The sequence below is a fragment of the Gymnoscopelus braueri genome (genome assembly GCF_963280865.1).
Source record: "Gymnoscopelus braueri genome assembly, chromosome: 13".
NCBI lineage: Eukaryota > Metazoa > Chordata > Actinopteri > Myctophiformes > Myctophidae > Gymnoscopelus > Gymnoscopelus braueri.
Window position 1 is genome coordinate 36,770,613 of NC_137615.1, and position 72,089 is coordinate 36,842,701.

At 40.9% G+C, this 72,089-nt stretch overlaps 3 protein-coding genes across 3 annotated transcripts in view; 1 reads left to right on the forward strand and 2 right to left on the reverse strand.

Moving 5' to 3' along the window:
• Positions 1–4,246: 4,246 nt before the first annotated feature.
• grb2b (growth factor receptor-bound protein 2b) lies at positions 4,247–51,745 on the reverse strand. Its single transcript, XM_080446351.1, has 6 exons — positions 51,586–51,745; positions 48,033–48,289; positions 17,606–17,703; positions 10,548–10,670; positions 9,129–9,297; positions 4,247–5,270 (listed from the first exon to the last, which is right to left on the reverse strand). The coding sequence occupies exons 2-6, from the start codon at positions 48,108–48,110 to the stop codon at positions 5,085–5,087; spliced, it is 654 nt and encodes a 217-aa protein (XP_080302477.1). The 5' UTR covers positions 48,111–48,289; positions 51,586–51,745; the 3' UTR covers positions 4,247–5,084.
• Positions 51,746–57,036: 5,291 nt separating this feature from the next.
• mchr1b (melanin-concentrating hormone receptor 1b) lies at positions 57,037–58,967 on the forward strand (the record flags this gene model as incomplete). Its single annotated transcript, XM_080448283.1, has 2 exons — positions 57,037–57,082; positions 57,967–58,967. The coding sequence occupies 2 exons, from the start codon at positions 57,037–57,039 to the stop codon at positions 58,965–58,967; spliced, it is 1,047 nt and encodes a 348-aa protein (XP_080304409.1).
• Positions 58,968–68,576: 9,609 nt separating this feature from the next.
• usp43b (ubiquitin specific peptidase 43b) overlaps positions 68,577–72,089 on the reverse strand; it is a 116,736-nt gene continuing 113,223 nt past the window's right edge. Inside the window, 1 exon segment of the mRNA XM_080446887.1 lies at positions 68,577–71,260. Coding sequence (XP_080303013.1) covers positions 70,077–71,260 — 1,184 coding nt within the window. The 3' untranslated portion in view covers positions 68,577–70,076.

Consider the following 72,089-nt stretch of genomic DNA (forward strand, 5'->3'; position numbering starts at 1 on the left):
GCAACACTTTAGAAACAATCCCAAAAAAAACGCAACCAGCAATTTTTACAAGCACCTTTACAGAAAAAGAAGGCCAAAGTCGCTTATAATAAGCCGACATGGCAACACTGGTTTGGTCTCACCAAGCGCAAGCGGGCCGAGTGGTCAGCCTTGCTGGGGGCGAACGTTCCGCGCCAGGTAAGTAAGGATAAGGATAATTCCTTTTAACAGGTCGTTCATGAAAGTCCTTGCGGTCTTGTTTCCAGTGAGAACATGTGAGCAATTAGGGGTTAAGAGTCTTGCTCAGGGACAAATTTCATTTCATCGACACATATGCTGGCCTGGCCTGGAATCGAACCTGGGGCAACCAGGGCCTCTGGCTCCCTAGGCGGGCTCACTAACCACTCAGCGAGGTGCCCACGACACGCCCAAAAATAGGGACGCCAGGGGTTAATGTGGCTAAAAGACAGGCAGTCTTCAGTGCTGTGTTGCCAGAACAGGGGTTGGTTTGTCAATGCAATTTGCCAGTGTAGATTCGCCAGACATTTGGCACTGGCAGTGCCCGATGGCGGCACCATAAAAGAACACCATTCAGAGATCTATGAGCCCGATAATTAACAGGATAGAGGTACAAAGAAGCCAATGTTTGCATTTCACAGTCTATTTGCATAAAGTGCAGTTTAACAAGTTCAGTGGTGTGACTGGTGTCTCCATCCATTCCTATTTGAATATGATGCCAGCAGGGTAGGCTTGATAGAATTCCCGTGGGAAGCTCTGGTAAGCCTCATATTGGCGGCCTCCAGTATAACATTTGAATAGTTGATACCAACTGTGTGACCCTGTGAGTCACTTCAAGTGTAGGCCACCCAGCTAAACATAGATCATGAGGAAACCAATCAAAGGGTAGGCTACAGGGTGCAGAGGATAAACCAGATTGTGTGAGAATGGTCTTATGGCTGAAATATCCTGGTTGATGTGATAACCCCCTACACCCATATAATTTTCATGATCACATGGTGTGGGCCACAATATAGAAGCAGGGATCAAATTAACTAAGTCATTCACAATGCCCCCCGGGTGAACTACGTGCCCACGTCATGTCGTGACCTTTTTGGCAGAAATGGATCCGGGAGGGTTCACTTTAAGGGTAGCAGATAATGCCATTAATGATTCCAGCCCTTGCAGCAAGAGTCGAGAGGAAGCTGCTGTGACCTATAATAGGCCTACAGCATAGAGGCCATGGACCTCAGTTTTCATTTTAATCTCTACTTGTTTCTCAGACTTGTGCAGCACTCAATAAAAATCACAGCACAACGAATCTCTGCTCTGTGCTTCACAAATCTCATGTTTCACCACAAGTTGTTTTTTTGTGTTTCATGTGCAACTCTTTAAGATTTGCATGTCAAAAGCCTCCACTTACAGTAGGCTGTAGGCGTAGACCTGTAGGCGTAGACCTACATGAACAAGCACACAACAATGACTAATGGTGGTGATACATACTGAAGGACATGCACTAATGCACTCATTCTGATGCTGGTAGCCCAATAATCCCATGAAATCTGTGGATTCACCTAAAAAGTTTCTCAAAATATCAGAATGGCATAGGGCACTGGGTTTTATGATACTTAGCACTTGTATGGCAAAATGACCCTGTGAGACAATAAAGGGCAAACCCTGTGACATTAGGTACAGTAATATGAATCTATATGGCAAAATGACCCTGTGAGACTAAAGGGCAAACCCTGTGACATTGGGTATATGAATCTATTTCACATGATCAAACCTTTTCCTTTTCAACTGGTTACCAGAGGCCATGGGCCTATGTCTCATTGTGTTACATTGCTGGTAGGTGTCAAGAAAGATGACAAGAGGCATCAGTCAAGGCTGATTCCAGGCAAGACCAGGAACAAGACAGAGAGGGAGCACTGGCTTAACTCCATGTCCTTAAGGTAGCCTGTGACAAAAACACAGGCAGAAAAGAGCCAGATTGGATGGACGTGCATATTAAGTGCTACATAGAGGGACAGAACTGGAGCAGACAGTGTACTAGACCGTGGGTAATGCAATCTTTTTACTCTCACTGGCCAGCAGTGGCAGCAGACTGCATGTGCAGAGAATCCAGGGGTTTGCTTAAAGACCTAAAGCCATCAGCTTCCTCTTCATCACTCCTTTAGATCAAATGAAGCTTGCTCATTGACAGCACCTCGGGCGACTGTATGCGTTTCATATACTAATGAGACCTGACAAGCTGAATTGGTGTTTATGTGAAACCCTAAACATATTTACTATCCCAGACCTGACAAATTACAGTGTCAGTGAGGAAGGCCTGTAGACTGTACATTTAACGCCTGGTCTTCAGCACCCAAATGACTCAGCACCATCCCATCACCGTACCATCCAGTTCCCATCTCGTCGAGGTGACGTAGCGACATGCAGCAACTCTCATGGCTAGGGTGAACATAAGTTGGCATGAGACTGCAATGTTTAAGCAGCAGTTATAATCAAATGTTTTAAAAACACATTGCAATTAAATGTTTAAATTAATTGGTAATCAGTTTACCAAACGCAACTTGTTTGGTTGCAATAAAAGAGAATACTTACACAGGACTTCGCTTGAACTGATTAGTGGTGAACCTGAGAAACTGTACAGACAAATAAACCACACAGAATGATTTTATCATTTTTTAATAATTGCATTTAATTAATTGAAAACAAAAAAACAAACAAAAAAAAACAAATGCAAATTATAAAAAAAGAGCAAAAACAAAGAATCATTAGGTAAAGAGAAAGGCGAGAGACACTTAAATAAGAGTTCCATGTTGGTAAGGGCAAAGGAGAACAAAGGTTGATGTGGTGGCAGGGGGAGGCAGAGGGTTTGATGGGTCAGGTTGGATTATGTACACGGTTTCTCACTGCAGGACTGACGGCACCCCCACGAAGGAGGGCTGGGGGAGTGGTGCGGGGCTCAAAGCAGCAGGTCGGAGACACTGAAACATCAGAGAGAAAGGCACTATCCAGAGAACAAGAAGAAAACAAAAACCAGAAAACACGGTAAACAAAGACACACCGGACCAGAAAAAGAAAAATACAACAAAAAAACAAATCTGAACATAAAAAGTGCTTGACCACACGCCACATTGGACAAAAAAACTAAACAAACGTTTACATTGTTTTAAGCTGATCTCTCAACGTTTAGCATAAAAGACAATCTCTCAAAGAAAAATGTAACTGTTAAATCTGAGACAGTCACAGAACTGCACTGGCAATTACATAATGTGATTATCCAAACTCAGCCTCTTGCTATGTGCAGGTATAACAAGGGGGGAAGAGTGTTTTTATGTATGCGTGCATGTAGTACTGTAGGCTTGGCAGATGCATGTTAATAACCTTGCATTAAGTCTCATATGTATCTCTCATTTCATGAATGAATATTGACACCATTTACTGATTCAGCATGTGTTGGTGTAATGCCTGATTTATACTTGTTTGCGCGCAGGTGTCACACCCAAAATAGCAGATCTACAAGCTTACAACATATCTCATGCAAGGCGCAGTGAGCTTGTAGATCTGTTATTTATCTGCCAAGTATAACTCTGGCTTAAATCCCTTGCGCTTGTGCCGTTCAGTTCTCCGACCTTGCTTCCCTCATGTCGACAGTCTGTGTGGACTCAGTCAGCTACATTCACTGCCCAAGAGTAAAATGGCTGTAATAAATACATTGGCTTGAACCAAATAAAAAGAAAAAAGAAAGAAAAACAGGGTTTGACAGGTTATTCGTCATATCACAGCTCTTGCAGCATACATGGCTTTCTTGCCGGTCAACGTTAGCTTCCTGACAAGATTGTTGTTTTGTTTTTTTGGACAATGAACTTGAATCTCCTCGCATTGCAGATGAGAAATATGTAAAAAACGAAGCAAAAAAAACAAGGATAAAGAATGGAATTCATGATGCCTTAAATATCATGCTGTATTATCTGAGGGCACTCAGATAAATCCAGAGGAAAAACAAAAAAGAACAAAACCAAACTGACAATTCAGCACATTCTAGAGCTACTAGCAAAAAAGAAAAGTCAACATAATTTACAAATGAAAAAAAAAAAAATACAATTTGTGATGAGAGCTAAAACAGACAAACACATACAAATATATAATATATATTCTTAAAAAATGGATTCTCTCTATAGTTGAATTATTTATACAGCCCAGGGGCTGATGTACAATGCTCACGTGCCAACGATCTTGGACATGGAAACTTGTCTGTAAGACCCCCCAAAGATTTTCTTTTTTCTTAAGATTCATTCATCTTTTCATATATATATTTTTTCCTTCTTTTTTTCTTTTCTTTTTTAAAACAGAGTTTAGGAGTTTATCGGTATGCATTTCATTTAACGGTGATTAAAAACATGCGTCAGGAAAAAAAAAACGAAAACAAGAGAAAAAAGGTAGAATGTTAAGAAGTTAAAGGAGGAAAAGAAGCAGCTGTGGGGGGTAGGGGGGGTCATCTTCACGGATCGATGTGCTAGGTTTTTAACCACTTTAACCCTGGCGTCCCTATTTTGGTCATGTCATTGTTGATTTTCCCAAAACTTTCATATTCTTTAAAAAAGAATTGCCAATCTTCAAGCTCAAAACGTGTCATGTTGTGAGCTTGTAGATCAGCTATTTACGAAATTTGTTCGAAAGTTTTTAAAAAAGAAAAAAAGAAAAATAGGGCTTAAGTGGTTAAGTTTCACTGTTATATGTCTTGTTTTTCAGTTTGCTCCTAACCGGTGGAGGCATTCACACTGCGGAGGTGAACGTTGTCGGTACGTGGAGAAGAAAAACACAATGACATCTCCGATAACACTACTCCTCTTTTTTCTCCTCTCTTTGTGTGTCTTCTTCCTGTCTGCTCCTATTATCTCCGGGTGGCAAACGGGAGGCTGAGGGTTGGTTGGATGGTGGCGGTGGTTCGCCCAGTGAGGGGTTGGCTTGCGTGGGGCTAGATAGCGGTCAGGGTACGAGGAGGATGATGATGATGATGATGGGGGTGATGGCGGCGGTGACGGTTGCTGTATGCTGCCATTTAACAAGGTCAAGACTGTTTTTTTTTGTTTTGTTCTGTTTTACATGTTCCGGTTGACAGGTGTGACGTAGTTGCGGGGGAACATGCCCGTCTGGCCGTGGCACCCTCCTTTCCACCAGTTGGGGTCGGAGTTGTCCAGCACCTGGATGAGGTCTCCGCGCCGGAAGCCCAGTTCTCCGTCTTCCTGGGGGTCAAAGTCGAAGAGCGCCTGCACATATTTGGGATGCTGCAAGGAAAGGAAAGGAAAGGAAAAGAGGAGGGTGAGAGAGAGAGAAATTATTTATTACTAAGGTGGTAAAGTCTCCACATAAGGCCTGTATATATGTTGTACGAGGAATAGAGAAAATAGCCAATCTACAAGCTCCTTGACTGCTGCAACCATCCAGGAGGTTAAGACACTCTAGTCTGGAATAGAGTGCCAATTGACCAATTTAATTTGAACCATTAAACCAAATGTCAACAGACTCTCCAATTATCATCCAACACAGGGATTAATTATCCAGGTCAGAAGTTTAACTATCAAACAAAGAAAAAAAAGACCCCATATGCACCATGCATTAAAATACAATCAGTATGTGAATAAGGAAAGAAATCCAAACATGCGGATCTCGGGATCTACATGGTAACAACGTGGCTCGAGTAAAATTCGGTGGTCCGCGGCCCTTGGGGCCCCCGCCAGATGCGGATATATGGAGTCAAATGCACATATATGGAGATCAACATGCACTGATGTCAGACACAGCATAAAACACCTGTGGATAGAATGCAGCCAGGAAGGCTGCTGAGAAAAGGCAAGACCAGGCAAGTGACACTGAGGAAATAACGATGCCCAAAGCTGTCAGATCAAAATGCACCAATGTCAGACACAACATAAAACTCCCGAAGGTAGAAGGATTGGCTGTGCAACATAGGACCGGCGGGCGGTGTGTATGTGCACATGTTATGTGCATTGACACCATACAGTAACTCTAGATGTGAAGGCCGCCTAGTGGCACGAACCTCTAGTAAGTCCAAACTTGGGCAAGGTTTCAGCCCGATCCAAGCCGCATTGACACCATAAAATTAAAGTTAGTTATCTAAAAAAGTTAGTTATTGGAGGTAGTACTAAGTTAGCCTACTGTCAGTGTGCACAAGAAATTTTGCGCTGATTGGCCTACCTAACCTAAAGCATGAGAATGCAATGTGTAATCGCACGCAAGGCACTCAGAATGTGAACATATCTACTAATCCTCATCTGGAAGTGTTCTTCCTCGCAATGTGTCTGGATTTCAGGTAGGCCTGTCCCCTGAAAGTCGGCAATTCGAATAGTCAGCAGAGAACCCCTCAGTCGACGCAAATGATTTGATTCGCGCATTAAATGTTTTTTGTTTAGTTTTCCTTTATAGCGTCAGTTACTAGCCCTGGTGTCATGTATTTCTAATTTAGTCTATCTACTTCCTGTAAGTAATAAAAAAATAAAACCAGTGTAGACTAATCATTTAACACATCGGGTGCCAAACACGGTCTGAACCGTGTTTGCGCAGAGTAGCGGTCCGGTGCCGAACACGGTCCAGACCGTGAAATATGTCTTTTTGTTTTTTTCGTTTTTCTCCACACGGGCGGGGCTAGAGCAGCTCTGGGAGTACCCATTGTGATCTTGAGAAGGATAGGCCAGATAGATCACCGGAAAAACAAAAACATGGCTGCCATCCACTTCCTGTCTATTTCCTTCTTTAAAACACCTATATCTCCGAATCTGTTTCCGGTGGGGAAAACCGGTCATGCGCGATGCGCGATCCCCCCCCATTGTAACTCGCGAGTGAAATGTTATCGTTCCAGGTTGTAGCCAGGGTCATCGCGCAACATGAATGGATGTTTTTTTTTACATGGATTTGCTCCTCGTGGAGTCTAGAGCTTTAAACAGCAAAGCGCAGTCAATGGGGAGAATGCTGGCACCCAACGTAAGTTGTTATGAAAAAATGCTGGCACCCAATGTGTTAAGAGACTTATTTTGAAATCCGCCGTTTTTAGAGGAAATACTTCTGTTGATGCCAAGCCATCATGACGGGATGTAAACAAGAACACGTGGATTATACCCAAGAATCTGGATATGAAAACCATGCTCCATTGACTTAAACAATGTATACACGTTGGAAGTGTTCTTTTTGAACCTCCGAATCATTAGGTGAGTGGTTAACTATCTCATGCTGGCTAAAGAAACGCTGTGGTAAAGACTTCCGCACAGCTGTAGCTTTGATTTAAAAAAAAAGTTTACTGCGCAATAATCCGGTACACAACATTGCATTGTGTCATTTCTCTTTTCTCTTTAATTTTTTTGTCTTGCACCAGCGACTACTTGATGTGCACAGCATAGCTTAGAACTGTAGTCCTACAGTCTGAAGGATTGTCAATGTCATCAATTAAAATAAGCAGCCTGCCGACATATGTCATTCTCTTAACGGATTCATTGCTTTTAAATGCTCAAAAATATTAACATGGCTCTGTTGCACTTAAGTAGGCCTATGTAATGTGACTATTTGTTCATGAAGACCTTTTTTTAATATAAAAAACGCATTAAAATCCTGAATCTATGACAAGATAAATCCTGAGTCGGGTACAGCCATAATTTCAGGCAGAGCCAGTCATGTGTAAACGTTATCAGTACAGTATGTCTACATTTGCGAGATTTAAATTTTCACCTTTATGCACACCTTTAAATGCATATGCCCACTGTGTATCCTGGTGTTTGGATAATGAAAAAAAAGGTAGACGCCAGGTCTTTGTATTTGTCATAGTTTAGCCAAAGGTTTGAGAACCACTGATGTATACATGTACATTGTACAATGTATATAATATACATATGTACATTGTTGAAGTAATGATATTAATGTAGGTTTGTGTATGTTTGTTTGCTCTATCTCAGCGTGCTGTGAAGGAGAGAGAGGGAGAGAGCTGAGCATTGTATTGTCATTAAAGATCAATGTTTACTTATGCACATTATATTCTTGACAATGTTCTGGACAGTATAGGATGGCTATTGACAATGCATGTAAAAGACATAGGTCTATCCTTTCAACAGCTGTGATATTAACTGGGATCCAATGTGAATAAGTGCTCGGTAATGCCAATGTAATTCGGTTGATACCCAAGTACAGAGTGTGGTACCTAAACTAGCCATCATCCCACTTACTTGCATCACAAATTTGTGGCGGGAATCTGATCATAATGCGGCCAGAGCGCAGACAACAATAATTTGTATAAATACTTGCATTTGTATAAAATCGATCATACAGATTGTATTTTAATGCACAGTGAAAATGTGTGATATTTATGGTTTACGATGGCCGAAATATGATTATGGTATTGGGGTGTGTCTGTATTAGAGTTCTCAATTTCTGCCTGAGCCCGACTCGGCCCGATCGAAAATGTATGCCAATTGCTGTTGTTTTTTATTAATAATAATAATAATTCTGTTCTGTCTTATTAATTATGAACAGCAGTGCTGTCAGTGTGGTGTGAAGCTGCGCTGACAGTGACTGCCGATTACATTACTAAAGGTTTTACAGCTGCGGCGCCTGGCAGACAGAAGCCTGAGTTGTACTTTGTCGCATGGTGGTGTCTGTCGCGCACCGAACATAACAGATCTGCAAGCCCAGAATAGGAGGCAGATGAACAAGTTTGTATATCTGCTGCTGTGTTCGGCGCGCCACAGTTGAAGGACGAAATAGAAAATACAGGTAGCAGCATCTGCGGCGAGCAAGACTGTCAGGGAGAGAGAGAGAGAGAGAGAATGTGAGATGCGTGACAAACAACAGGGATTTAGCCTATTTTGTGTGCAACTTGGCATGTTTTATGAACAACTGAACAAGTTGTTGCCCTTTCGACACCTATTATATGTCCGTTCTCTCACTCTGCTACAATTTGAGCCACTGGCTCACCACGGTATAAGCAACACGGGTACAGACTGGCAACCTTTTTTTTTATTTTTTGGGGGGGGCTTTCGGATCGAAAATTATGGTAATCTTTCGTCTTTCGCGCCGGGCCTTAATTTTCAGGCCTGTTGATAACTCTAGTCTGTATGTGTGTGTCTCGTGCCATTCCTTACCTCGGTGACCTGCTCTATGTCGCGCAGGAAGATCTGCTGGTTGCGCGACACAGAGGTGGAGCGGTGGTAGTCCACCAGCTCGTTGAGCGAGTTGAACTTTACCACCCACAGGAAGTACTTCCCAGCACCGTCACGCAAAACCTTGAAATGCTGCACATCGTTGCCAAACCTGACGAAGACAAAGAGGGAGAAGGACGTGAGGGGCTCAACCAACAAAAGACAGATGGAGAGAAAGATACCTCTATACCACCACGGTATAGAGGAGTTAACCTCTTCAATACTCGCTTGGCGAGTTGCCGTGGAAGTACCAACCCAGGTCAAAGGTTTATATCAATGAAGTGGGAAAGCTGGGACGGTATCCAATGCATACTTATCAAACAAATTATTGGTGTGTGTCAGACTGCAAAGACGTTTAATCAAATGAATGAGTCATGCCTGCTGTGACAGACGCACATGTTTATTACTAAGTGGAGCCGATCGGAACAAGAACAGTTCAGACGACTATTATGATCTCTTATCTGGCCACCGACTTTACATATAGACTACGGTGGCCCGACGTGCTGGGTATTTATGGGGACGGCAGACAGATGCAGATAAGACTAAATGAGCTTTGTATGCGTCAACTAGGTGTTGCATAAGAGGGAAGCGCTTTAGAAAGATGGGAATTGGACAGCAGAACTGCCTGGAGTATCAGTGGCAGGTGATGATGAAACTCAGTCACCAGAGGGCAGCACTGGTAATTCAACAGAATAATGAAGTCCTAGTAGTAGGATTGAACCACAATGGATTTGTGACATATCCATGTTGGTTAAAGGTTATATAATGCTTTTGAATGGTTGTAAATAAAGTATTTTAACTATCTATCTATCTATGACGGTGGTTCTCAACCTGTGGGTCGGGACCTCCAGGGGGGTCCCCACATGACTTTGGAAAATATTTTATGCCAGGGACCCCCGTAAGAGAAGTTTTGTGGCGTTGAATTTTTTTGAAAAATGGATCCAAATCTTTCAAGATTCTTCTAAATGTTTTGAAGTTTCAAATAGAGTTATAGGTGTCAAACTCTCTCATTTTGCTGGGGACCCTTGGAACCCCATTAACGACATCTGGGGGTCCCTGGACTCCCCTTTGAGAACCACTGATGTATACATATGTACATTGTTAAAGTAATGATAATAATGTAAGTAAGCACATTGTTGAGGTAATTATGTACATACTGTATGTAAATTGAGGTAATCATAATGTAAGTGCCGTACTCACATTTGTTGAGGTAATGATGTATACTGTACGTATGCATATTTTGTAATGATGTGCACAGTCTATATGCACATTGTTGAGGTAATGATGATTCCGATTTTATTTCCAAAGAGAAGTGGTACGTAACACATGACACTGCGTCATGTATAAGCAGCTGCGACTTACTTAACAGAAAGGGAGAAGTCCCCCGGCGCGCTCTCGCTCTCACGGATGAGGAAGGCTCCGTCGTGCCTCTGTTTGTTCAGCATCTCCTCTGCCTTGGCCCGGGGAATCTTCCCGAGGAACCACCTGGTACAGAAGGTAAACACACACTTCAGCTTTAACACGTTGAGGTGGATCATGTCACTGGCAATATAATATAGATAAGGACCCCCTCGAAAACTAGAGGATACATCTCAAAGGGTTTATCCTTTCAATAAAGGTACATTAGATATACTGTACACTGTGCATATCGTTACAGTCGGATGGAAACCTATCTCCATATTTCACCTGACAGCAATGACATTTGGAAGGAGGGACAAGGAGGAGAAAACAATGACAAGATTCTGTCCCTTAAATCCTCAAATCAAGGTTCAAAGGGATGACTTCACAGACACATCTTTTACTTGAATTCTATCATTCTATTGTGAGAGCAACGTTCAAATATGACAATACGTTATACGTTCTGATTATTCAGAGTTTCTCTCTAAAAAGGTGATGGAAAAACTAAGCCAGCCTACATACGCTGGCTTAGTTTTTCAGGTTAAAAATGGCCAACAGTGATTTTAAGTCTTTGGGCACATGCGTACAGTTGATACAGAGTGTGAAGCCATTAGTATGATGTAAAGTGTCCAACCTTCACTCAAGGACAAGCCTGGGCATGGAGGATATAGCTGATAGTCTGATTTAGAAATATAAGGGGCAGAGAAGCAAGGCTTCTCACTCTTTGTCTCCTTGAATATCATCAGCTTGGCTTGTTTACATAGCTCTGAGATTACATTTCAGATTAAACGTTCTGTGCCTGTCAAAATAATAATACCAAAGGAGAAACACAACAAATCCTGGAAGAGCGTGTACCTTTACTTGACTTATTCATTTTTACAGTGACAGTGCACATTAATCAACGGTAATCACTGTATGTGCCAGAGTTAGCCAAGTGGCAAAATTTTAACCATAGTCACTAGATGCACATGTTTGGTGTGTGAGAAAACCGCAGCACCTGGAGGAACCTGTGGAGAACAGGCAATCTCCACACAGCCGGGATTCTAATTCATTTAGCCGGGATTTGAAATTAACTGGGAAATCTCATCACTTTTCCAGTGTAGTCAAAATATATATTTTTTTAAACTGAAAGAAGCATTCAAATGAGGGTCAGGTAATGACCAACGTGTCTGGGTAAAATAATAAAGGTTTATCACTATTTAGTTTATGACTATTTGGCTGGTACACTTCTTCTGATGTGACTGCCTGTGGTGAGTTCTTCTGAGACATCGGCTCTAACAGTGACGTTTATTTCCAATCAAGAAGCATATTCACTTCCCCAAAAATTAGCAACACTGGACTGATAAAAGTCAAGTGTTCAGGGGGAAAACTGTAAGCCTGTTCCCTACCTGGAGTCCCTAGTTGATACATGTGCTACTTTTTAGTAGCAGACATTTATTTTTAGGCACAAATAGTGCTCAGGGCTTAAGTGGTCACACTGTAGAACCCTGACAAGAGGGAAATGAACAGAGTTGATAAGATGTGGAGAGAAGGGAGGCAAATGGGCTGGTGAGAGACAGAGTGAAAGCTCTTCAGCTCCTGTTAATAATTTAAAAGTTCAGTCGGCCCCAAAAACGACACGGTGGATGCTTTTTGTGCGAAAGTGAAAATAATCTATAACACGACCTGAATGGTAATGCTTTGCTTCTATTGCATTTGTGCTCAGCGGATACAGTTCCCCGCTTGATATAAAGTGATGGCGGGGCAATTAATGGGAGCCATGGAAACAGGCCCACGTGGAGACTGGAGACACATTGGCGCTATACTCAGTCGCATGCAAAACAATAAACTGTCTAACAGTTGCACATAAATGCATAGCATAGCATCATGCTCTGCCTTCTGCTTTTGATAGCTGTCATACTACTACCTGCATTAAGAGGCTTTGCAATAGCCATAAAAACAAACAGGTTATCCAGGCCATATGCATTTAGTGGGAAAAGATCTGTTATGAACAAGAAGTTGAGCTCAGCTGATCCATGCTGTGCTGGATCATAACACTAAAATACTCTTCATTTAACTTTAAAAGTTACCATAATTTTCCACATAAAATGTAGGTCTGTGTATTTATGCGTTGCTTGTCCCATGTGTGTGTGTGTGTGTGTGTGTGTGTGTGTGTGTACACTGCATGTGGGGGGCTTGGCAGCCCAACAGCTGATGCGTAATATGAAGGAATACAGGCACTACTGATTAGATGTAGGCTAAAGGAGGTACCAAAACAGGCTATCAAACCTTTCTACACACTACAGTATCTGCACCATCCAAGCGCTCCCGTCTAATGGCAGAATACAATGAGCAACTATTCTTTAACTTGTTTGGGAAAGTGAAACCATTTTCCAGCCCACTTTGATCTGGTTGGAATGAATGACAGGTAGGAAAATTAATCCTAATCCCTAAATGAGGAAGCCATAATGGAGATAAAGAGTTAAACACACCTCAAGCAACAAGTAAGACAGACTGACAGATAGACAGAGACCACTCTGTTCAGATCACCATCGTCTTCACATTCAGGCAACACATATGTCAAAACAGTCAATAATTAACACATCGAGTGCCATAAACGGTCCGGACCGTTTTTGAGGATCCAAACGAGAAGTGCCGAAAACGGTCCGGACCGTTTTTGACCCAATTCTATTTTTATACGAGTGGCCCACGTGGGGCGCTAAAACGAAACTTTGACATCACCCAAGGAGTTTCTGAGAAGAAGAGGCTGGATGTGGCTCCATGTCAAAAATCCTTCCGGTCGGCGTTTTCAATGTTAACTCCTTGACTAAAAGCTTAATATCTCCATTTCTTTTTAACGTGGTGGAAACGAGCCGTTTTCGATCGGCGATCACGCTGCAATGGAGGATCGCGTTGGAAATATTATTGTTCCAGGCGTTAGTCGGGACCCTCCGCCGTCTCGCACGCACGCTTTGTTTACATGCACTTCCGCGTCGGGGCTTCTACAGCATGAAACGTATAACGCAAGTGGATGGAAGAAATGCAGGCACTCAACGTATAATATTTTAATAAACCTCTGGCACCCAATGTGTTAATCTCACTGTAATTTTTGGACCAACCAATAATCCACAGATGAGATTCAAGTCAATTATGGACAAAAAAGGCAATAATGGACAAAAAGACAGAAAAACCTATAGTTTAAAATATTTTTGTCAAAAGCAAATTCTCAAGTGAGAATGTCTTGTACCATCCAGTCAATGACTAATTCATTGTTTTATTTAGAACAAAATCCACTGAAAAAATAAATAATAATAATAGTGTGACTTTTGTTCATCTTGGCCTCTCAACCTGCCTTGTGATATATATCGATATAATAATCGATATATGTCCTTCCACTCCACATTTCTATTTCTTAGCTGTAAAAGATGGGACATGTTTGAAATAGTTCTCTGGCTACATCAAGGTAAAAGTCCAAGCTACTTGTGTAATCCCGGCATTCTCCATACACTTACACAGTATAGGGGTGTACTATGTCACAGAATAGTCCCAAAAACAAGCAGTTGCGGACCCCCTACATCTCCCAAATAACATGTGATAGAACCCCGACCATGACATAATGGGTTCAATAGTCAATCAAGCCAAAAAGCCCCAAGAACATTAATTTAGAAGAGGGCTAAACTGGCACAGAGCATCACTCCGGAGGTACTGTCCTCCAGACTTTCTCTAGGGCACTTTGCACACAGTATAGTTGCGGGATGATTGGCCAAAGCGACACTTAAAAACTACAGTCACTCTAGTTTGGAAGGTCTTTTTCGAGCTATTGAACCAAGTCACTTAGGATTTTGATAATCGGACAATAACAATTTACCGAGCCTCTCAGCTATTGATGCATCCGCTCTTCAAATTAATCTTTCATTGCTTGTACCTTACACGAACAGCGCAATTTATCACCACCACCACCCAGAGTAGTCGTGCTGGTCAAGTCTAAAGTCTCAGTTATACTTGGTTGCACACAGGTGTCATGCACTGGAAATAGTTGATCCATAAGCTCAAAACGAGTCGCAGCTCAGCACACTGAGCTTGTAGATCTGCCATTTTCAGTGCGTGACATCGGAGCGTGACCAAATATAAATCAGGCATTCGTTCACAGTGTTATTATAAAATCTCATCTAGTCATATATATATATATATATATATATATATATATATATATATATATATATATATATATATATATATATATATATATATATATATATATATATATATATATATATATATGCCATATTTCTTGGCATTTTCTCAAAATGCCAATTTCAGTAAGGGATCGCTGCGTTGGCTGGGAAAATGTTTGAAAAGTTCGCACTACAGTATAGTCTCAGATACATATGTAAAGGTATGAAAATTCACAGTACAATACGGCATCGACCAAAATACTGCGGCATATGGTATTTCACGGTATAATTGTTCTCCACCTTTTGATTAAATGTACTATGGGCCCATTGGAAAAAAAAAAACTATTTTGCTTTTAAGAAAAATATTGCTTTATTGAACTGAAACGTGTGTACATGCCACGTGTTAGTCAGGTTCACTAAATGGCCACCATAAAATATATAATTTGTGATATTTTGGCTTCTAAACAACATAGAAAGTTAATTAAATATGCTAATCCCATGTTTTCTGGGTCAAGGAATCCAATAGAGACCTAAAGGATTGTGCATAGGGACTTGCAGTAGCGCCACCTAGGGGATGGCGAGGGAAATTCAGGTTTACTATGTCAAAATATATTTTCGTAAAAGTTTAGATTAGCAAAACTATACACTTTTGGAATCTTCAGAGCATGGCCGCCATATTGTTCAATATGGACAACATAAAATATATAGCCTAATTTGTGCTATCTTGGATTCTAGACAACCAACCTTAGTTAATATGTTTCCAGGTCAAGGAGTCCAATACAGACCTCAATTTAGTTATTTTATAAAAGCAAGAAAACAAATGGAAATGGAAAATATAGTCTTTATATTTGTGTAGTATCAACACATCATTGACTTTATTACACCACAGGTTTACAGGTGTAAAGAAATGGGTGAAAAACTCCATTGTTTCTGTTGTTTTCAAAGAGAAGAAAAGAAAAGAAGAGGGAGGGGGTCAGGGAGAGCAAGGAGAACAATCTAACAGTAATAGAAAACATGTCAAGGATATACAAATGGCATAAACCAACAGATACAGTATGTACATGAGGTTAGACATAAGGTGCAAGGTGGTGACACTTTGGTAAGTCTACATTAGCAGCAGGTATGTACATGAGATTACACATTAAGGTGCAAAAACAGTATCGACGAGTTATAAGATTGAACTACATACAATATCTGCTAGATCTATCATTCAGTAATATTCTTTTACAGCTCTTCATCACTGTCCGGAGTGTCATTTTCAGCATTACAGTCTGCATTGTTTTCGCAGTCACTTCCACACAAAGTTCTGTGCAAACCAAGTTGTGTCCCCTGCATGAACATCTCTGGGTTGTACAATGGGTTTTGCACTGACATCTGACCAACTCAGACAATGGCCTGTGGTGCAGGAGGAACCTTTGTGGTGGTAGGTAGTATCTAACCATGGCTCCATGTTTGAGTGGGTCAAAAAGACTGCCACATCACAGTGGCTTGGCACCACACCCCATTTTAAACACGCACACGTTCAATGTGCTCCTCAAGGGCACCAACTGTAGGAGGCAACTTGCTGCTTTCTGCCAGATGTTTGCAAAACAGATGCCACCTTAGGTCAGGAATGCTTGTTATATGGATGCCTTTGGGCAGTACATCATACAAAGTTGGCCAATACATCATTCACCTCCTGTGTTAGGTTGCCTTCCTCTGTTAGTTTCTGTTAGTGGTCAGATGTCAGTGCAAAAACCATTGCACAACCTAGAGAAGTTCATGCAGGAGACACAATTTGGCTTCCACAGAACTTTGTTTGTGTGGAAGTGATTGCGAAAACGACGCAGACTGTCTGTAATGCTGTAAAAGAATATTCCTGAATGATAGATCTAGTAGATATTGTATATAGTTCAATCGTTGATACTATTTTTGCACTTTAATGTGTAATCTCATGTACATACCTGCTGCTAATGTAGACTTACCAAAGTGTCACCACCTTGCACCTTATGTCTAACCCCATGTACATACTGTATCTGTTGGTTTATGCCATTTGTATATCCTTGACATGTTTGCTATTGCTGTTAGATTGTTCTCCTTGCTCTCCCTGACCTGACTGATCTTTTCTTTTCTTCTCTTTGAAAACAACAGAAACAATGGAGTTTTTCACCCATTTCTATACACCTGTAAACCTGTAAAATCAATGATGTGTTGATACTACACAACTATAAAGACTATGTTTTACATTTACATTTGTTTTCTTGCTTTTCTATAATCCTGAGAACTAAATTGAGGTCTGTATTGGACTCCTTGACCTGGAAAACATATTTAATTGAGGTTGGTTGTCTAGAATCCAAGATAGCACAAACTAGGCTATATATTTTATGTCGTCCATATTGAACATACAATATGGCGGCCATGCAGGTATCTATGCAAATGCAAACAAGGATTTTTGGATTCCCCATGCTGTGAAGATTCCAAAAGTTCTAAAATTCGTAACAAAAGTATATTTTTTAACATAGTAAACCTGCATTTTCATGGCCATCCCCTAGGGGGCGTTACTGAAAGTCCCTGTGCACAATCCTTTAGGTCTCTATTGGATTCCTTGACCCAGAAAACATAGGATTAGCATATTTAATTAACTTTCTATGTCGTCTAGAAGCCAAGGTAGCACAAATGATATATTTTATGGCGGGATATGGTGGACATGCAGGTGTCTGTGCAAATGCAAACATAGATTTTTGGATTCCCCATGTTCTGAAGATTTTTTTAAAATATAGTTTTGCTAATCTCCACACATTTTGAACAAAAGTATATTTTTTTGACATAGTGAACCTGACTATGTGTCTGTATGTCTGTGCACAAAACAGGTCGTGTTTTTATACTTACGGATGAGCCTTCATCTCTATGTAGTTCTTGGGGATGAAGCCATCTTTACCATTTAGCTCTGCCTTGTACCAGTTCTGATCGCACTCTTCATTTAATACCTGGAAAAGGCAAGAAAAGGTCACAAATGAGTCACTGTTGTAGAAAAAAGGTCGCAGTGTGTGACGAATCCAATCCATCAGGTCAACAGATAACATGCAGTTGGCAGCATATTGAGAATCATACACAGCGTTGTAAAGGGATAATGATACATTACACATCAAACAAACAGTCTGGTTTTGGTTAGTGAGTTGAAGGAGAGTAATTACGCACACATCATGTAGGTGTAAGGCTCTACACCCGCACACTTGCTCCATGCCACAAAACGTTTAATAATGTTTTTATGATACTTCTTGGATCTTTGTCAGGTAATATTTGAAAGATGGAATGGAAATCTACATCAGGTACACCAAGAGGCTGACAAGCACTAGGATGGCAAGTGTGGTTAACCATCGAAACCAACCAGAGTGCTAAACATCCAAAATCAATTAAATTCACTACACAGAATAACAGTAATAATACGGAGACATTGTTTCTAATTATTAACATGTCAGATTAATCATTCCAGATATTAAAATCCACATTGCCTATAGTCGTAAAATTCATACCCTTATTTAGAAAGTAAACTACCGGTAGATCAAATCACAATAGGAGGAAAGACACCTGTTACTTACACAATTAAATGACATTTTTACAGATATGGAGAGTCATCATGATAGTAATGCCATTCTTATTTTTATTTTGTCACATGCTCTTGATTCAGACCTGTAGGCGTGACAGTCCAGAGGGTGAAAATATAATTTAAACTAGAAAATGTGCTCCTCGGAGCACAGGTCTCCGCCAGTACTGTTCCTGATTAATCCTTACCTATTTATATTACATATTGTCACGTGTCACTTGACCAATGTTAGCTTGGCTGATGGAAGCTCACTTCAATAAATACTGAAGGACAAGAACGAAAACATACTCTCCACCTCTGGCGGAGACAATGATCTTTGGAGTAAGAGGGCATTTCAATCGCCTCATATGCAATGTTATTATTATGTGTCAGTGTGACATTCACCCATCAACCATAGAGGGGCCATGTTCTTGGCAGTGTTGAGTTCACTCATTTACCACCAGTATGAACATTGGTGATATAGCCAGGAGTTGAGGGCAGTAGTGTGTGACAAGGCAATCATGCTCTGCAGGTGTGTGTGTGTGTGTGTGTGTGTGTGTGTGTGTGTGTGTGTGTGTGTGTGTGTCTCTCCATCACATGTCTGCAATCTGCATGTGTCAAGACATACTGCCTGAATTTATCCTCTGTTTACAAGAACGCAAACAGACGCTTAAAGCTACGCAAGATCAATTTCACGCATCGTTGCATTCTGGAATGTGGCACCTGAAAAATCAAATAAAAGAATGAAGAGGTCTTGTGGTTTCTTATGCTCTTATCACGATGTAGTATAGAGCAGGCTGTGGTTTCAAATGTAACTCCACCAGTGCATCAGAACGCAGCATTGAGTATGTTTACCAGGGAGGCACATTTCTGACAGCTGGGCCAGGCGTTGTGTGTGTGTGTCTTTCGGCATGTCGAAATCAACCTGTTAATATTGTAGAAGCTACAATTCAGGCATTTAAGCAGACGCAAAAGGTGCACCTGTGTATTCCCCAGACATGTAGAAAGTACAACATGAACATAACCATTGTGATTGTTTAAATCCCCTCCCCAACTGTTTTAGATGGCACCAGTGGTTTTACGGGCTCAGGTGTTGCCTGCTTTTATCACTTTGCTGAAGGAGAGTTCAGGATTTTTCTCAATAGAAAATTGTCACTGACACCGACTGTTCTCACATCTGCCTATTGGTTAGTTCCTTCCTACGTATTTCACTGGTATTGCTGAAGTGGTATTGTGACGCAGCTGCGTGACTACACATTAACCATTGGTCATAAAGGCCAAACCGCAACCAATGCAGCTAGTCGCAACACCTTGCAACAGAACAGGAGTTTTGAGGTCAACCACCAATGCAACTCCTTGCAACTGCCATTGGAGATAATGGTTGCAAGTAGTCGCATGCTGAAAGGAGTTGCATGGCGAATCATTGGTGTCGAGTGGCCTTAAGATGCCACACTGGCTGCAAAATCAACTTCTCCACACATAAAAAAAGAAAAGGCCAAACCCAATTTTTTCTCTTCTTCTAAAAAAAGGGACATAAAGTGTTATGGAGGAAATGGTGTGTGTGACATCCTTCCTCCAGAGTACAGCTTGTTGTGAGGTGGACAGGGAGAGGGGGGGGGTGGAGGAGAGAGATAGGGAGAGTGTGTGTGTGTGTGTGTGTGTGTGTGTGTGTGTGTGTGTGTGTGTGTGTGTGTGTGTGTGTGTGTGTGTGTGTGTGTGTGTGTGTGTGTGTGTGTGTGTGTGTGTGTGTGTGTGTGTGTGTGTGTGTGTGTGTGTGTGTGTGTGAAATGTAAAGGGAGGGGAGGAGAGAAACGAAGTGATCTGTAAAAGACGCACACTGACCGAAGGGTTCTAAGGTCTAAACTCGCACACACCCAACCCTCGGGTGAGAGAGGCCACAGACCGGCGCCAAAGAACTTATTGAAGAATAGGCCTAGGTTATATACTGTTAATTTAACTTTTCATGATATAGAACGAAAGTTATTCTGAGTGGGCGATGCGTGTCACTTCCCCATGTGCAATGACAAAAAAGTGATCCGGATCAGTCTGTGAGATCCATTGGACACATGAACCCTAGCGGCCAGATTCTGGGAACATTTGGCAATAATAACACTTGGTGAAAATAGGGAAACATTTAGCAGAAATAGCAGACCTACAAGCTCACAACATATTGTGTTGTGTATAGGGTATATAGGTACTTGATAAACTGGTTCTCAGAGGAAAGACGGACTGTGTGTGTGTGCACACATGTACGTGTGACCACATCTGTAGATCTACACGACCATGAGAAGCTGAGCTCAGTGACAACCGCAACAACCCCTCACACATGATCACACTACATGACAACCACAAGGTCTTGAATTAACTTGTTTTATTGAACCAAAAACATTAGCTTGCTTGTCCAAAATAAAATAGATACAAATAATTTGAACCCGGCAATTTAACCAGACAAATACAATGACAAAGATATTCAAAATAATATTTATGTTCATAAATAATATTTAGTTCCAGTACAATAACTATCTATCTATAACTAACTATTCTATTTCAACAACAAAAGCTATGGGGACAGAGAGTCTAGGCAGAATATTAAATATTAAGCTACCTCACTGTAATGTTCAATGCATTTTCCTGTGCCATGTATAACTGACCCTTACATTTCAGAATAGCAGCATGTAGGTGAAGAACGTGGCATGTCACAGCCGGTAGTTTATATCAGTAACCATTTCTATTCTGTATGTTAAATCGACTAAATCAATTTAATAGTACATTTTATGTTGAATAATCAAAATTGAAGTGCGTTAAAATGGTAAAATTCAGTAACTCTACTATAAAAAGCTACAGCTACCCTGGACAGGATATGTTGGTTAAGTGTTGCAAAACTAATTTGGTGGTATTTGTTTTAATGCTCGAGCCAAGCTCTTTTTCGTTTATTTCCATTGCAAAACAACCAGGGACTGTAGGTAAATCTGTAAGACAAAGTGCCATCAAATACTGCATATACATTGAATTTATAGATGTGCTAGGTTATATCTGGCCAAACGTGTGTTCTGTACATCGCAGAATCCGGACCTGGATTATAAGCACCACAGAACAGCCTGCGAGAAAATGTCAAGCTGCTATAAGATAGATGGACCTAATCCGTGACTCATAAGACTTAACTGTTGTCTCGTTGAATTTTTAAACAGCTTCAGCTGAAGCCAGGGCTGGTCGTAAATCTCATCCTTCCCAACACAATACTGTAGAAGATGTGAGTCAATGTTATTCCGAGGAGCTAAGTGAGTAGAGCTCATCGGAATTGGGCGGGGGGGGGGGGGGGGGGGGTTGTGTATTTGATCGGCTCCTCATCTGAAAAAAAGCGCAAGAAATCCTACTGGTGGTTGAGTCCTTCCCCTGAGGTGCAACAGCACTGGGTTTCTTCCAAAAGAAGAGAAAATACACAGACAGCAAGCCTGCTGACTATGTGCCGTTTGTTATCCTCCCTTCCACTGAATCCCTTAACACTTACACCAACCTTCTCTTTTCCTCCAATCCATTGCCCCCCAAAATGTAGCCAGTAGGGGGATCCAGGATCCCCTACTACTATCTTTTTAGGTCAAATCTAATTCAGTGCACATGGAACGTATCCGCCTTTCAATATGCACCCATAAAATCAATGAGTGTATGCACAACAGGCTGGTGGCTTTTCCCCCCTACATTTTTCCATGACCCACTCATGTTTTTCACAGAACTGCGCAGTAGAAATACACTGTAGAATCTACATTGTACCAAAAATATGCCTATTATACCATCTACAGTGTATAGATACACTGTGTCATAGATTACACATGGTGTTGCATACAAACATTAAGGTTAAGGCTCGGTAAATGCGTTTTACCGAAAATAAGACATTAAATGACTAAATGATAGGGAAAGCAGATTTTCTTATTTATAATAGTAATTTATACCGGTGTATATTTGTGTGAATTTGTAAATCTCTTCCGTCAATCAGAATTTCGTAATTTACAAATGACAACTGGTTTGCCAGAGTCAGTGCCAATAGGCAAACAATAGGTGTGTGTGTGCGTGCGTGCGTGCGTGCGTGCGTGCGTGCGTGCGTGCGTGCGTGCGTGCGTGCGCAGACTATCACTTGTCCTCACTTCAGCTCAACCCAACGCAGAGACTGTGCGAGCAGCCCATGTGCTCCAGTGAGCTTGCAGCGTGGCAGCTGTCAGAGGACTACCACAGCCTGTGGAGGGGGGGAGGGGGTAGGAGGGAGGGCCCTGTTGCTGTGTGTGTCTCAAAGAGACTGTGGAGGCTTTTGTCTGGAGGAGTGCATCTACAAAGTTGGAGAAAAATATAGGTAGGTAGATCACAATCACAGACAGAGAAACATGCGTGATGGTATGTGTGTAGGTACGGTAAACTGTCATCAAGAGAGATGGGAGAGGCAAGAGTGTGTGTGTGTGTGTGTGTGTGTGTGTGTGTGTGTGTGTGTGTGTGTGTGTAAAGCCCGATGCATGACACAAAACAACAGGCAGCCTCCGCCCCTGGGCTGTGTGCCTAATACTGTGAGCTCTAAATGACCTCTCTTTGCACCAACATCATGAGCGCACACACCTGCTCACCCCCTCTCCACAGGCTGAGCTCAGAAGCTAGCCACTAAAGAAGAGCTCCATTATCAAGCTCAAAGGTTTTCTGTATTTTTGTGTGCGCAGTTCTTAACGTCAGCTGGACGGACTATTCATTCTTTATTTTCAATATTTCGAAATATGTCTAAACTCTGAGTGGCTACATTGGCAATGTACGACAATTATGGCCAACTTGTGCAGCCGAGTGTTCGCCTGTGCTCTTTTAATAATGTGTCTAGTCAAGCCACTCGGCGCTGACTCACACGAAGCTCTCATATTGTGATGCCCTGGGCCTGCAGACACGAGCAGCCTGTGTTGCTGTGACTGTCACAGGCGACATCCAAGGCCCAGCGCTTGAAGCAGAGAGGGGGAGGTGTTGTGTGAAGTCACTAGAGGCAAAAGGCGCACTCACTCACCACAACATAACGGATATAAAACCCACCACCACCACCCTGACCAAACACAATGCTAACCGAGTCAGTACAACACCTCCCCAAATAAGTCATGCAACCTTCCAACATTACACAGCAATGTTAATTTACATCTTAAGTGTACAATTGTAGCCAAATGGACCCATCTGGTAAGGTTACATATGTACAATATCAGGGTTAAATTAGCACTAAGGGTTTTACAGTGTATGAGTGTATTTTGTCAAACTAAGTTCTGAAACTGTTTTGTTTTGTAACTAAGTTACTCTTCAAATAGGGTACGTATAATAACCCCCGGCTTCACCTCTGTATTTGTAAACCAAAATCTACACTGAAGACACATTTCACAGCAGGCTTGATACAAGTTTCTCATGCATCTTTTTTTTACAATTTTCTTTTTAATGAATGAGTACAAGGTACAACATCCTTCTTGACAATTCAAAACCATAAAAATTTACTTATTCAGATAAGTCAGTGTGGAAAAAACACACAGAGGTAGGTTGCTGCAAAAGTTAACATGCACATCATTGCTTTTGCTGTAAGCTCTGGGAATTCTGCCTTACAACTCATCCAGACCTTTGCAAGGGGCTGTGTTTCATACGTGTGCCTCTTGACAGAGTCTGTGGACATGTCAATGAGCAAATCCTTTTCTGTGGGAGTTAAGTTTGACCCCTATGCTGCTGCATCACTGAATGGGAAACTAATTCTGTGCGAATTAGCAGCGACTGGACTGGATGTCTACATCGTAAGAGGTCACTTGACTTTTTTAAATGTTAGATTCGACTTTTTTTTCCACAAACAAGAAACAAGAGTAGCAAATAAAGTAAAAAGTAAAAAAAATATATATATCTGGCCACGCGTTCTGAATACATGGCCAGGGACCACCTGCAATACCTCCGCGGGAAACCCTGACGTATACGTCAAAGTATAAAACAGGGTGTTAAAGGAGAAGACCACTCATTTTCAACATTGAACCATGTCATAATATACCTTAGAGCTGTTGTGTGAAAATAAGAAATAAGTCCCCCCCCCTTCTATGTTGCCTAGAACTGGAGAATTGATTGTTGGGGTCATGTGAACAGTGTCATAGAGAGGGCGTACTCTTTGGCCCGCCCTCTAAGTTGCCTCATTCACTAGAATGGGGAATTTCACTTCCAGCTGAAACAGTGCAACTTGAATATAAAGTTAAGACTTATTAAAGCATTTTCAGCCAATTGATTCTATTATCTACAAGTACAATGTCTTGTGAAATGTGATATATAACCATATGCCATTATAAACTACTACAAGTCGCATTGTTTCAGCTGGAAATGAGATTTCCCATTCTAGTGAATGAGGCAGCCTAGAGGGTGGGCCAGAGTACACCTTCCGTATGTCACTGATCACATGACTCAAACAATCGATTCTCCAGTTCTAGGTAACATAGAAGGGGGGGGGGGGGGGGGGGGGCTTTTTTACTTATTTCCACTTATTTCCATTTAAGTGGTTAATTTTACAACGCAAAGATCCAAAAACAAAATGATGTGTCCTTTCATCCGATCTTTGATATGAGTTGAAATAATTTATTATGTGTGATCATGGAATTTCATCTTGTCAACGTGGTTTTTAGATGATGTAACAAACACTGATAGGCCAATCAGATGTATTTCATAAGCGCCTCAGACGGTCATGAACCTCATGGTCAATCCCTAGTCCTCTGATGAAAGACCGGCGATGTCCATTTAGTTACTGATGACACACCTAACTGCCCCAAGAGGTCGAACGGGCCATAGTGAGGAGAGAAGAGAGGCCATCTTTGTTGTTGTGGCAACCGATTTGTCAAGTATCACTTTATCACATTATGTTGTTAGTGACCGGTGCAGACGTTTGCTAGGGCTGCGTAAAGAGATTACATTTCTAGCCTGGAGCTGGAGATGACGGCAGTTTACTCAGATTAGGAGCAAAGAGAAAGTCGCTTTGCAGACAAGGTCGTAAATCTTTACACAAGTGGCTTCTTGATAACATGGAACCACGTGGGAGTTCCTTTGAATGAGTATGGCCAAAGAAACTCGCCTTGCCTACAGATTGTGTTAACCTTGCAGGGCAATGTCTATGTAACCAGTTTATATAGGACATATAGTAGTACTTAGTGGAAATGGCTGGCTAAGACGGTCCTATTGGCAGAAATGCTCTTTCAACTTCATTGCTTAGGGGTCAATCTGGTGGCATTAAAGTGCAACTGAAAGAAAGAGCTGTGGCTCGTGTAAGAAAGAGAAATACAACATTTGCTTTGTTGTCAGTGTCCTCCTTTCCATACAGGGAGTACACAACCGCAGCATTGTGACCATGAGTTAGCTGCCTCTCTGGACTCCAAGCCAACCCTGCATTGTGCTAATGCACTCCTGTGGATGAGCTGCATTACACCCCCCTCTCTGAAGAGGTTGTTGTCGTTTTTTGTCTTTTTAATCTGACCAAGGCAAAACAGTTGCAAGAGTTTCTATTAGGGAACCCAAGGCTCAATCCAGAGATAATCTCCTGCACAGCTGGCACAGGCCCACTAGGTCCCACATGTACACAGTCTCATACAAATACTTACACACAATCAAAACTCTTGATGTCATGGCATGCAGAGATAAGTAAACTTGTACCTAGATTATAGAAATTAACAGTAACATGAGACGGGGATGAGTCCACGAGTACACAGGGATTGATTACCAAGGGAAAACAGTAAATAGGGAGGAACACGTGCCGACACTGCAAGCACAATCCAGAAGATTGCCATGAATCAGAAGCATGGATTATGCTGGAGTGTGAATTAATCTGAGCAGGTCAGCCATATAACAGACGGGTGAACCTAAAGCTTCCTCAGAAGAACCTCATCGGCTGCAAAGTCTGTTGTCTCCAAACATAAATAATGAATAAATAAAAAAATGAAACATTCCTATTCCTCGGATTAACTCCACCACAGAACACTGATGAAATTTCTGTGTAACTGAATGTATGCATGTTTCTTACCGACAGCTTAATTAAAATATGTATTCAATGATAGGAAAGGGGGAGAGTGAGTCCATGCAGTACTGACATACAATTCAAATAAAAGGCGACAGGCCTGTGACAAGGTAAATCACAAAACTTTTTTTTCACGGTGCAATTACACAGTGCTACAAGGAAAACTCAGTCCTACCGTTTCTCATAATACAGAACAGGCTGTGATGAAGTGAGAAAGATGGGAGGCTACACAAGCCATCTCCAGTACTGCAAATCAACTGGGTCATGACTGTACCAAACCAATTTATGGTTATAGCCTAGGAATTGAAGAGTTGTCAAAACACATCCTTACGACAACGCTTGAAAGTTTTAAACGACCAGTCTGGGATCATACATTCCATCCTACCAGCTTCTCGAGTGAAAATGTTCCGAAAATGGGCCTGGTTCACGCCACAAAAAGATAACGGACACAGAGAGTGATCATGCATACTTCTGAGTGTAGCCTGTGCATGTGTTCCAGTGTGTATGGGAGAGGGTAGATAGATGCGAGTAATGTGACAGTGCAAATAGTTAAGTTGAACTATGTGGAACGTCCCTGTTGGAATGGAATGTCAGGCCTGGTATGTTGACGCGTTGGCGGCTGCGGTGACCCCTGCAGCGCCACCGGATCACACTGTGCATGAGCTTGTGCATGTCAGTGATGAGAAGCTGTGCAAAAACTCCAGAGTCCCATTCTCATGCACAGTTAACACATCGACGTCAAACTGGGGATATGGTGCTGTAACATTTGAATTTGGAAGCATGTCTACGGACTTATTTCAATCAACATTGAGTGTCCAGTATGCGCTCTTGTAAGGCCAAATGCCAAGGTTTTGCTGCAAACTCATATCATGTTATGAAATTGTTGGTAAAGAAAAAATAAATTAACTAGGCTGACAGGGACAGATAAACACTTATCTACTTACTTCACACTCACAGCAGGGGTGGGTACACTTTCTTATTCCTTTTTTTCCCCATGACAGAATGTCAAAAATCCATAAAGTGACCTCCTTTGCTCCCAGCAGGGAAGCAGGAGGCTCGCAGCAGGACGGAACAGAGCCAGGCTGTGAGGATAAGTGGCGCCATGACTCCGAGAGAGACACAGATTACGCTAGCTACCACTAATGACGGCTTGTGGTGCTACTGTAATTAACACAATGCTCTGGGCCATCACCACATGGGGAGGCTCCATGACACCCTACAGCTGAGTGTAACACACAACACAACTCCATCAAATGCTGTTCCCCTAACAAAACAGCATTGCAGTATGAAGTAAAGTTCTCTGATGGCAGAGACAGATAACGAGCAACAGGTAGTCTGTTATTTTGAAGGCCTTAATTACAGAAAGGCCATTCTCAACAAAGATGGAAGAACATATGTGTCAACCCTCCATAGTAAAAATAGACAGGTGGTAAATTCTAATTAACACAGCAACTGTAATAAGTGATGTATTTTAGCTGCTATCTTGGTTCCTCTCTCTGCTGCTTTCATCATGATGTTACCTGGCACAGCTGGAACACTTGCACTGGTTCTCGTGTTGCTTAAATTTACAGGCAAAATTGTCCCCCAATGACCTGACCTGAGAATTACAACACTCCCTGCTGACAGGTGCCGCCCAGCACGCAGGAATATGTGCAATGACGGATGCACCAGCGTGAATTTGAACCCACCGCGGTGATGGGCAGGCCAGGCACTTTTACTACTTCGCCACCTGAGTGCCTTTGTTTACCAAAACTGATATAAGGATTGACTTTCTCTTGCACTGTTTAAGAATAAAATGAAGATAAGATTACCACCAGTATCATGGTATTAGCCTGTTCATATCATTGAATAATACTGGAGAATTGATTTGATACAGGCCTGCATGCACATTACCTCCAAGTAGGGATGGGCAATATTATCGATTTCGCGATATATCGCGATATTTTATTAAAAAAAACATTTGAATTATTTATTTATTTTTTGCTTTTTCAGATGCAGGCTTTATGAAAAAACATTCGAAAAATCTGTCACTGATCTGTAGCTACTCAATATGTAGTGTATATATATAGAATATATAGTTGTGATATATGTATATATCGCAATATATCGCAATATGTATCGTATCGCAATATATTGCAATATGTATCCTATCGCAATATATCTTGATATCGCAATATATCGCAATAATATCATAACATATGGCAATATGTATCGTATCGCAATATATCGTGATATAATTGTATGGTGACCCAAGTATCGTGATACGTATCGTGAGATTCTTGCCAATACCCATCCCTACCTCCAAGCATAACCAAAGCCATACTGAGGACTTTCTGAGGCAAGAAAGGATGATCATACCTCATGAAAGTTTTATCGCATCGGTCCTATGTAGATACAGTATGGATATTCAATGACACCAACCCTCCGTAAACAGTAGCAGGAGTTGGCGAGAGTATCAGTCAAACTAAGAATTACAACTAAGGCTGAGTGAAGTAGTAGGGGAATTTAAAAAAAGCTACACGAATGAGACAAACCTGTGGTTTAAACAGAGCTGCCAGTCTCTCTCTACGCATCCTCATCATGGTACATCTGGAGGTCTACAATGTGCACATGAAAAAGAGGGAGTCCTCCTAATGGTACACAGACTCATTTTGGAGTGAGAGAGAAAGAGCAACCAGTTCTGAGAGGAATCACACTCCTTGTGATGTGCGTATGAAAACTCCTCAGGGATAAATAACTATCCAAAAAAATTCTGAGGACATTTTATTTTCATGGCATCCAATCTGGCACAGCTCCACCATGTTGAGAATTACATCTCTTCTGTTAACAGTAGCTAGCAAGCAATAAACCTTCCTTACTTGTCTTGCATGTAACATCCATTCTAATCAGGGTAGAACAGACTACTACTGACTTCAATTGAAAAAACTTAAGCAAAGTCAGCAATTTTCCTAAAACAATTGCATGTGAAATGAATTGAGAGAAATGGATTAGCAAGTAAAACAAGTTAGAGACAATACTTTGTCTATGCATGTCTAGAAATAAGAAGTAGAGTGATGGATGTAACATGCCCGAGTAGAGCAGAAGTCATCTACTGGGAAGGGGTGATGTGTGTAGTCTGTCTGTGATCAAAGAAGCTTGGGCCGTCCTAATCCCTGCTTTAGAGGGTTGATTTAATGAGCCGCAGATCATCCGACCAATGTCGGATTACCGAATTAAGAGTGCATGTATGTGCAGTAGCCTCTCCTTGCTCTCGCTCACTCTCGTTAGTCTCCTATCTTTTTGCAAGAATATGAGTGTGTGTGATTATGTCAATTTGACAGGGCTTTCCTGCACACAGGCAGGCTGTGTGTAATAGAGCTCATGATGGTGGCGGTGGTGATAAGGCTGAGAGGGAGGCCTCTCAGCTAACCGATGCAGAATGAAGTCAATGAAGAAGAGAGAGAGAGACAAGGTGAGAGTGAAAGTGAGGGAAAGGAAGAAACTGCCACTAGCTGGTTAAGCTTAACATATAAACCAGTCCGTCAGAGACGAGGAAACCCCAAGGCTGTGCCTGTGTGTCAGCTACATGTTGCTCTCTTAGGTGGTTTTTGGTTTTAGATTTTCAAAACCCTATTATGATTGACTTATACTGCCTGGAGTTCACATAAGGCATGCTGAGTAAGACCTGCCCACTGCTACTGAGGGAGACAGCTGGACTCTAAAAAGGCCCCTACACACTAAACTTTGTTGTCCAGACTATAGACCGTAAGTCAGGAGATCAGTCGGTTGAAAGGTGTGAAAATGTTGCTTCTGCAACTCTCGCACCAACAGTTGGCTACTAGGATGATGTTAAAAAACATGGCTTGATGTTCACTTTTCAAACAACAAAAACATGAACATGCCATGCCATGCAATGCACGCATGTTTAAATTATTAGAGAAATCTGCAGGGGACTTACAGGACTAATAGGTACAAGGTTATACTTGAACTAAACTCTATTTAGACTACTTTGGTTCATCAGATCGTTCTTTCATTTAATAATGTAATGTTAAGACAATAAACAGTGTGTGCCTGCAGCCAGTGCGATTCCGCACACAGCCATCATGTCATTTTGTTTCAGCTGATTATCAATATATTATCAATAGTTAGAATGAACAAGGAGAAAAAGAGGGAGAATGACAGAGAGACTAAGGGATAAGCATTGTGTCTGTCTGTCTGTCTGTCTGTGAGAGGGAGAGAGCACATCAACAATCAGCGTATGAGTTGCCTTCCTCGGTCTTCCAGCTCTCTGGGTAGAGTGGAGATTGGGTGCCCCTGATCAGCACCAGTTCACCGGGACACAATTGGCTACCCGCTGACAAGCTGACTGGCAGCAGATGCCACACAGAAAGAAGCACAAACAGGAAGAAGAGGGGAAGAGACACCAAAGCCACACGCATGCAAACATGTACTTTCCTCCATTATCGGAGGCTAGGCCAATATTTGATGTCCTTCCATTGTGGGTAATCCTAACCGTGATGCTGCTCTCTTGCACCTCTCAAGTCGTGGCTTAGTGCTTATTGTTTAGACTGTGTGAGAGCCACTTAACTGAAGACTCTACAAATACACCACCACGCACCCACACACACACCCACCCACCCACCCACACCCACACGTGGAGTGGGGTTCTTGTTACTTAACAGGGTCACACTGGTATTCATCAGAGAAAGAAAAGGAGAAATACTGAGTCAGAGAAACTGTCTTATCTGAGCTTCCTCAATGGAGTCAGCATTAAATTATAAAATAGAATACAAGTCATCTGCTGCTGTGTGAGCGTCAACCAAACACTTCTGTATATGCTCACACACACACACCTTTACATTGCTGTTTTACACAGACAGCTCAGGGCTCAACAGAAAATTGCTGCAGATTTCAATGCAAAATAGGTTCTGAGGAAGAAGAGGAAAACCAAGTGGTTGGATCTGGATTTGTTTGTGGTTAGGCATTTATTAGTACACAGCATGGCCAGATTTTTGGAGAATGACATGCAACAAGGACTAAGAGAGTGGCTTTGTCCTCTGTGGTAAATCAGACAGTCTGTACGATCAATACCAGTATGAGATTGAGAAGGATGAATTCTAATGGGTGATGAGGGGGCAGTTAATCAGAGGATGGAAGGGGGGGGGTAAATGCCCAAAAGCTTCAAGTGTAACTGAAAAGGCAGAGTCACTCACTATAGGGAGGAAAGTCACAATTGAAATAAACAATGCAACAGAAGAGAACCTTAAGATAGACAGCATTACAGTGAGATATGACTGCATGAAATTCTGCTGCAATTAGCAAGGATCGTTATACCAATGTATATATATCAGCCAAATGTGGGAGGGGAAGGGTGTGTTAAATGGGAGATATTCCCTCTGTGAAGCCAGCACAGCGCTGTGCGGGTGCAGAGTCAAGAGTGGCGGGACGGTGCTGTGGAGAGACAGGAAGCTGTTGGGGGTGGAACTTCTACCGTGGAAGACACACCAAACAGGAAGTGAAAGCAGCAAAGCTGTGGCATGTGCTCAAGCACGCGCACACATACACACACACAATCGTAGGTACAAACACACAATGACTTGCCTGTTTGCACATTTAGTTGTCTTCAACAGACTTAATGCTACCGTTTGACAAAGGTTTTATGTGATGGGAGGTAACACTATTACAACACGGATAAGCCTACAAATTCAGCAGTGACAAAGTAAACGGGTCTAATTTAGGGTGAACCACTCTATCCCCTTGATTTCAACTAATATCGATTCTGCCCCATACAGTTTCAAATGACTGGAAGGGCAGTTTGTGCAACAGATGCTTTGATTTCAGAGCATTTGGAGAAGGAGCAAGGTGGGGGAAAGATGCCTCTTGGTTCATGCCGGATGTGCAGGGTTCAAAGATCTGTTGTGTTGACGGGAGCTACATTTGACAGTCAGGCGGGCTGTTAATCTTTATTTATTTAAGGAGGAAATTAGATTGTGTATATTAGTCCTCAGGGCAATGGCCAGGCTCTGCTTTGACCTCCATATCAGTATTATTTCACCAGAGCTGTTCTCCGACATAGAAACTGTTTGTTCCAGCATTGAGTAGGTTAGCCGTTTCATTTAAATCCAAACCACACGAGGCACAGATAACCTGCGATAGGATAGAACATTTAAAAGAAAAAACATGGGAGCCAGATTTCATTTCAATAAAGCAACAGTCCAAGGAAAGTAGGGTTCAACAATTAGGCGACCGCTTAGAAATGGTGTTTGTTCGTGATTGGAAAATCCTTTAATTTAACCAATTTCAAAATGTCAACCTTATTTTGGGCATACCATTATAGGTGAAAATAGCTGATCTAAAAGCTTAGATGTGCTATGTTAGCTATTTTTGAAGATTAAAAAATATATATTTATAATAAGGCCCTGACACACCAAACTGTCTTGTCCTGATTCCCGACTGTTACAGACTACGTTGGGGGATCAGATTGGAAGACATATAGGCTGCTAGAGGTGTTAAAAGTTGCTCCTGCACACACCCCACAGACGGTTCATGGTGCTTCTCTGTGCCTTCAGTGGGCAGTGTTTTAGTTTCTCGTCTGCAACATTGAAATGGCGTTAAACATTATGTTTGGGCAATTGCGAAAATGTATGTTTGGCCCAGACCGCTGGCCTAGCAGTCCGGGCACTTAGGCTCTAATGTAAGCCCGACAGAGGGTCGCGGGTTCGAGTCCCGATCCCGACGGCCTTTTCTGAATGTCACTCCCCATCTCTCTCTCCTGGTTTCCTGTCTAACTTCACTTCACTAAAAAGGCATAAAAAAGCTAATAAAAATGTTTGACCGACATCAAATATATATCGCTCTCTCTCTCTCTCTCACACACACACACACTCTCTGCCTTGCTTCTCCTCTACCCCCCGTACCCTCTGTCTCATCAACACGCTCCAACGCCGATTCAACATATGAATCGGGTGACCGACCCACGCAGACGCCTCATTACCACCACACATGGGATTGTTCCGATTTGGTGACTGTATTAACTGATTCACTGCCAATCACGTAGATCTACGCGAACCTATTTAAAGCCGCCACGTGCCAATCGCGTAGATCTACATTTTTTTTTTTTTTTCCCAATTTGACCCAAAGACCAAGGAGATATGATTTTTCGAAGACCTAGACTCCTATCCACTTCCTTGTTAACTTAAAACTTAAAAATTCTGTATCTCGGCTCCTGAGTACTTTTTTTTTTCAATGAAAAACTCTGGCACTGGCTTAAAAAATATGAAAATACCTCTGGCAGTTAATGGGTTAATATATCTATTTCGACTTAAAGGGATACTTCACTTTCACATAAAATAAACATTTAAAAAATATATTAAAAATAAATGAAAAAAGTAATGGAAAAATCACGGCCCCCTCACGCATTAGAGTGTCCTACTAATGTGTGAGGGGGCCTTTATTTTGCCATAACTTCTTTCATTTTTTTTTTTATATTTTTTTTTTATGTTTATTTTATGTTAAAGTGAAGTATCCCTTTAAGGGTAAATCACCTCTTTCTTTTCCCCATGCCGATATTATATCTAACTAACTAACTGTAATATAAAAGCTCTAGAATACGCACCCTACTGTAGATGTTTCTTGTGAAGCAGCATGTCTGCCCAACAAAGCCCAATTAACACATTAACCGCCAAGAACGTAGTCCTACGGTCCGTTAAATCCAACTGTTAAGCGCCGAGACCGTAGCCCTACGGGCTGCGGTCTTTTCGCGCATGCGCGGTCCGGGTGCACTTTCGGAATTTTTTTGATCCACTTCCGTTTCCGGTTTGATGACCGGAAATAGAATTATTTGGGATCCGGTTTTGACGATCACGCCCGCTCCCATTCTACAGACGAAACTGAAACTCAATTCTCTTCCTGTAGTTTTTTCTCCTCGCATTTCACTGTTTAACGTAATCCGCTCTAACTACAACATGGATACCCCGTTTGACACGCGATCTTCACTGGGAGATACAGGGAGATCTCGCGGATGTAAACAGACCGTGTAGAGCTCAATCTTAAGGATTTTAACAAGATCTATGGCGACATGAAAAAAACTAAAAAACAACAAAAACACCTTGGCACTGGTGAGTACATTATGAGATTAACCTCTGGCGGTCGATGTGTTAATAAGCAGAGTAGTGAGTGTTAATAAGCAGAGTAGTGAGTGTTAATAAGCAAAGTAGTGAATGAGAATAAAAAATCTCTGCATGCCTGGTGGAGACAAACTACAAGCCTTGCCATGTCCTCTCCTTCCATGGCTCGTAGATCCCGCATATCAGATTTCCATATGCCTTCACGAATAGTTGCTCTGCACTCCATTGTGAGGTTGTGACTAGTTAACGTTAATGTAATAGCAAGGATCGCCCAAGCCTACGACACAGTTTACAACTGATTTTCAGCCACAGGTGCGAATCGACAGCCCAACATTGGCTTAGTGCGTCGGGTTCTTTGTGTTGCGAACTCCAAAGAGTGTACAAATGGAACAAAGTGTAAGCCCAATGTTCACACACACACACACACACACACACACACACACACACACACACACACACACACACACACACACACACACACACACACACACACACACACACACACACACACACACACACACACACACACACACACACACACACACACACACACACACACACACACACACACACACACACAAGACAGAGCTTCAGCTGCTGGATAAGTGAAGGTATTAGGACCACAAACACATCATTATACGACTAAAATGATGGGAATAGTTTGATTTAATGTGTGTGCCCATATAATGTTCATATGAAATCGTCTGGCTTTGTATACCTTAAAGGAGGAGTTCACCCAAAAAATTACTTATTTTCTATCAATTGCACACCCTATGAAGCCTTGAATCCATGGATTCTTTTTTATTTTTGTCGCATTCTTAAGCTAATAATTTGATTCCCGTCTCCTACCGGCTAATGTATCCGGTAGGAGACACAAAGTAGATTATTTGTGTCTCCTACCGGAAATACACCCGGTCATCAAATTATTGTCTTAGGAATGCCACAAAAACTAAATCCATGAAATCAAGGCTTCATGGGGTGTGTAATTGATAGAAAATAAGTAATTTTTTTGGGTGAACTCCTCCTTTAAAGCCTGGCCTTGCATTTGCGCTTGGAAGGGCGCAGCCATGATGAATCAACAGCTTGGCCATATGGCCTGACCCTTTGACACCGACGCCTACAGTGAAATAATCTAGGGCAAATAAAAAGGAGATTTGCCGCTCAATGTGTTTACAGTATTACTTGCTCTGTCTATATACAGTGACAACGGTTCATGACAACAGGGCCTTCAAATTAATTTGAGATGCATTAGAATGTCTTTTTCAGTGTATTAGTCAGCGAAGTAAAGACATAGCTGCATTGGTGCTCCTAACACCTATGTTAGGGATTAGTGCTGTTATCACACACAAAAAAAAGCACTTTCTTTGTTCTTGTACATGCACTGTAGTATTGACAAGCACCCATTTCATGCTACACACAATATTGAACACCTAATCCATGTCATCTTAAAACAGTGGGCACAACATGACAAATTATGTCCAGATTAACACTAAATGAGTCTGTTTTTAGAAAAAGCCCATGTAATTATCAAATTATGTCCAGATTAACACTAAATGAGTCTGTTTTTAGAAAAAGCCCATGTAAGTTAACCAACTAGCTCCTTCCCTTTTTTTTTCAATGGATGGGAAATTACTTGACACGTTGTGAAACTTGACAAGTATGCCTTATTCACTCAAAACTGAATGTAGTGTATGCCAAATAAGCTTCTAAACAAGTTAAGTCTCAACTTGATTCAAACAGGTGATTTTGAGGCAAAACAATTAGCATATCATTAGATTAAGACAGATGTTTTAGAGAAAGAAATGCCAGCACGAAAACTGGCTGCCATACACAAAACAGGAACTTAACGCTTTAACAGCTCTGTGTGCCAATTGTTGATAAGCTGCAAAATGTGCAATGCACAAACATACAAAAAAAAAACACAATCTATTATGTGGTTTCTCACATTCAGTGGCGTTGTGACATCAATGCAGGATTTCTCCTAAAGTGTCTTAAGGGCCGTTCACACTGAGCATCAATATAAAAATATAATTTTCAAAATCGTTCTTAGTCAAGTGAATGGCAGAGTTCACACCACAACTATGACAAATAAAATGGTGAACAATATAGTAATAGTTATTGTTATAGACACTTATAGTGCTCAGTGTAGTAAGCCTTGCCAAGCCATGCGGCTCATAGGGCAGGAGCCTATTTCCCGTGTCTGTAGTGTGAGGCGGCTTGATACAAGTACATCCCCCAGCCAATGCCATGATGTACAAGTACACCCCCTGGACATGATGCTAGTATGTCACAGGGACTTACCCCCAATCCAACCTTTGATGCTGAGTGCCAACTAAGCAGGGAGGCATTGGGTCCCATATTTCGGGGTGGCACACAAAGGCTATCATCTGCCCTGTCTGACCCTGCAGAAAGCACAGAGAAGTGATCCACTTCTGTGCCATTTCCAAAGCCGATCTCTATAGCACTCCACTATGAAACAGCATCAGGGCCAGGGTGAACAGACAGCTTAGCCTATCCATTACTTTTTACAGAGTGATAAAGAACATTTATTTGGAATCACTGGTGAAATATGGGTCCATATTATGTATACATATACAGGTTTTACACATGAAGCGTATAATTAAGGTAATTTTCTGATGACATTCCTAGAATGGAGGTTTCTCATATTTCTGGATTAACCAAATGTCCCTATTCAGCGACAGACCACAGGGTCATCATGGTAATCATGGTCAACAAAAGCCCACACAGATGTGTTTCATGATGATTAAATTGGCCTACATGCTTGGATATCGCGTCCTAAACCCACCGTTTTCATCCTTTCAATAGCAGGGATTTTTAGATCAACGATTATGTACTTTTCTAAAAGCCAACGGAAATGAAAAAGAAAATCACTGAGTGGCATCAGCTGTGTAATACTATATGGGGAATGTGTGATGGTCCTCTACATAAAACCAAAAACCTAAGCAGCATAGCTATCCCCAAACTGAAATAACAAAAAAAAAAGGAGGGAGACAAAAAAAGCCTTTATTGATATTCATAATGTAGAGAGACGGGTAACAGGGAGAGAGCGTCGGGGAGTAACATGAAGCAAAGGTTCCCCCCCGGCCTGGGAATCAAAGCGGGGACTCACCTCTCAGGCTTCAGAGCCTATGAGGTGCACGCCTGAACCAATCAGCTATATTTAAGCAATAGAAACCAGGACATAATGGAGGTAAATGATCTACCAGATACCACCCACGGTCATCTTCCTCATTATTACTACAGGGACAAGCTAACATATTCCAGGCTGTCAGCTGATGATGAGATGGTGAAGGCATCCTGCTTCCACTTAAGATAAGATAAACCTTTATTGATCTACCGAGTAAAATTCAGGTGTCTGAGCAGCAAAAGCAAAGCACTGGGATTTTTTTTTAAAATAGTAAATATCAACAACCAAACCCAAGATATCGGCACTGAATCTCTGAATAAGTGAATATGTAAAGTCTGACAAATATGAATGTACCATGAATATGAGGTATATCAATCTATCTATCTATCGCTATACATCCATTACCAGTGAATAATATCAATGAGCAGACGGGTGGATATACAGTATTTGAGTATGACAGTATGGACAGTCTATCAACAATGCACACACAGTATTATGAATACAGACAGTATAAACAATGATACTAGGCTTTAGACTGGTGCTAGCTGGTAGTTTATCTCTAGCAAAGTGTTGCTAACGACAGGGCAGGCTACATTTAAAGACCGACAAGTGACGAACATTGACAAATGATGAATATGACGCTGGAAATGTCTCCATACAGTCAAATATTTCTATCACCCAGGAACATGGACTTCAGCCCAACGACATAAGATTGCATAAACTCTAATGTCACCCAAAACTCAGTAACAGACAGTGCAGGGCTTAAAGTTCTCATATGGGGATCAAGCTTAGTTGAGCTTAGTTGTGGAGGCTGATGGCCAGTGGCCACTGACACAAAGGGCTGACCAAGGCGCTTTGTGGTGTGCCACAAAGCACACACAGACCAACACTATGCCTTAATAAAGTCCTTCACACACTAACACACAGAGTTCCTAAAATACAGGAGAAGCTCACCACAGATGCTCCTGTAGACCAGACGGGGATAGGATTAAAACAACAGCTACCATCTCCCAGTGCTACTGTTGAGACACTTATGGAGCTTTGAATAAACAAAGCCTTTACACAGGCCTGGTAGCCGTTGCGAGGGACCTCTTGTCTGAACAGCAGAGCTGGTTAGACTTAGTATCAGACAGACAGCAGTGGTGACGAGCACAGACAACAACAATACTGTCTTGGGGAGGCTTTTACATGTACTACAGCCGCTGGGTACCAAACCACATGGCTATGGTCAAATATTACGCATTTACACAGTAAATGACCATAAAATTTGCCTATTCCTCGAATGTCTGCTGCAGAGAGTACATTTCAGGAACGCATCATAAGAGTGTTGTGTGTTCATGAGTGAGTAAAGAGAAGCCTGTTCTATCCTGTCTCCCAGAAGTCACCTGGGGGTAAATATTCAGGCATGAGACTGTTGCATGAGCACCGAGTGAAGGAATTAAAAAAAAGAGGAAAATCAAGACAAAATAACACCAAGCCGTGGACACCAAATGAGTTCCTTTACTTTAAAACATGTCATGTGCAGTACTGTAATGTCATGTACAGTACTAAGCAAATGTTTAATGTACATTTGTGTTTCACTCCGAAATGTTACTTTTTAAACATTTAATTTGCAAAAAAAATATTTGCAATTTGTCGATTTTCGACTCATGCTCATCATTTTATATATATATATATATTAGGGATGGGTATTGGCAACAATCTCACGATACGATACGTATCACGATACTTGGGTCACGATACGATTATATTGCGATACGCATCACGATACTTGGGTCGTATCACGATATTGGGATATATTGGGATATATTGTGATATATTGTGATATATTGCGATATATTGCGATATATACATATATCACAACTACATATTGTTTATATATACACTACATATTGAGTAGCTGCAGATCTGTGATAGGTTCTTTGAATGTTTTTCATAAAGCCTGTATCTGAAAAAAAAAACACGATACAGTATACAGTATCGCGATACAGTATCGCGAAATAAAATATCACGATATATCGTGATATCGATAATATTGCCCATCCCTAATATATATATATATATATATATATATATATATATATATATATATAGTGTAATGGCTTGTTCAAAAACAATATCAACGTTACGGTTTTCCAAAATAGCCAGTTCAAAATGTAAAAAATGATCAAATATTTTCTAAATGAGAGAGGAACGGTGTGTGTGTTTGTCCGGTCTGCATAGTCGTGTGTGCGTTGGCTAGTCCTACATGTGCATGCTTGAGCCCGCTTAAAAATGGCAGCATAAGAGTGAGATGTGGGATAAAACAGTGCCATGCAAATTGTGCAACACAAACTTTCAAAGTATGCGTATCACTCGTCATCAACATCAGTGATGTCAAATCACATTAAGGCGAGACACCCGGTCCCAAGCCCCTTCACCCAAGCAAAACAGAATGGCAGACTTCACCGTGAAACCTCACCATTGTGATGACCAGCGGGCAGAAAAGATCACTGACTGGCGCTTAAAGGAAAGCTCAATTTGGCTCTCCACTTAACTGCTGCGCAGCAAAATAAAGAAATAAATAAAAGAAAAATCGATCGACACAGATTATTGCCCTCGACAAGTCGACTAGCAAAATATGAGTCGTTTCACATCCCTAATAAAAAGTAACAGAAACAGACCACCTTCCAGATAAAACAAACTTTTAGATTGATAAACTATTATACCATAGGTGCTAAACACAGGAGCCGAGATACAGAATATTTCCCAAATACTTTAACCAGGAAGTGAATGGAGCAGTAAATCTTTGGATCACGTTATCTCCTGGTTCTGTGGGCCAAAAAAAAAAAAAAAGGGGGAAAAAATATATATATAAAAAAATAAAAGTCCAAAAGTCGTTTTAGTCGTCCTTGGCAGTCTGGGCCTTTGGGGAAAAGTCGTCAAAGTCGTCCTATGGCAGTGAATGAGTTAAATACATTTCATTGATTAATTGAGGCAATAACGTTTTTTTTTAACTTTTTTTTCTGCATTTTGCCCCCATATTACAGTCATGTCTTAATAAAATGTTGCTTTTAACAAGCAAAATAGGCAAATACATGACAATTAAGTATTACCATCAGTGATTTGCTACAGACACTGGTCGGTTTAAAAAAAAGATTTGTGTGAGTACTTTGATTTTGATGGGAAAGCATTGCTATGGCGAAATCACATCCAATATAAACACCTGGATGTGAATCGCCTACGTTACCTCGTACTGCCCACTGCCTCTGTGATCCAGCTTATATACTTTTTCAATGGGATTTGGCCTTAGATGGAAAGTTTTGACAACTTTCTGAGTGTTGATTAATTTTAATGAAATATTTGGCAATGTACATGTACATACAGAATATATAAAGACAGAGGCGAATGAAAATGAGTCAGTTTAAATAGCTTAACAGGCAAACCGTTGAATAAGCCTTAGTTCCTCATTTCAGATGCTTTGTCCAGAAATAACTTCTTTGTGTTGAAATCTCTAGGGCTTTTGATAGAGGTTCAAGTAATGCACTTCATTGTGGCAGCTAGACATTATAAACAGGAACTAGTCCTAAATTAGTCAATTTGGTCTGACATTATTGGTTCTGCTATCATTACTGTGAAAAATATTGAGTGAGAATTCTGTTGCGGAAAACGTGATTTTTTGGAAACGTGAACATAATCTTGCCTCTCAGCACAGTCTGTGACCTTAAACACACACTCACAGAACAGAAATAACTAAAAGTGTGGTTACATTTTACTCAGGTCGATGATGACACGCTTGTTCACACTTTAAAATAAAGCTCTTGCCAGTAAGGGAGGCATTATGAGTAATCTATCAAAACATCTGGGGAGGATGCATATACGTATGTACATCTACAGTAATGTAAGGTTTTTAACAAATTTGCTTCCTCCAAGGAGCTACTTCCCAAGGCTGCTGAATGGAAGACAAAATCTTATCTAAGATGACAAAGCATGTAGCTGTACACTTGACTAAGGAAAAGTGACTTTGGAGTGTGTCTTGTTTATCTCAGCTTCTACACACGAAAATACATCTTATTTTCATATGCGCTTTTTGAGTGCAAAGACCCGAGTTTGAATCTGGCTCCAGTTGCATCTCGCATATCCCTTGCCCCCTCTCTCTTTCTACCACTTTCTCACTACACTGTCCTGTATAGTAAAAATGCTGGGGGAAAAAACTCAATTAGAATGCTCAGTGTCCTTAAAGAGACATTCTCAAATTCTGGGGCATTTCCCATTAAGACCTGAGGCTAATTTTACAAATTTCTTCTAAATCCTAACAGTTTTCTGAAAAACATGTTGCTCAAACTTTTTCATGTCAAGGACCCTCAAAATCTATTTTGCCGTGGACCCCCATCTGAAAATATTTAAATAGTTTTTTTTTAAAGACAGATGCTTCCCCAGTTTTAAGGTCTTTCTGAGTCTGAACTTACAAAATCTGCTTTAAGGTGGAAGTAAGTTGTGTGAAGCTGTGAAAGTTAGGGGAAATTACTCTTCTCCGATATGCAAATTTAATAGGTCCTACTCATATTGAGCTCAGTGTTTTCCTGAGGTGACACACTCTCGCCCTCAGAGATTCACCCCCCCCCAACACCAAATTACTTATTCAGAGATCATTAAAAAAAACATTTACTGGCATATAATCAGAGACAAACAAAGTTGACTTATCTAGGTCAGCATACAATGAATCTTAATGTCGAATGTCTAAAATAACTTCTCTCATCAAGACCTGGCTACTGCACCTCACTTAGTACAGACTACAGAAGGAAGAGGGAATGAGTGAAAAAGGCTCTCAACTTGACAATATAAAACATTTGTATATAGCGCACTAAAGTCTGACATCACTGCCCCTAGAGGGCGCTATGCCCCTAGGTCACAGCGTTTTTTTTGTATTGGAATTCTCATTGACAAATCTTAGATTGTGTCATAAGAACAGTGTTCCAGAAATAAACAAATCACCCCAGCGATTTTACTCGTATGGATATGAAGCATCAACTGACGTTGAGAAAGTACTTATTTATCCTAAGAGTAAGATTTTTTTTCCCTCCAAACACAGACGTTATAAGATGTAACTCAATATCATAAATGACAGAGTCACATAGCTGACAAAATCTCCATGGTGGTTTGTTTATTATTGAAACACAGTTCTTATATGACACGATCTAAAGGCCAAACCGCACCAATGCAACTAGTCGCAACTCCTTGCAACAAAAGGGTTTTAAGGTCAACCGCACCAATGAAACTCCTTGCAACTGCCATTGGGTATAATGGTTGCAAGTAGTTGCATGTTGCAAGGAGTTGCATGGCGAATCACTGGTGTGGACTGTGGAGTGGGCTTTAGATTCCCCTATGGGAATTCCAATACAAAAAAAATACGCTGTGACCCAGGGGTAGTGGGAGTGACGTCAGGACTTTGGTACTCTATTACAACAGCTAATATAAGCTGCTATCAGTAGGCACTAGGCAGTGACCTACTTAAAAATATATATATTATAATAACACTTAGTTGAGGTGATTTAAATTACACTGAAGGGGAGGACCCTTAGGCTACAAGATTTCTAGATACCCATGCAATAAGATTTGTTTTTGTCTTTTGGCTAATGTCTGCATTCCATGAATCTAATATTCTCTTCCCTCTCTGATCCCCTCTCCACTGATGCTAGGGACCGTGGCGGGCAGCATGTGGTAGTCGTGCCTCAGGCTTGCACAAATCCAGCAGGAAACTGTATGGGCCGGGCTGCCGTCCTAAAGCACTGCCATCTAGCTATTGGCCTCGCTTTTCCTCTTGATTAATATTCATGCAGAACTCTGCTAGCGCTGCTTGCGAGATGCTTGGAGGCGGTTGGCGTGAGATCATGACGGCCTGAGTGCCACATGCCGCTCTGAGGGCGAGAACCTACAATCTGTGGGCAAGGAGGGTGCTGAAACTGTGGAGAGGAGCACCATCCGTTACTAGTAGTTACTAGAAGCTCTAGTCGTGCTATAATGTAATCTGGTCCTACCTTCTGCAAATAACTGCAGGCCTAGAGGTAGGAGATTATTTTCGAGCTTGAGTTTGGAAATTTCACGTATCATAAAAAATGACATGAGATTAGTGACAGCTGTGCTGAGGTTGCGTGCACCATAACAATGTTCTCTCCACCTGCTTGTCAGAGTTAACGCACCAGTTGCCCATGAAAACAAACTACTGTTGTGATCAAAACAGAATGTCAGGTTACACTGAAAACATGCTGGGTTCAGATTTGAGTGGTGCCTCAGTTATGCTTACAATGCTTCCACTACAAAAAGGGCTTTTTATGTAGTACTCAGCCTCGAGAGAAATCCTTCAGGTAAACAACTGCTGTAGGCAGCACAAGTATTTATCTGAAAGGCAACAAAAAAGTATCAATCTATGAAGTCAAGCATTGTCAAAAGATGTTTAAACGTAGTGAATTCAGCCACGAACATATTTCCCAGAAATGATGAGAAATACAAGGTTTTTATCACCATGTTATGCAGACTAACCCTCCTCTCTCAAAACACACTCTGAGATTAAACAGAGATCATCAGGATTGTATTTGCATAAATCCAAACATGTACACTTCTGTACAGAAGTCTGTGTCCCCTTCTACTATCTTGTCATCTCATTAAGCTCTAAGGACGACTCAAACCCTTTTCAGGCGACAAGAAGACAGTGAGCCTTTGAATGTCATGCTGGAGGACCCACATCAACTTGAGGTTTCAATGAAAGATTAAAGAGGGCCCCTTAATGATGGCTCATGAGGAAATTAAACTCTTACATCTTTACAACTCTTACACACTTCAAATTGCTACTCTGCTCCAATTTAAGGGATGTGTGTGTGTGTGTGTGTGTGTGTGTGTGTGTGTGTGTGTGTGTGTGTGTGTGTGTGTGTGTGTGTGTGTGTGTGTGTGTGTGTGTGTGTGTGTGTGTGAAAGAAAGGAGACAGCAGGATGAGAGATGGACAGAAACTGTAGTAGCCTACAGTTTTATTATTGATTTTAATGATCAGATTAGGTAGGTAAGCTATGAGGTCTAATGTATGCATTTCTGTGCCTACAGAACAGATGTCACCTATTGTACGTTCTATGTACTATGACGAGCTTCTAAGGCTGAACGATTAATCGTTTTCAAACCGAAATCGCGATTTGAAACCACGCGATTAGCTAATCGCAAAGGCCGCGATTTTTTTATTTTTTATTTTATCATAATAAATCATTTTAATATTCATATTAATCCCAGAGCACCCGCGGGACTTGTCTCCTTCTCTCCAGAGTGGCTGCCTGCCTCTCTCTACAGGGAGCGAGAGGGCAGCGAGCCCCCTCTCTCTCTCTCTCTCTCTCTCTCTCTCTCTCTCCCTCATTAGAGTTAGGTCTCCGTCGGCTACGAGTATTTAAAGTTTGTCGAACGGCCGTGTTAAGCAAATCCCTGATGCCGCACGTAGCGGTAAAACATTATTTTCGGTGCGACACAAGTAGTGTAGTAGTAGTGTTGCTCCTATCTATGGAATTGTTTCTGTAAGACACTTGAGCGTGGCCAGAGCGCTCCCCCTCCCCCTCTCTCCCCCCCCCACACACACACACAGAACCTGCGACGCGGCGAAAACAGCTAATCTACAAGCTCACATAATACTGAAGACACGGGCACGCAACTAGTTATAAATCACTGGGTTGCAAAATCACGTTTGGAATCTAGAGTGAAGTGATACGTTTGTGAGAAAGTGGAGTTGATGACGAGCACGGCTGCTTGCATCCCACCCGCGATATAAAATAAAAACACCCGCTGACTCACATGTGCTGCAGTTCCCTACTTGTCTCTAACTGACGTGTGAAAATACAAGAAGCTTGTAAAGCCTTCCTTATGTCAGTATCAGTTCAAAACAGCAGCGCAAGCCCAGTACCTCCGTTTGTTTATTGAACGGTCAAAGCTTAACAAGTGTCAAGTCAGACGAACGTAAACCCTTGACTTCTGGTCGATGGACTTCAAAATAAGAGCGTTTTGTCAAGTAATGGAAAAGTAAGTGTCTTCTGGTCTGTGGAATGTAAAATAAGAGCACTGCTGGCCTATAATGTGCTGTTTTCACTACAAATATAAAATGACAAGTGTTAAAGGTAGGGTAAGTGATTTTCTTTTGTTAAAATAAGTGTTAAATAGCTTTATATTCTGATAGTACTCATTGCTATAGAGTGTTTGTTCAGTAACATGAGTCTCCATGTCTCTCCAGCTCTTTATTAAACAGAAAATGCCTTTTCAGGTCAGGATATCAGGACAGAGAACTCAGGATACAGATTAAACAATTGAAATTGGAAGTGATGACACAAAGAAATGAGCATGTAAAATTGGAACTGGAACACTATAAAAATGAAGCTGATAGATGGGTACTCTCCTGATTGGCTGAAATGGTCTAACTATCAGAATATGGAGCTTTAACCCATAACAAAAGCCTTTTTGTTTTAACCAAAAAATATCACTTACCCTACCTTTAACCCATAGTCATATTCATAGCTATTTAGATATTTGGCATAAATATTGAGGTATGACTTTTTTTGTTTACACAAAAAGGTAATTATTTGTTTAATTTTATTTTTATTTATTGAACTTCATTTCAGAAAAAGCTTCTCTTCTTGAGCCATAAGTTAATGACTTAACAAGTTCAATGTTGGGTTGTTTACAAAAATAAGCTATTTCTATTCCAGCTAAATGTTTAAATATATACATGGGGAAAAAAAGTACTTGGAAGATACATGTTGGAAGCAATGAAGCAATTCATATCTTTTAGTTCTCATCCTTATTTATTAGAATCTAGAACAGTAAATAAATGGTATGCCATTTGGTAATGTTCCATTACTTCAAATTACTTTTTAAACGTACACAGTGAATACTAAACTGAAGCTTGACTTAAAAAAAAATTAAAGTTTTTTTTTAATTTTTTTTATAAAATATAAAAATCGCAAACAAATCGCAATCGCAATATCAGTCAGAAAAATCGCAATTAGATTTTTCCCCAAAATCGTTCAGCCCTAAGCCATAGAGTTAAAAATAATAGAGAGGGCACCAGAAATCTCCTCCCATCCACTTGCATTGAGTTGCTCATCCAGCGCATGGGCCTAATTCACGGGTTCTTCCGGGTTGGAAATTTGGTGGGCGAGGCCTATTTGGGGCTCCGAACGCGTCACTTCTGTGAAGCGCGCAGCCCCATGCGCAAGCACGTGCGCACGCTCTTGAGTCGAGCCCATTGGTCGAAACCGTTTTCTCGTTCATGTGTTGAGGCCCCAGGCCTGCACGCGCCTGCACTAACATGAATGGCCACCATGTCCATTTGGCTTCAATGAAACCACTGGGTTCTGGGGGCTTGCATAGAGCATACATGGGCAACTGGCGGCCCGGGGGCCACATGCGGCCCCCACCTTCACTTAATGCGGCCTGCAGGTTAATATCGGAATACTGATATATTATTGATTTCAGCTGTTACAATTCCAAACATGCAAACATGACCCGCTTTAATTACTTCAATCTATATTAGTAGCTTAATGACTAGTATGAAAATTTTATTGTCTTTTTTATGTCCAATGTATTATTGTATTTAAGTTAAAAAAGTTAACATAAGTATATCTAAATGCATTTGAAAGTTTAAAAATGTTTTACTTTTCAGGATTCCAATTCAAGAATAGCCAAAAATAATTCAGGTTTCCAATAAAAAAAATAGCTAAAATAGCAATCTTGAGCTTGTAGAGCTGCTATTTTTGAATTTCTTTTTGCTACTTTTGTGTGACGAAGTAGGGCATTTAATTACGGAAAAAAGGTAAAAACGGAGATTAGAGGTTTCTGCCCGACCGTATATGCAATGTGGCCCTCTGGAGTGAGTGTGAAAATATAGTGGCCCTCTCCATCAAAGTTATCCTCCCCTGCCATAGAGCATAGTGTACATAAACATAGCCAGTGGAGAAGGAACAGGGGCTCGTTGCCTGTAGAGAGGCAGGCAACCAGAGACTGGAGAGAGGGAGAGACATCTGTGTCTATAGGCTATACACAGATGTAGCCAGTAAGATTCATAGCATTTAGGCCATTTCATTCAATGGAGTGCACAAAATTACCTTTCTATTACAAATCAAAGACATAGCCCAAATGTGTAAAATAGAATATTTTCAAAGATAATAGATTCATAACACTTATCTTTGTTGAATTCAGAGAACAGCTTAATGATACCTATTATTTGAATTTGTCATTAGATTGACCAGGGGACTGTCTTGATGCATTGAGGCCCCACAGCATAGTACATTGCTGCTTTCATGCAAGTCATTAATCCAGAAGACTTATTGCAAGTAAAATACAGAAGTGCAGCCATCATGCAATCCCACAGGATCTATTTCACCATCTGACAATCATGATGAGCAATCGGCACATGTCATAAGATCAGATGAGGAAAAAAGTTGACTTTTACCTTGAGGATTTCCCCGCGTTTAAAACTAAGTTCATCATCAGCAGTGGCTTTGAAATCGTATTTGGCAATGGCCTCCATCGTTCTGGTATCTCGTTGGAAACCTGTTTGGCTATAGCTGTGTGTTTGAAGGGCCGACTCAAAAGTAAAAACACAGATCCAGAATTCTGTGGCCGGTCGCTTCTCTCCGAGTCTCTCCTCCCGTCTATGACCCGTTCCCGTCACAGCTTGGTCCTCACATAAAGGTCACAGTAAGGTACCTGCAAACAACAGCAATGTGTCATTCAACCAGCAGAATAAAAAAGCATAAACCGTCCACATCAGCACTGTTGACCACTTTCAACTTGATGTCCCTATTTTGGGCATGTCATTATAGGTGACAATTGTTGGGGGGGTAATATATAGCGAAGAGTAGACAAACAATGATCAACAAGCTCACAATGCATTGCAACGCATTGTAAACTTGTACATTGGCTATTTTCTACATGTATTACAATAAATTAGAGGATAAGCTATGCCTGAAGTTGTGCTGAAATGATTACTCAGCTAAACATTGTACTATATATTTTATTCAAGTATCTCCACAAGTGGTCACTAAAAAGGAAATGGTCTGGTCATGGTAAATGCATTGGTGTACTTTACTACTTAACTGACACTTTGTAACATATGTCATAAAAAATAAAACTGAGAAGTGTCCTTGGCTGACATACTAACATTAAGTAAACAGTGTGCTTGATGGCATTATCTCTGGCATAAAACGCTCACGCAAAAGCGGGAAAAGCTGCAACAAGTACAATTGTTATTTTCAATCCACATATGAAGATGCTAAATCTACAGAGACTAATGCCAAGAACACTGATCTGACATCTTAAACCTGATTTGGCAATGAAGACATTATATTCAAGACATGCACTGGTCTGGGGCAGGTCACCCTCGACAGTTGGCCACATCATCATATAGTGTGCAGAGGTTTAGGATTCATGTCTCCTGATCAAGCCTTGAACCAGTCGGAGCCATCACGATTATATCAAACATGTTTGACTTTTACGACTGGAATGTGGACAAATCTGAACGTGATCCAGTAGTTTGTGATGCCTAATCCTTGCTTTTTGGCAAGTGTGTGTGCCTCTATGGCATGATTGTAAACAACTGTAATCTGTGAAAGTCAGTCATTAAATGTGGGATGTCAAGGCTTCTCAGTTTCAAAATTTCTTCTTATGTTTTCGAGTAACGAAAACAAAAAATGTTTACATCTTAATCACACAGCTAATGTGGCTTATTCGGCTGCTGGTAAACTACAAGGGGTCACAGCTAGTCATCTACTGTTGTACTTCACAGGACACCAGATTTTTTTACAAACAACTCACAGAAACATAGGATATTTTACCATTCATTCCCTATTGTACCATTCATTCTTTCCGATTCAAAGTCATTGAGGGGTCTGACCGTTGCTTTGGACATTTTGGTAGAAGGCATGCCTTTTGGTGCATGGAAAACACATTGGCCTACTTCCTTAAATTACAGCTTTGGGGGGTATTTTAGTGTGTCTAAAAAATAAGGATGTAGGAAAAAAAAGTATAAACTGGTCATGAGGGCTGTATTTTCCATTGATAAGCATGTCTTAGATGGACCAAGAGCCTTTAACCAAAGCAAAAAAAAGGAAATGTTTAAACTATTCTCAGTGACAATTATATGTAGTATTATTTAGTAAATATTTTAGTAGTTTGTACCAGGCAGGTGATAATGAACGTTTTACTCTCTTTGCTGTGGGTGTATATACAGGACTAAAGAAACTGATGCAATTTGCCACAATGTTAAATATTGGACATGGGGTTGAGGGAATTTGTACTACGGGTGGACACAACCTGTCTCACAGATAGTATCGCCTGCCCTATTTGACAGTTCATCAGCTAGCCCAGCTGGAAGTTGTAACCTCACAAAACAAGCACAGCCACCATCAATAAAATGACTTACTGATTTAAATGGATACAGCTAGCTCATTACATTAGCTGAATTCTATTCAGCTAATGTAAATAATTTTTATTCTAAGGACCGTGCCTATTGACTTCAAAATATTCCCAACAACAGGGGGAAAAAACAGCAATAATTTCATATGAAAATAACTCAATTTGTAGAAAATGTACAAAACTGTGCTTTAAAGCAAGCTTTCAGTTCCTGGTCCTAGTAAGCAGCCAGACTCCATACAAAGTAAACTTGAAGCAGTTATTTACAGTAGATAGATCGATCATTATTGAGCAACATGAGGAAAATGCAGGTGTCTATAATGACACCTGAATTTTCCTGTGGTGCTCAATAATTATCACGTAGGCATGACCAAAACAAGACAGATGTATTATACAGGTAAAAGAAAGGGCCATTCTAGAGCCAAGCCTACAGCCAAGTTGCTCAAGAAGTGGTTAATAGTCAAATATGACAATGACTGGAAACGCTGTTTCAACGACATCACAGCTATTGCAGGTTTTGTTTATTTCAACACAAAACAAAATTGACATCTTATCTGGTGGTTCTGACATTCGTGTAACAAATGTAGTACTGCTACAATAATAGAGACGTATAAGGCATCTAGAAATCTCATGAATGATCTCAACTTTACAGTTAGCTTACGCATGTGTTCTTTTTGGCAGGCGACACCGTTGTACTACGAATTATATAAATAAAGCTTAACCAGCTGCAGGCTTATCGTCATCATCGTCTCGCGACCCTTTCGCTCAACAAAAACGACGTATTTTCAAACGTAAAGAAAGTGTCGATGTGACTTTTACCCCCATTTCTAAATACGACAATTTGTGTCGATTAAAGACGGTCGCTCGACGACGTATAAATTAAGACCCAAAAGATTGCCGAGCTGTCTTCTAGGATTGGGTTAATATTACAACCAATTTTTTTTCATATATATTTTTTAAGTTGAACAGCAAGAATACACAAGTTGAATGTAATTACAGTCCTACTGTTTTACTGGCAAGTTTCCAGTTAGCAAGTAACAGAAAAGAAGAAAACACTTTTCCACAACGCAGCAGCAGCAGGCTGTTGTTAGCCTGGCTAACAGCTTGATAGCAGTGTTGCCATGTCGGCGTATTATACGCGACTTTGGGCTTCTTTTTTCTATTAAGTTGCTAGTAAATATTGGTGGTTGCGTTTTTTTGTCTTGTTTACAAAGTGTACTTGCTTATTTGGGCTTGCTTCCAAATTCTGTAATTATTGTTTAAACCAGTGGTTCTCATAAATGTTGTGTGCCAGGGAGAATTTGTGTTGTTAGAATGTTTCGAAAATATTCCAAATATCCCACATTTTATTTCAAGATTTTTTTTTAAATAGCAGATCTACAAGTAGATCGCGACGCGTTGTGAGCTTGCATATAGGTTTAAAGTGCTCATGTGACCTAGTCGCTTCTTTTTGGCTTGTTTTCCTAGAACTGGTTGCTTATTTCTCTCACGAAATCTGGCAACACTGCTTGATAGCTACCTAACTTAGCCACCGTTAGCTCGCATCGTCAGAAGAGACAACAAGGTACAAGTTCTGTATCGAACAAACTCACCACTCCAGCATGTGTGGTTCAGATACCGCCTCTGTGCCGAACGGACGCTGTAGCGTTATTATTTATCCAGCCTTGGTATTATTATTGTGGAGAGGTAAGGAGACGCTGTGTGGCTTCGCTCTCTCCACCCGAACTGGGAGTCTCTCCTCTCTCAGCCTTAGCTGTGTCGCTAGCATTACGGTTAGCCGAGTCGTTTTCCGCTTCCTGTCAGAGCTGAACTCCTCCCTGTCGGCTGGCTGCGTCAAAGCCAGAGTTGGCAGGTTTTGGGAGAGAAACAAGCAACCAGGTCTATGAAAACAAGCCCAAAAGAAGCGACTAAACACACGAGCACTTAAACCATCCTATATTACGTCGGCTATTTTCAAATAGCTGTTGTTTAAAATGTTTAAAAAATGTAAATGTGGATATATTTTTTTTTAATGACATTTTAACAACTGAAATCTTGTAGGGGGTCCCTGCCCTTGTATAAAATGTTTTCAGATGGGGGTCCGCAGACAAATACATATTAATTTGGGGGTCCTTGACATGACAACGTTGGAAAACCCCTGGTTTAAACAACATTAGGAAACAAGCCCAAATAAGCAAGGTCACTTTAGAAACAAGCCCAAAAAAATGCAACCTGCAACTATCAATATTTACAAGCAACTTTACAGAAAAACAAGCCCAAAGTTGCTTGTAATAAGCGGACATGACAACACTGGTCAAAGCCTATCTGGTCGGGCAAATACTGCGGCATGGTCATGCTGGACCTACAAAAGTCATTTGACACCGTAAATCACTCTATATTGATTGATAAGCTAAAAGCAATCTGCAGGGGAGAGAACGGGTGGTGTGTAAACGACATGACATCAGCTTGTGACTGCAATTTGTTCTTGTTCGCAGATGACTCTGCTCTGCCGGTCTCGGACAAGGACAAATTGCAGGTTGAAAAAGCCCTTAGCTCTGAACTCGGTAGAATCTGCACCTGGCTCGCTGATAAAAAAGTATCATTACACCTGGGTAAAACTGAATCCATTCTCTTTGGGTCCAAAATAAACCTCTGCAAGGCAGACGGCTTCACAGTAAAAGTGGGTGACAATGTGATCACAAAAAAAGAGGAAATTACCTTTCTGGGTTGCATTTTAGAGGCAAATCTTTCCAGTGAAAAGATGTCAACAAAAGTAATTATAAAAGTCAACCAAAGAACAAGATTTTTGCCCAGGATCTCCTCTCTGGTCAGTAAGAATACACTGAGGACTCAGCACTCAGGAGCACTCGTCCAATGTCACTTCGACTACGCATGCACCTCATGGTACCATAGCACCACAAAGGCCTTAAAAACAAGGCTCCAGACATCCCAAAACAAATTGGTCAGGCAACTGCTTGGCCTGAAATTAGGGCAAAGACACTCATGTACCTGTCAAACTTCTTCAAAAACGTCAATGACGTCCACAATCACAACACCAGAGAGAGCTCCACAAATCACGTTCAACCCAGATTTGGCTCTAAAGGGATTAAATTCGTTCTACTGCTATGCCACAAAAATGTGGAATGCCCTACCAACAGTCACACATTTAAAAAGAATCCTTACTCTCCTTCAAAACCGCTCTAAAAGTGCACTTACAGGTGGCTGCAATCATGAACTGGCCCCTGTAAAAAGTCAAAGTCCAAAAAAAAGGGATCTACAAAAAAACAGCAACTGTAAAATGTGGTCTCTGATAAGCACTTTTGTTGGAATGGATTGACAATTGACAACAAATTAAGAGAAGGTCAATAATATAAATGTTGTCTAGGCTTATACTATAATCTTTGTAAAGCCATTACTATATTTAAGTTTTTATGTCCATGTTATAAAGGTAGAGTAATTTTAAACATTTTTTATTTCCTGTTGTCTTATAAAATTATGTATGTAAAATAAATAAATAAATAGTACAGTACTGAAGTAATGTCTACTTAGTCCACCACTAGAAGTGCAAACTCAGAGTGGGCAGAAGTATTGATTCAAAACATGCAGGGTCAAAAGTAGCTGTGTGTATTTGATCAAATGTCACACTCAAGTAGCCTATTTAAATGTGTACAAAAAACATCTGACCCAAAATATATGTATTTTTTGCAGTTAGACTGTGTAATACTGTGCATCTTTTATTTTTTGCAAAAACAATTCACAGTTATAAAACAATTTTGCCAATATTTTTGTAGAATTCCACTAACTGCTTAATTATTCGATCTTCTATTTGATTACAGGTTTTCAAGAAACAACTTCAAATGTAAACCTAAACACATCTGTTGATCTTGTGTAGCTATGTCTGTTGCCTAGCCATGCATCGCTCTCAATTAATGCATCATAATATTTCAAAGTAAACAGGCCTATATAAATCAGCCAATAAACAAATATATGAATTGGCCAGCACTTTGTGAAAACATGTTTTCTTTTGTTTACAAAATATTCCAAATATATACTTTCTCATTATAATATGTTAATAATAATAGGCTAGTAATAAAAAAAAAGGCTTGTATTATGCCATTAAATTATCATGCTCATAGTCAATAGCTACAGTATAGGCCTATGTGTCATTTAATTGTAAGTCCATTAACAGGAAGTCCTGAAGGTACTGAAGAAAAACACATTTTCTCTATGACTTATGGCACGTCCAGAGCAGTAGTCCCCAGATAACAAAAAAGTGACATTGTAAGGACTTTTAAGACCTTTCTAATACCTAAAAGAAAAAAGGAGGAAAAAAAGAAAGAAAGGAAAACAATCCATTCCTGCATCAAAAGTAATCAACAAACTATAAAAACTGGTCAAACATTGGCCAAATTGTCAAATAATAAGAGACAGAGGCAAACATTTTAAAATTAGCAGATCTACAAGCACACAACGCCTTGCGTTGCGAGCTTGTAGATCTGCTATTTATAATTTTCAAGATATTTATCTGTGGAACCGAGTCAAACTTAATGTAATACCTCAACTCAAATATGATTATTTTGGGGGGTCACCAGTTCGAATATGATTATTTTAGGGGGTCGCGGCCTGAAAAGTTTGAGAACCACTGGTCTAGAGTACCAACTAAACTATACAGCCTGTACATTTTTATTTTCTTAAATCAATGGGGGGCAGAATAGCCAACCTGTATTCCTGACCAAAGTGGCAGTGGCAGTGGCATCATTCAATTACTTGCATCCTCAACTATAACCAAGGTGAAAAGTACGACACCTAGTGGAAAACGAAATACTGTGTATACAGCAACATAGTGGTCCTGATGAAGGACATTTTAGCCAAGGATGGAGATCCAGTGGTGTAAAGTAACTAAGTACATTTACTCAAGTACTGTACTTAAATACAGTTTTGAGGTATTTTTACAGTATTTCCAGTTTTCAGTACTTTTACTCCACTACATCTCAGAGGCAAATATTGTACTTTTACTACAATTATTTGAAAACTTTAGTTACTAGTTACTTCGTAGAGTTTGATTATTATTGAAAAACATACATTAACCACTTCAGCCCTTATACTTTGGCTATTTGAAAATAGCCGATCTACAAGCTCACAACGCGTCGCATCGCATTGTGAGCTTATAGATCTGCTATTTTCGAAAGATTTACATACATTTGAAAACTTGTGAAATGGGACATTCAGCATAATGAGTACTTTCTACTTTTGGTACTTCAAGCACATTTTGATGCCAATACTTTTGCACCTTTACTCAAGTAAATTTTGAATTCCGGACTTTTACTAAGTACAGAGCATTTCTACATTGCAGCGTTGATACTTTTACTTAAGTAAAACATGTGAATACTTTTTCCACCTCTGAAAACGTGTCTGACTCTGTGGACCAAACATAGGTGACAGGACACAACATTTGACAAGCAAGACAATTTACAATTTAGGCATTTTCAGATTTAAACATCCCCTTTAGGCTAGTAGGGGATATGATATTGCCTTTCCACGCGGGAGACCCGGGTTCAAATCCCGGGCGTTACACACCACATGTTGGTCATCTGTGCTGGGCTGGAAAAAAAGTAGGCTAGCCTACTTATAAGCCAACCTTGCAAAAAAGTTGCCCTTGGGTACCCATGCGTTTCTAGTTTTTTTGTAAAAAGAAAAGTAGGCTAGTAGAAATATCTTACTAGAAATGTGCCATTTTGTACCAATTGAGTAAGTCTTAAAATATCTGCAACTGTAGGTCTACTTTATTACATAATAATTACGTAATCTTGTTATCCTATAATGAAATGAAAAAAATATTTTTTTATAAAATAAAATCTCATATCATCATGGGATGATTATAGCAACTCGTGTTGAAATGCATTTCGACATGTTGCCTATTATGTTGTTGTTCACGCTGCTATCGCCCAATGAGTGACAGGTGGCGATATAGCTCTAAGCAGTGTGCTGAGCCAGCCTATGTGTGTGTGCATGTCTTTAAGTGGTGCATGTGTGGCACTGTCGCCTGTTTGTGTTTATTAGTGTAACTGGTTGCATCTTTGTGTTGCAATCAGCTGCAGCTGTTGATGGCTTGATGAGTGCTCATACAGACATACGGACAAACACACTTGGTCACTTGTTGGAGCAACTGGCACCGCTCAAAAAAACCTAATAGTAGCCTATAACATAGCCTACTTATTTGATGGATAAATATTTTCTCTATGACTTATGGCGTCTAGAGTAGGCTACCAACTAAACTAGGGTAGCCTATTCTGAATACATTTTTCTTCTTTTTTCCCCTTTTCTTAAATCAATGGGGGGCAGAATAGCCAACCTGTATTCCTGACCAAAATCAGTGGCAGTGGCATCGTTCAATTATGATCAGCTATTAACTTCCATCCTCAAATAGAACCACGGTGAAAACATTGAAAAGTACGACACCTAGTGGAAAACAAAATTCTGTGCAAACTGCAAACATAGCGGTCCTGATGAAGAACATTTTAGCCTAGGAAAGAGAAATAAAACGAGTCTAACTCTGTGGACCAAACACAGGTGACAGGAAACAACATTTGACAATCAATACATTTTCAAATTTAAACATCCCCTTTAGGCTAGTAGGCTAATGGATAAGATATTGGCTTTCCACGCGGGAGACCAGGGTTCGACTCCCGGGCGTTACACATGCTCCTGTGTCCACATGTTGCATGGTCGTCTGTGAATTACAGTAGCCTACTTGAGTAAATGTACTTAGTTACTTTCCACCACTGCTCCTTTACATATATGTGCTCCAGTGCGTGCATGCCTTGGTTAGTGTATTCCTACCGGCGGCAGCACATCAGTGTGTGAATGCATAATAGGCTTTTGCAGAATATAGGGAGTATATTACTTGGTATTAATTTAATAATTTGTACCTAACCTGGCTGTAGATCCTTGCTCGGTGTAGCTGACTTTAACGAGCGATCACATTTTGGATAGCGTGTAGTTACCAATCATTCTGTAGCCTATTGACGATTTCAGAGCCATTTGAGATGGACTTTGGATATATTATGAATTCCTCTTTCTCCCCCAATTCATCTGAGATTCTAGTGAACGGTGAGTTAACTGCTTCATCTCGTTCTCGATATTCTATATAGGCTATTGGGTTACTTTGATTTGGTTGGTAAAAGTGTCTAGCCTAGTTAAGAAATGAGCAAAAACAAGAAAAGTATGACCTGTCACTACGAGGAATCATCATAGGCTGTGCTACTTATATATTAATAAATGAGCAATTTGTAAAATAAAATAACTTGGTGGTAGCTCTTTAAGCTGATAAGACAAGATAAGATGGTCCTTTATTAATGGGATAATCCATTGTATGGATGGAGCTTTATATAACTGGTGATGAATATTAGTAGCCTAATCGTAACCCATTAGACAAAAAAATATTATTTCTGAGAAGACATGTCTGTAACTTTTGACCAGGAGGGTGCAGTGAAAGAATTAACCAACTGTACTCTATGAGTACAAAGGACCCCAATGAAAACAAGCCATAGGCTTTCTTGGGTTTAAAATCCTCTCATCAGACCTTGTATTGCACTGTACTTTACTGTGCTTTTTTTTGGGAAACTTCTAATAAAGTATTCAATCAATCAATCAATCAATCAATCAATCAATCAATCAATCAATCAATCAATCAATCAATCAATCAATCAATCAATCAATCAATCAGTAACCTTAGAAAAAGCAGACAAGACAGTCATCTCAAAATATATATTTACATCAAAAGATCATGGCTCATATACTGTAGGAAGAAAGCCAAACTTGTAGGGTAATTATAAAGGTCCCAGATTAATTCGGGCCAGGTGTTAGCTGTCCTAAACTTATTAAGGCACTGGAAAAGTGTGTTACAGTACTGGAAATAACCACTTGAAAGTCATTTCAAAGTGACACCTAACTGTCTGTCTCAATTCTTTCCCCCTTTAATTCTATTCCGCCAGAAGATGTCCACCAGTCCTATGAGAACGTGCTCATACCGAGCATCTTTGGTGTTATCTGCATCTTTGGGATAATTGGAAACTGCATCGTCATCTACACCATCGTCAAGAAGACCAAGTTCTGGGCACAGCAAACTGTGGCAGATATCTTCATCTTCAGTTTATCCATTGTGGACCTCCTCTTCCTCCTCGGCATGCCCTTCCTCATTCACCAGCTCGTGGGCAACGGCTCCTGGTGCTTTGGTGGTACAATGTGCACCGTCATCACCGCACTCGATTCCAACAGTCAGATCGTCAGCACGTACATTCTCACCATGATGACACTTGACCGCTACCTGGCAACAGTCCACCCCATACGGTTCAACCATGTCCGAACCCCCTTCATGGCCGAGATAGTGGTGGCACTGGTGTGGCTGTTTTCTCTGGTGTCCATCACCCCAGTATGGATGTACGCTGGCCTCATGCCCCTCAGGGACGGCTCTGTCGGCTGCGCCCTGCTGCTGCCCAATCCCACCACAGACGCATACTGGTTCACCCTCTACCAGTTCTTCTTGGCCTTTGCTCTGCCTCTGGTGGTCATCTGCGTGGTCTTCTTCAAAATCCTACAGAACATGTCAGCCACGGTGGCTCCCCTGCCTCAGCGCAGCCTGAGGACACGTACACGCAAGGTGACCCGCATGGCAGTGGCTATATGCCTGGCATTTTTCATCTGCTGGGCTCCTTATTACATCCTGCAGCTGGCACACCTAGGTATCCAGCGGCCATCTTTTGCTTTCCTGTACGCCTACAACATTGCCATTAGCATGGGCTACGCCAACAGCTGCATTAACCCATTCCTCTACATCGTGTTGAGTCAGACCTTTAAGAGACAGTTCATCGTAGCGATTCGGCAAACACCCAGGGTGTTCCGGGTGGATCCCGAGGTCATGGCTGATGGCAGTATGACTCTGAGGATGGCAGCAGATATGTCTCATCAATCCCCGTCATCCAGGGAACTACTCTGAAACGGGCTGACTGCGACTGTGGCTGTACTCTAAAAAGTGGACCCACTGACTGGAGAGCAGCCATCAGCAACATTATGGTCCCTGAGCACCAGAGCAATCTAACAGCCCACCACCACGTGAAGATTTTCTCAGCTATCACCTGAAGACACTGTACTGTATGACTGTTTTTTAAAATCTGATGCAGGCTAATGAAAATCCGGATAAGTGTAGGTATAGTATTGTACAGTATTGTCACAACATTCATTCATATCAGGTGGTAGGCCTATTATTTGGCAAATTGGCATGAACTTCTTCTTTTGTTTGTTTGTATGTTTATCTATTTTCAAATTTCAACTAACTTCAAATAGTCCTTCACACTATACTTATTAACCCAAGAGTGCTGACTAGTTCACAAGAGAGCATTGTGAACCCAATGTACATTTTTACATACCGGTAACCTAAAAGTAAAATAAGTGAATTCATTCCTAGGCTATTTGACTTTCCCATCAGCCCTTGCCAGCCATTCATCACTATTCATCATCTCTTCATAATTTCATTTGCATACCTGTTAATAATAGCAATTTCCTTTCCAATTAAAAAATCAGCACCTTGCAAAGTGCAAATTCACTGAGGGACATTTCCATGTGATAATAATACACCAGACAGATGTATTCACATAATTCACATTTCTGATGTCCTATAATGTAACCTCTATGTTCTGGAGTGGGAATCTTGCTCAATACAATTAAAGATTATAGCACTTTTGTTACATGTGTTATGTTGTACATAAAAAACTGGTTACATAAAGTGTACATCACTATTGTAGTGGCCACTGCATGTGATTTGTTCTCACATGTTTTAACCACTTAAGCCCCACTGTATATATACTTCATTGTATGAAGAATTGTGAAAATAGATGTTGCACAAGCTCACATGTAGCATCAGAATGCACGGTGAGCTTGGACAGATACTGTAGATCTGATATTTTCGCTGTTTTTGTACATTTAGATTTTTGATCTTATTTTTTAAATGCATTTCGACATGTTGCCTTTGTGAAATGCTGTTTATACTTTTTTTTTTCTTCGCAAGATGACATACCCAAAAATATGGATGCCAGGTTGAAAGTGGCTAGAACAGAACTTAAAAAGGGGCAAATGTACATAAAACAGAATCCTTTACATTTAATCAACCATTTTCTTGCACATGATCACTTACAGCTGTTTTCCATGGCTGCCAGGATCACCCTGTGCCAGACAGTGAAAACCACCATTGCTTTTACATCTTATTATAGGCTGATAATTGGTTTAATACAAGCATAGAATAAGTCAATAATGTATCAACAATACTCAATTGATCACCTCAATAGCCCAGTCTAATCACCTGGTAGATCAAAGAAGTGGTTGCCCAAATCCCACCCCTGTCCTAGATAATTCAACACACTTTCATTGTCAGATGAAAAAGCTGGCTACAGTACATCTTATTTTATATTGGTGGTGTTCAATTTGCGTTACAGATGTAGTGTAGCTGCAGGAAATAATGGCTTTCTCAGCATGCAGTCATGCTGCATACATTACTGAACCATCTTCAGACAACTGCCAGATACTAATGTCATCATCTGTCATGGTCGCTGTAGCTGTGAACATTCCGCTTGTGATGCTTTGATGAATTGTTTTTGCTTGTTATCTTAAAGGAATGTTGAATTCATCAGCTTTATACAATTGTTGTCACTGTTGAACATTTTTCTTCAGCATTTAACTGTATGGTTTCTATTGTGTGTGTCATGTGTAAAATGCTTCATAGAAAAACACAATGGAGCCATCTGCACAGTAACTTCCAGTGCAGAACTGCACAGTTCATTTTAACTCTAAGATTGTAAAGATGGACCATGTCTATTTGGGTAAATTATTACACTCAGTGAAATGAACACAGTGGTTTCTACTTTGTGGCTTCATTGGACATCAAAAACTAAAACAAATGGATGTTTGGTTTGCTCCTCAAACTGATGGTGACCTGTCACAGTTCTATTGACGCTTAACATTAAGACCGGGAACGCATCTGTGTCATTTTAAGATTTCTTTGGCTATTAAAAAATAGCAGATCCACAAGCTCATAGCGCGGCTGTGAGCTTGTAGATCCGCTATTTTTTGAAAAATGTTTGAAAATGTGTGCAAATCTTTCAATATATATATGTTTTAAAGCAAACACTTTTAACTTCGATCTGTGCTTCTGGAGAGGGTCCCTGGAACAGCATATTTTGTGATGTGGGTCCGTGGCCAAAAACTAATAATTTTTAGATATGTATTTTGCCGCGGACTCCCATCTCTCAAACATTTGAACCCCTGGTGGGCCCCGAACCAGACATTGAGAAACAGTGTAATAAATTATGTCAATAAACTGTTGAAATACATGATATGGTGTGTTCACTTGTAAACAAGGCACTAGTGAACAAACAGAAGTGCATTTCAAGCAGTCCCATGGTTGTCTGTGGAGCTTTTTCTTAACGTAAAGAATCATCATTCAACAATATTACAGAAGACGATGGCAGAAAAGATACGCTTTCTAATCACAAATGAGTGGAGTCGAATGAATGAATTCACGTGGGGATATTTCCTTGACCCCCTGACACTGCATGCACAACTGCCCACCCACCCATAGTCGTGGGTGGGTGGTGGGTCTTTTGATATCAAGTCCACTATTCTGTCATGCCTACATTATGTAGAGTCCCCTGTATACATGGCACCCATTGAAGATGTGGGACATGGTTTCAGCTATCTGTTCATGTCCGTGATGTATACAGTGAGGAGTATCTGGAAACCAGGTGGAGAGATTGAGTTTAGATGGTAAAACCTGCAACTTCGCCTTCAGAGTAAAGACAACAATGCACTCATCTGTGGCAATTTTTTTAAACACAGAGTGAGAGACAGAATGGTCCGCAGCAGGGAGACATGCAGTCTCCCCTTGCAGTCTCAGCTCAGTCCAATGTTGCCGCTGCCTTTGTTGTTGTGCCCATAGGAGGCGACCTCGGGCATTAGTCAGTGGAAGTTGGTGTTCAAGTCCACACACAGTCATAGTTGCTTTGACATAGATACTGGGGTCAGATATAAATTCCTTCGAGACAGCCACAGCCTGAGAGTTAGACCCTACCCACTCCAAGGTAACATCAGCCCAGCAGCACAGATCATTTAAGTCTGGCCAGTCTGACCACACACCGAGGCCGGGGGAGCGACTGTCCAGCTTTCCACTAAGTTTCCTTTTGAAGCCTAGGAAGCTAGGATCCGAGCCACATGCCAGGGGGACCTTACAACGTTTTAGGTCCAAGAACAGAGAAGACCGTGCAAGCTTTCTCACAGACTGGTCATCATTGTTCAACATATTTAACAGATGGGAGAGGCTCGTAGCTATATATACCCATTCAAAATTGGGAACACCCAGACCACCCTCACGTTTACTGTGAAATATAATGTCACGTGTTGTGTGTGCTTAGACCAGTCCATTGTCTCACTAGGTGTACAGTTTTATCAGTCAAATAACGTAGTGACTTTCGTGGAACAGGTACATTGGAGAAAATATGTTGTACCTTGGCCTATTACTCTGACTGCCTCCAGTTTCATGATAAGTGGCAGGGGCGATGCATGGATTAAAGTACTAAAGTTTAAAGTTGGAGTACTCAATCGACCTGATCTTTCGACTCACCTGCCACATTAAACTTGTGACCCAAATATGTGTATGTCTTGTGACATGAATAGACTTTAAGGGTTAATTGCAAATTGTGAAATCAGGTATTGTATCTGTTGTAGAGTGGTACCAGCGGTTTCCCCCCATTCCACCTTTCATAGAGTACTGCACATTTGGATTCTTTCACCTCTAATCCTGACCACTCCAAAAAAGGAGTCGGTTTTGGAGAGCATGCTCTTTATTACAGCCCCATGATGAGAGGCAACCTGCACGTCATCTGCATACCCCTGCACAGGGTTAAGGGAAATTGGGGGGGGGGGCACACATACAGATACAGAGCCTCTTTAACCACTGATTTAGTGCTAACACAAAATGAATAGCACTCCATGGGCAGCCAGTCTTAACACCTACTTGGAGAGGGATGTGGTATGTGTGCTGTTTACCACAGATAACCTGTATGAATGAATCAGAATACACATCTTTAACAATGTCAACATAAACCTGGGGTAAATGGATTTCCCCAAGAGCTGTTATCATGACATTATGTGCTGAATTGCCAAATGCATCACATAAGTCCATAAAAACTGCAATGCATTGACTACTAGACCCATGCTTAAAATCATCAACTCAACACACACGTGCACGCGCACGCGCACACGCACACGCACACGCACACGCACACACACACACACACACACACACACACACACACACACACACACACACACACACACACACACACACACCTCTTGTTGCCTATTACATGGCTCAAACAAGAGTACACTATGTCCATGTATGTTAAATGTATAAGACAAACACAGATATGTCAACACAATTACAGTAGAAAGCAACAAATGAATGTCCAAGCGACAATAAACATTGAAAGGCAGAGGATGGGGGTTCATTTTACAATCACATTTCAGATCTAATCAACGACTTTCATCATTTCTGTAAAAATGTGGGGAACTGTTTATTTTCACGGCAAGAGATTATAGTTGATTAAAGATGCGTGCTCTAATTACAAAATCTACAAGGCAATGTTGATGCTCCATACCAAATGAAGCTGTGCAATCTAATATACCGTTATGCGATATAATATTATTTCTCTTACATTGAGAGCTCAGGTTTTAATTTAAGGATTCATGCTCTTCAACGTTTCATGAGCAGATGTACATCACTGGGTACCAGCCTGACATGCATCTGGATATTATGGATCAATGTTCCCTGTATGGTTTAATTACATTCCACAGTAAATGGACCCAACATACAGTACACACACACACACACACACACACACACACACACACACACACACACACACACACACACACACACACAGACAAGCATGCAGTTTAACACAGCTTTCCAACAAAGCATTTATGGCTGAAGAAGTAGTTCTTGAGGTGACGCTTGGTCAGTGCGTTAACAGCTCTTGCCGTGGACTCAGATTTGTGCTTGGATAGATTCAATCTATGGGACAGATAATTCTCTTCACAATAAACTGTTCAAAACACAAGCCTCGCATTAAGCGGCATTTACCGGATGCTCAGTTAATGAAAGGCTTGACACGGAGTGTAATCTTTCTCGTGCTACTGTAAATCATTACACAGTACGTGCATATCAATGACAAAGAAAACACAAGGAAACATGAAATATGAGGATTAGTTTCTTCATGGGAAAATCTGCTTAGTGAGAAGGGTTTAGACTACAGCAGTTTGTGAATTAGTTTTGACAGAAGCTGCTCAGATGCCCCACAAGGCAGTATATGGATATAATGAGCAGTTGTAGCACTAGTGTATGTAATTCCAATAAATCAGCCAGCCAGTAGACCTACAGTAAGCAGAGTGGTCTGAGTCACACTGTAAGCTTTAAAACCTCGAGACACGTTAAAATCATTTATACAGGTTAATGGGGGAATGTTTAAATAATCCAACCAAACAAAGAAGACGCCTACCTTCAACCCTTGTGGTGGTAAAGCCAACTTTGTACGGTATGCATATTGTTATGGCATGGAGAGCCATAAGATATATTCTCCAGGCACATCTTAATGGCTCTCTTGACATAAACAATCTACTATGTAATTCAACGTTTACTCTCACACAGTGTTAATGTGATGTTTTGCAGGGTGCCTTATACTGTATACCAGGGGTTCCCAAACTTTTCAGCTGGAGACCCAAAACAGAAATTTGGTGTCTCCCCGGGACCCACACGTACAAAAATACATTATGAATGAACCACTTAAGACCTATTTAATACTGAAAATTCTATTCTATTTTAGAAAAATAAGGATTCTGAAATCATTTTGCAAAATCGGTTTCCCACTGCTTGGGAAGCACTGCTGTATACTGCAGGTTTGAAAAGGAGCCTGTTTGCCTTGGACAGTGTGACAGTCAATACCTTGTGTGATGTTTCTTATGTAACTTGTGTACTAGGGACATTTAATTAGGTCTAGTAATTGTTTGTTTGTTTAGAAGTTCCTCATTCACTTAATTCACAGATAACCACTGTGAGCACCAACATGTTAAAAAGGGCATTGAAACATCAGTTGGCCAGCCCAGAGTGAATCCATTTGGACATGGGGAATGATACATTTTCATTTATCGACATATACGAGATTTTATATGACAGAATGGAGAATACCCCCCCCCCCCCCCCCACACACACACACACACTGCGGAGTAGAAAAATGTATACCTGGTAATGGCATGCTTACGCACCGGCTTGTGAGCACATGAGTTCTTGAGCACAATTTGTCCACAGCCTTCAGCATGGATAAAGGAGTAGGCTACAGATGCCTGTATGTAGGAAACGGGGGCGTGATGAGAACAAGATGATATGTTTAATTAACATGATATGATGTATGTGTGCACCAGAGTTGAAGGGCAACAAGAATATAGAATAATGGCACGTTCCTATAGGGCATATTTCTTTCATGTTCCGAATGTTGTCTCTCTTCTGCTACTTTTGTTTTAATCCACCAACATTTGCTTTGTGAATAATGTAGGACATCACACTGGGAATTGTGTAATCACTTCTTGTTCTTTGCATGGAATACCTTTTTTAATATGTGCTGTTTAATCCAAACGGAATGCTAGAGTTTATCCTTGCAATTGAAAAAAAAGAAGAAGAAAACATAATTATTTTCTATCAAGCAAGCATTCAAATAACATACTGCTCCATTTCATTTGGATAAACAGTTCACATGATCTTGACTGTATATAGATAAACACAGATGAATGTCAAGAGAGCAATTCTGGGGTATCAGTGCGTGTTTAAAGCTGCCTGGGGCTTGTCTTCACATCAAAGCAGAACCAACTCAGCAGTTGATTTTCTCCAAAATTGTGTGTGTGGGTGTGTGTGTGTGCATGTGTGTGGTTCTTTCAGAATTTCTTGACAGGGTACACAATTACATTCTGTACAAATTGCTAATTGGCAACAATGGTAATTAGGGGTGCAAGGGGTTAATCAAACTAATCGATTTAATCCCTATTTTGGGCATGTCAATCTAGGCGCACATTTTCCCCAAATAAAAAAATAGTGAGTTTGTATTGTAGATCGGATATTCTCACTATTTTTGCACAACACCGCTGTATGACAAAGTATAAAATACCGCTTAAGTGGTCAATCGATTCATATTTTCCATACTGTATATACATAATTAATCGCAAATGTAAATAATCTATAAACTATAAATAATCAATAGTTGCCCTTGATCTTATCCAGACTTACAAAGGAGATCAGAGTAGATGGCATGCAGTGGTTACCAAACTGGGGGCCTGGACCCCCAGGGGGTCCCCAAAAGATTAAAGTGGTTAAAATGATTGTGATGCTATATTAACACATTTCGCTGGGGACCCCTGGGGGTCCCCGGACCCCACTTTGAAAACCAATGCACTATGGTACACACATACCTGCAAACCTCTGAAAAAATTAATATATCAGAACAAGTTGATTGCGCTTTCTGGAATGTAGTCAAAGAGCATCTAAATCAATTAGAACAAGTGTTCACATTCCTGAGAGAAGTTTTAACCTTAACATATTTAGTTTAACCAAGGCCGCTATACTGTATATGTCAGACTTAAAATAGCAATATTCTACATACTGGTATCCTAGTTGCTGATTTCTGTGTTCACTATATTTTTACAACAGTGTACTTGTACTTATTTAACCTTTTGTGGGTATAGAAGGAGGGTTGCTCATAGATTTCCAGCCACAAGTAGGTCTACACTTCTCTAACCTTTACACCACTACTGCCCTAATGTTGTCTAGAAAGGTTGTGACAGATGGGTATGGGTCAGAACTATTTAAAATGCCCACAGCCAGTGTTTACTGTAGCTCATATTCTAATACCTATAGTGTGTGTGACCACAGAAACAAGTGTTTAACTACAACCTTAAAATCACTGTAGAATAGGCAAAAAACTAGGTAACTTTTAAAGTCATACTGTGTAACTCTCTCAATTAAACAAGTTACTGTTTAATTTAGAGAAATTGTAGGAATTCTAGCTCAGAGTTTCTCTTGTAAGCTCACTGGCATTTGTAAGGATTGCTGTAACGCTTTGTATGATGTATAAGGAACTGCTATGTCTCTGATCACCATATAATTAGAGGCAGATGACCATGAGACAGATCTTTTATGCATCCATTATTACTTAAAGCCAATCTCATGCTGTGAAAGATGGCTGTAGTAGCCATCTTTCACAGCATGAGATTGGCTAATTAGTGAGCTCAGCTTGCTTCAAAGCAAACCTTTAATGCAAGTGTACAGTATATTCTTGGTAAAAGGTTAATGGTCTGCAAAACTTCACCCGCATAATTTAACTTCTCTGTAAGCTTAAGAACTAATTTATCAGATATGGCATTCCTGTAATCGAACATGCAGATACAGTAGGTAAAAGTTTGAAATATGAAAAGTTACACATGCAGGGAAGAGAGGGTCATATGGAAAAGTACATCACAGTACATCACACTGAAATTAGTTGTGAGGAAAAAAGTGTTTAATTTGCAATTCAATTAACTTCCAGTATATTAGGCAGACATTACAGGCAGTCAGATACAGGGCCGACTACTGTATATGTTAATTCATGTCCACTTGTGCTTCTTAGAGACCTCATCCAGTGACCTCAAATCTGACAACTTAAATGACATATCATGTAATCTTTGTGATTACTCTTCTTTTCTTTTATGTTGCATATAAAATATAGTCAACCACACATTGTCCCATTAACTTCTTATCAAACATTACACTTCACTTAAGGTAATTTCCACAACACACAAGTGCTCATTTTGGTGCTGTAGAAACTATGCTCGCTGAGTGTTAAAGTATAATAATAACAACACAACGTAATAATTGTCTTTTCTAATCTTCAATTGCTTTCAACTCAACAATTACTTTTGATCGTTGGATTGAAAGCAATTGAAAATAAGAGAAGAGTGTGTGCAACCCTCTTTTGAATTAATTGATGCAAGTTTTTAAGGATAATGCACTGGACAGTCAAGTGCAGTGGCACTTTTGAAAATACAATATAATAATTGACCACAACTGCAGTGTAAGCAGCCCTCTTGTATTCTCTACTCACTGAGAGCAATGGGTTTACAAAGATCTATGATGACTGCTGTGCTCTCCCTAAGCATTTATAATAGAAGATGGTGTATTACGTATAAATATACAATTATTGAAACAAATGAATGAAGTTTAAGTAAAGTGAAGCTTATCTTTGCACCCCATACAGGAATATTAAAAATCTCAACATGTTAGGATTATTTTATAATTTCAACACATATTTCTGTTGAAAATATATATTTTTTGTTGTACAACATGGTCGCGCGATGAAGTATAAATTATTAGTTTGATGTGGTGTGTGCTTCACTGTACTGTGGAACAATGACTGTGTGACTGTAAAGACTTATTGGTCCTGTTACTTTTGGTGGCTCCATTTTACTGAGGATGTTTGCAGTGAATAGAAGCCTTACTTTCCCTTATGCATGCATATGTACCTACAATACAGCACGCACGCGCACACACACACACACACACACACACACGTGCATACGTGCATACGTACACACACACACACACACACACACACACACACACACACACACACACACACACACACACACACACACACACACACACACACACACACACACACACACACACACACACACACACACACACACACACACACACACACTCTCTCTCTCTCTTTTTGGAGCTAAACAGAAGGGAAATTATAAAGTATGTGTGATAGAGAAAACTTCTCAAGATGTCCACTTTACACATCACTATCAATAACTAATCACTCCAACTCCACCAAAAACCACAAACAAACAAAATGTGGCTTTTGCACCCTCACCCGTTTTTGTGATTTCACCAATTGCCATCATGCAAATTAAAAGTAACTCCAGCAATTTGCCCATTTAGTTATTAATATAAATGTTGGTGGCTTTAAATTAGCAATGCATAATAATGGACATGCTCTACCAGTTTCTCTCATGACCAATCACAATGTGTATTTTGACATTTAAGGAAATCTACAGATTAACTTCATGAACGTGAACAATGTCTGAAAATGGTAGAGCCACTCCCATATGTGTGGCACTGAGAAAAGATTACTAATTATTTTTTAAAGTGCATTGAGGAAATTATATGTATTATAAATGACCAAACACATAACTGTATGGGTTTATAGCAGCCACTTTACAGTGCAGGTGGGTGTTGGCACACAAGCACGCACGCACACGCACACGCACACGCACACGCACACAGCAATCATTAAATTCTCCTCTTTGCATGTATCCGCTGGTAACTCAAGCATAAAACAGAAAAAGGACATTACAGCAGTATCTCTCCTCAGTAACTCTGCATAGTTTTTTAAACACACATAGGCAAAGAATAAACAAACGGTCTACTGGAATGTTCTTTTAAAAGCAGTTCCGTCTCAGGCCAGTACTGTAACTGTGAGGTGGCATTCTGGGTTTAACCCTAAGGAAATCAATACAGTGGTCCTAGTGTTGAACAATCATTTCAGATCGTTAGAGGCACTTACAATGAAACAAATATAACCACATGAGCAGTCACTAAGGTAACCAGTCACTGATTCAAATCATTATGATTACTGGGTAGAAAAATAATATTATCATAATAATAATAACAAAAACAAAACAAAAACAAAAATCAGGCTGGGGTAAATTCTGAGTGATTTCTCACAATTCTTGTGTTAGAAGCCTTACTGTTATACTGCAAGGTTTCAAGGCAGGTCTGACCCTCCTCACTGTTTACTGACCACAACTGTGTTCAGTTGACGGGTCTTCTAATCCGCCGTCTATGAATGTGCTCTAACTTGCACGTGCATGTGCTTGCTCATTGCAACTCCATACACCGAACAACCTACAGTAGGTAAAACATTTAACAAATGGTTGTGCCACTGGATTACAGTAGTTGAACCCAGTTTCAGAAACAAGACTCTGGGACGGGTCTCTGTCTGCCCAAGGAGGTGGTGCTGTATCGCGTCCGCTGCAGCGTGGCATAACTGGGTTTCTCTGACAGCAGGCTGCGATGGGCTGGAGGGGCTGATACGTCCCCGTTCTTCTGCAGGGAGGTACACCTGCGCAGTGTCAGGTCCAGCTTTGTGTGTACGTTGCCGGAGCTGTGTGCACGCTTGATGTCGGCAGAGCTGTGACTCGTAACCTTTCCGTTGACCAGCAGTGCTTTGCCGTTATGGATGTCACTCCTCTGGAAACCATTGGCTTTCTTGTCGTCCGTCGATACGATCGCAGTCAGGGTTCCATTGGAGAGAGACAGCCTCGCCAAATGACCGTTTACCATCTTTCCCGGCTGTCCATGGCCATTCATGCGTCTATCATGTCCCTTGCCGGGTGTCCTTTGGATATCTTTTCTCATGAAGCCAGGTTTCAGAAAGGACAAGAGGCTGTCCTGGCTCCTTCCCTCTCCCCCCCTCAGCCCTTTCCTCTCCTCAGGGTTCATGATCATTTGTAATAAGTCTCTCTGACCCCTTGGTGTCAGCCCTGACTGGACCTTAGCTCTCTTCAGTGTGGAATCCCTGCTCGGGGGGGCACTGTGGCTGATGTGCCCCCCCAACATAGCCCCTCTCTGGGAGTGTAGGTCCAGGGTCCTGCCCTGGTCTTGCCTAACCCTCTTGGAGGTCCTCTGTACCAGTGAGCCATCATCCTTGATTTTAACATGGCTGCTATTAGTTATGTTTCTCTCCCCAGCCGGCCTGATCTGTCCCTCTGGCATTTTGGGGGAGTCACATGTGTCTGAACTGGGTCTGTCCAAGCAGCTAAGACTGCTGCCACTGGGGGAGCTTCCCAGGTCCCTCTCCCCAGCTTCAGAGGCCCTTGCCGGGGCTTTCGCCTGTGGCGGAGTGGCCACCAAAGTAATGATGGGGTCTTTGGTGCAGCGTGGCCGACGTCCTGACTCCAGGTACTCCACCAGTTCTCCAGGTCGGGTCGGCGCAGGATGCTTGGAGCGATCCTTGGAGCGATCCTTGGAGCCGAATGACCAGCGCAGAGGCAGGACCTTACTCAGCGTGTCCTTGGCCTTGGTGGGTGACCTCATGCTCACGCTCCTGCCCTGGGTTCCCCGGACAAACGGCTCGGCTATAAACCCAGAACCTAGAGCAAGACAGAGTGACCGTGAATAAGTAAAAGTTAATTCATAAAACCTTGTTAGAGGAGAGGTCTCAAAGTGCTTCACAGGATCATAATAATGAGACAGTTTAAATAAAATAGAGATAATATAAGGTGATGCAATAAAGAACCAGCTAAAATGTACTTCAATAGAGATTAAAAGACCATGAGCACAACAATACAAAGGTAAAACAAGATTAAGTGCCCTATTTTGGGGCAGGTGGATTGGTGTGAGGTGTGCCGCAAATGGGTGAATTGACAATTTCCAGAGTCAAGTGGTGTTTTTTTCCCAGTCTGCGTGTGTTTGTTATTTTGAACCTAACCAGCCGGTGTGGAAGGAGAGGTGCAGTAGATGGTGTGATGTTTGCAAATCGCACTGCAATTCTGGGGTCAATGAGGACCAGGATTTGCTGCATCTTCCACCCGTCTGCTTGGACCATGTTTACCAAAGTATAATGAGGTGCACGCTTGTTCAATGCTATTTTCTGCCAAATTTAGTGGGTTAGTTGGTGGAGGCAAAACCCAGACAGACATCTCCAAAATCTCACAGATCCGCTTTGTAATCTATACAAAAAGTGTGTTTCACTTTGGCACTTTGGCCCCCAAGCTGGAAAACTTATTTTAGGGTGTTTTCTATACAGTACATTGCAACCCACATGTGACAGTGGTTAAATGCTTGTATGTGAGTCACAAAGCACAGAGAATATTGAAGGCATAATATCCATATTGGTTTCTCCTCAATAAAAGGTTTACTGAATGGTCAAATAGATTGATTATTACATTTATTCAGGTGCTAGTGAAACACAGTCATCAT

Excerpts from the sequence above, each read along its gene's own strand:
- grb2b (XM_080446351.1), bottom strand. The coding sequence starts at position 48,110 with ATGGAGGCCATTGCCAAATACGATTTCAAAGCCACTGCTGATGATGAA. Across the intron at positions 10,671-17,605 it reads ATAGAGATGAAGGCTCATCC|GTGGTTCCTCGGGAAGATTC; the intron begins GTAAGTATAAAA and ends CTTCTGTACCAG. Across the intron at positions 9,298-10,547 it reads GACTTCTCCCTTTCTGTTAA|GTTTGGCAACGATGTGCAGC; the intron begins GTAAGTCGCAGC and ends TGTCTTCGTCAG.